General features: G+C 36.5%; 1 protein-coding gene and 1 long non-coding RNA gene across 3 annotated transcripts; one reads left to right on the forward strand and one right to left on the reverse strand.

The window, feature by feature from the left end:
* Positions 1-13,709: 13,709 nt before the first annotated feature.
* LOC113461327 lies at positions 13,710-18,945 on the reverse strand. Its single transcript, XR_005507846.1, has 5 exons — positions 18,531-18,945; positions 15,582-15,701; positions 14,790-15,505; positions 14,244-14,532; positions 13,710-14,131 (listed from the first exon to the last, which is right to left on the reverse strand). It is a non-coding gene; the product is annotated as an uncharacterized LOC113461327 (long non-coding RNA).
* Positions 18,946-30,861: 11,916 nt separating this feature from the next.
* Positions 30,862-52,959, forward strand: LOC103704869 (protein TPX2-like). 2 transcript variants are annotated; one of them, XM_008788344.4, is made up of 16 exons: positions 30,862-31,218; positions 37,337-37,492; positions 40,969-41,119; positions 41,564-41,672; positions 41,848-41,898; positions 42,273-42,382; positions 42,481-42,559; positions 42,653-42,715; positions 42,851-42,913; positions 43,138-43,199; positions 50,718-50,787; positions 51,254-51,316; positions 51,510-51,587; positions 51,675-51,718; positions 51,869-51,974; positions 52,566-52,959. In XM_008788344.4, the coding sequence occupies exons 1-14, from the start codon at positions 31,038-31,040 to the stop codon at positions 51,711-51,713; spliced, it is 1,275 nt and encodes a 424-aa protein (XP_008786566.2). In that variant the 5' UTR covers positions 30,862-31,037; the 3' UTR covers positions 51,714-51,718; positions 51,869-51,974; positions 52,566-52,959. The 2 variants fall into 2 exon arrangements, with proteins under 2 accessions (XP_008786566.2, XP_038973866.1); XM_039117938.1 differs by having other exon boundaries at positions 51,685-51,718.
* The last annotated feature ends 7,989 nt before the right edge of the window (positions 52,960-60,948 follow it).

Consider the following 60,948-nt stretch of genomic DNA (forward strand, 5'->3'; position numbering starts at 1 on the left):
TTATTTGTTCCATCTACAAATTTACACTCGATTAACTGGAGCTTGCAAGTCACCCCACACATTAGATCTCCTCTCACTGGTATACTCCATGCTCTACAAACAACATCCCAAGATTGAGCATAAGACATCCAAAATTTCTCAAAATGAAAAGGGACCTTAAACTCTATATATAAGGTTCATTGTACCAATTAACAAGGGATTAGAAGCAATAATAGGAAGTGACGTACCTGGTATTTCAAAAATTGCTAAATCCACTCTCTAGATGCAAAAGTGTGATCAATCCATTCTCACACCCTAGCATTTCTAGAGCAGTTGTCGCACTAAGTAATATCAATGCCAACGAAGCCCAAATCTTGAAGACTGTTGTTGGAGATAAGTGGTCTAAATTCTCTTGAGATAATAGTCTGAATAGGGTCTACCTTCTCTTTTCTCCACGGGTGCATTTATGTAGTTGAAATCACCAACAACTAAGGTGGGAATGCCCTCCAACAATTGCCATGATCTCCCCCCACAATTGCCTTCTCTATGAGTACTTAGTGTCAACATATACCATTGCAAGAACTCAAGGGGTTTAGTTTTGTTTTGTGATAACTACAATAACCTGTTGTGAACAACTATAAAAGACATCATCTCAAGCTCCATTTGATTTGCCAATAGATATAATCCCACTTGATAACCCTCGAGAATCTATCACATACACATTCCAATGCCTATGCTATAAAGGAGAGTCTCAAATAATAAATAGATATTTGGCTTATGCACATGTATCAAGCATCTATCTATTGGTGGCAAAGAAAACTTTATGGAGCCAACTTCAAGGGGTATGGTGATAAAACTTCATGGAGCCTTTTCTAGTATCAACTTCTTGTAGATACAACATTGATAACACCAGTTTGTAGTCTCACAATTTAATTGTTATGTGATAGACTTTTGAAAGTGATAAGAAGGCCTAAGAAAGGTTGGATAAATTGTTAAATTAATAGTTTAAGTTAGCAGTTAAGAGACCAATAAAAATAACCTAGTTTTAGTAAATTTCATAGTACACCAAGACTTGGGAGAAAGTGAAGACAAAATGTACCATGATTTGGTCAGTTGAACCTAAAAAATTCTCATAAGATTATCCAGAATTTGTATGAAATCATCACAATGGCTTTGGACTTGTTGAAATAAGTAGTTGTTATAGAGGTTTATGCCGAGATAACACAAAGGCTAGAACAAAGTTTACAAACGAAATAATGAACTCTAAACTAAAATGGCATCTCCAAGTTTATTTAAGGTCATTGAAAGTATAAGGAGATATATTTTAGTCAGTTTCATTTGATTTTTGTCGTGTCATTATCTTCAATGTTGTAGTTTTTCTTTTAATTTCATTCATTCGATATCTAGCTATTAGTTTAAAGAATTGTTTGGTGGTACTTTTGTTTATATTTTTGTTTTATCTTTATGGAGTCTTTAATATGGTAGTGGCTTAGCATGACTGTGATAATTCTAGACTCCTAGTTTTATTTTTTATTACCACTAACAGCTAAGGTATTTCTACTCTTAACTAAACAACATTATTCTTGATATCCAAAAAAAATGCTTTGGTAACACATGAGGTGAAAGAGCAAAAGTAGTATTGAAGTATCTCAAGGGATTACAAAGTCAAAAAAAAGCGTTGGATAAAGAAACAGTGGTCTCCATCATCTATTGAGAGGGCAAGTCACGAAGTAGAGTCATGAGGTTGGGGAAAGCCATCATAGAGTATGGGTAGAGGCATGTCTACAAATTTCGCAAGGCATCGAGAAGGAATCTGTAGGGACAAAATATGTAGAGGCACATATATGCTAGGGAAAAGGTATAAATATACTAAGAACATACATAGATGTAAGATTATTAGTGCAATGACGAATCATGTATGATCTGATGGGAAAGAAGGTAATAATTTTCTCAACTCATTCAACTCGAATCTCTTAAATAAAAATAAATAAATTGGTGAAATAAGGTCTAAATCCTCTTTTCTTTCATTAATGAATAACAAACTGAGATATATAGCCTTTATTTATACTAGTGAGGTCTGTCCTTGCACAATCGGATCGAATTCTTCTTATAGTTCAAAAAAAAATACATTTTTTTCTAAAATATACATAACTAGTGGAAATAAACACAAAAAGATTAAATTCTACAGAACATATATTTCAACTTCTACGATGACTTTATTTTCAAATGCTTTGCCTAATTATTCCTAAAATGGGAGATATGGTTCTGTCAAAATTATTCTTGAAAAGAAAAGTTTCGATTTGATCAACCCATTTTGAGATCTGAACAATGAAATTTGGCCCCGATCACTTCGTGCATTATGCTCTTTAGGAGATGGTGCCACATCGTAAAGCTCAAAAAGTTATCTATTTTTTTTTAAAAAAAAGATCATCTCCATTGAGATATGACTAAGTTATAGCCTTCAGAATTTTGGCACTTGATTCGACTTCTCAAGGCGGATCTCACTCCTAGACTTTGTCCAGTTCTTCTCATAGTAGCTAAAGTGGTCTACATCAAGTCTGGTAATCCTTTTATATCAATGTAAGTATAGTTGAAATAATCTACCTTACACCCTTCATTATCACAAGACCTCATATGTCATTTAGATTTCTCTAAGTCCAATTTAGTGATCTTTGAATCATAAGTGTCCAAAGAGCTTAAATTTTGCAACTTAGGTTAATAGTAGATTAAGTTGCAAGGTTAGAAGTAATCTAGTGCACATAAATCTAAAAGATGACTTTACTACATTGCACGCATACAGAATTTGAAGCTTAACCACTTTTATTACTAAAGCTTAAATGAGGAAGTCACGACCTAATTACTAAAGCAATGTCCATGCAATCCGATCTATAATCAATGACTAAAAGTCTACCTTGAGATTAGATCTTGTGGCCAAACCCTACCACTAAGTCATATTTGAATTGCAGAAACCATGCGATCAAATCCAGCTCAAGTCCTATTCAACTATATTAGTTACCTGAAGGTATCTAGGGTATTGTTAGTTTTTTGGGATGGCATAAAAATTGTCATAGATAGCTTTTCATGTCCAAAAGATTTAGACGTCTATCTTTGATGCAATTGAAGTCCTAGGCAAATTATAAGTGCACCCAAATGAGTCCTTAACAATTTAAAGGGCCCTAGAACCTATAGACACCTCTCTATATACTTAGATTCAATTAAGGAAAGTATCTTTTTTTTAACCAATCTTCAACTATTTTGTTTGAGCTCTCCTAACTCGAGACCTTGACTCTTCGGGGCTTGTTGAGCACTTTTAATGCCACCCTCTTGCATGGTGGATTCTGCAACTCTAATGGATTTTGGAGCAAGCCCAAGTAGACTCCAAGGAACATCGACGATGAGTTGGTGAAATCTAGCAAATTACAAACTTGGTCAAAGATTCATAGTAGTCCAAGCATTGAGTTCTAATTAGCCTTTGAGTTCAGCATCATCCAATTTTCCTTTTTTTTAAAAAAAAATTAAGATTTATAGTAAAATTAGATCCTCTTGTTTTCTACTGTTGTCGACTAGTCCTCAAGATCGTGCCGGCAAAGCAAGTTCTTTTCTTTTTAAACTATAATTACTTATGTGATGCTTGCATGATTAGGTAGGATTCCTCGTCCTTACATGCTCTAGATACTAAAACGTTTAGATCTATAATTCATAATTCATGCTTGATCCCTAGTAGAATTCGAATTCCTATTTCTGGTTGATTTCAATAAAAAAACTTAATTTTCTTTGTTGTTTTTGAACTCCAAGTTTCTTAATTAGGAACTATTACTTGCTTTGAATTTCTAGTTAATGTAAAATTATGTTTGCTTGAAGTTAGGCTGATGATGCCACCAATGATAGGGGAGTCATCATTGATAATGTTCTAATAACATAGCTTGTGCCGTTTGTTAAGGAACTAATGGTATGGCATTAGTCATCTAATGGAAATTGTTCTGCTATTAGTAGACCTAAAGTAGCTCTCCATCGTTGAACATTCTTACCTTCTAAGAGGGTCTATTCCCATCCAGATCAATCTACTGGGAGGCCATATTAGCCACTAGACTGATCTCAACCATAGTTCTTTCATGATTTAAAGGGATTTGCTTTATAGTTCCTTCTCTGCCTGTTTACTTTTGTGTTTGACTGAACTATGACTGCATTAGAACCCTTATTGTACTATCTAGGTGATTCAAACAAAGAGACAAGGAAGCAATTCCTTCAATCTGCTTAACTCAACTCCTTTATAAAAAAATAATAATAATAAAATAATAAAAGTGTTAAAGTAGGGATCTGGACATTTTGTTTTCATTAATTGATGAATAATTGTTACACAATGTCTACTTATAAGGTCTACCCTTCAAGAATCTGAGTTGGATTCCTCTTCCAATTAAAAGATATAAAAGTTATCCTAGAATATAAAAAAATTACTTAGGAGTTCGATCCCGATATCTTTGTCATGCATTGCCTAATTCCCTCCGAATTGGAAGACATGTGCAATCAAAGTCTTACTAGAAAAGGAAAATTTTACTCTGGTTAGCAGATTTCAGGCCCAAACATAATTGAATCTCCATGTTAGTGAGGTGCAATGGATCCCATGAGGACCATTACACCTTTATACTGCGCTTCGAATCTTTGCTTTGGTGCCTAGCATGCTAAAACCAGAAATCATATAAGAAAGTTATGGCCTCCGAAGTTACACTTCATGATTGAGTCCCATATGTGATTGGATTTTACTCTGAAACCCCATTTCGACCTACCTAAAGTAGCTAAATTGGTCCACAATGGATCTAATTATCTTGTTGGATCACTAAGGTTCTTAGAGGGCATGTGTATCTTGTAAAGGAGTGGCATGCATCCTAACTTGTATTCTTCTTGTAAGTATCCCATATCCAGCACCTGTGGCCATATCTTAGTGCAACATTTCTTCCGAGGCTAAACCCTAATTGCACAATGGTATGTTTGTTCCAAGACCTTTGGCCCATATCTTGCTACCAATGGTTGTTTATTATATAGCCTCCTATAGAAGCTTTGCACCAAGCCACCCACCATCTTAAGCCATTCAATGTCAAGAAACTCACTGTAAGACCTCTATCAGATGACCAGTAGACTATCATCCACCCTCTATCTAATGCCAAGCAGTCCACCATCAAATCTCTACCTGATGTAGGTAAAGAGTCCAAAGGAACACCTATCTGCACGACATCAAAGTAGCATAGGAAAGCAAAAAAAAAAAAAATCAACTCACTAGGCCTCGGTAGAAGAACCAATCCTCTCACCAATTCTCATGTTGAACCATAGTCTCACATTATGAGATCTTAAGCAACCTCTCACCATGCAATAATTTGATAAGAATGTCGATCTTAATTAAATTCAATGATGAAAAAAGTCAGTATATAAGGGGTATTTATAGGTTCTAGGACTGGTATATTGAATGAAACTTGTGTGGTATCCTAGAACTTAATTAGAAATCCAAGTAAATTAATAAGCAGGGTCGAGTTTTGGTTGTATGGATTCTGCTTGCGCATATGAGCAAATGTCCAGACTGGCTTGTTCCAAGTCCAAGCTGAACTAAGCTATACAAACAAACCCTACTTATGGGCTATGTGCATGAACCAAGTCACAAGCTATCATCCAATGCTCAAATTGAATAGAGCTTGTGCTTGGCTCATATAATCAAAAAATTAGTTCAAACTATTTTGTCATCCTCCTAGGCCAAGCTTTCATGTGCTCTCATCTCTCTCTTTTCCTGTAGCAGCAAAGATTCCAGCTAACCGCTAGAAGTCAGGACATCTAAGAAACAAGAGGACCCTGGACCCCAGCAACAACTCATGCCCAAAAAATGCACAGTTATGTGGTAGATAATGTAGAGTAAGAGAAAAAGAAAAGTGTAGAGAAAGACGAAACACAATCACAGGAGCACACTAAAGATTTACATGGTTCAACCACTACGGAGCTACATCAACGAACATGGAGAGGATCAAAATCCACTATCAATACGAAGGATTGCAATGGATTGGAAGGATTGTTATTCTTACAAGCTTGGATACATCACCACCACACTGGACCCCTCTCTACAAGTTCACCCCCCCAGGCCAACCACCCTAGATGAAAACTCACAGCTAGAATAACTTTGGACATCTCCACAAGAGCCTTGAATCCTTCTCTCTGCATCAACAATTTGACTTCCTTGCCCCCTTCAAAGAGCTCCTTATGCATAACAAGTGGTTGAGCTAGAAAGAATAAGTTCCCAGATTTTCTTCTCTTCCTGTGCAAGAGGGCCCCTTCTTTTAATTTGCTTAGGACATTGGGATGAATTAATGAGTATTTTTCTAAAGCTCTCTCTTTGCAGGAGATTCTACGCTAAAATTGGATTGGATATGGATCAGATACCAATATATCTATATTCATATTGGTTTTACATGGATACGGATACAAATCAGATACTATAAGTATACATATAAATATGGATATAAGTCAGATAATTAAACTTTATGACCACAGTATCAAAAATTTTACTAATTAAGTGGATGGAAAATCAAGTTAGTAGCATGTTGATGTGACTATACATTTTTCTTAAATATTTATGAGTGCTATATAAAATTACATAATATTACGATTAGAATCAGATATTTAGTTGTGGGCCGAGTAGTTGTCTATCCATATCTATATCTATTTTTTTTCGATGGATGTGGATACCAATACGATTGTTAGTCATATGCTCAAATTTTATCTATATTCAAATAGATTTAGATACAAAAATAGTTCGGATATTATCTAATCCACTTTCATCTCCTAGAGATTTCTAATACAACCTCAGTTGGGGCCAAACCACCTAAACCAAGAACGGTTATGGAAATTGGTCGACAGCGATTTTGATATCACCCAACTCAACATCCCCAATCCTCCCTTTCTGAATTACAAATTGAACTCCCAACCAATTACACATAGAGCTTGCTGCAACTAAAACACTGGGCAGGCTGTAAGCATCGCCCGCCTAATTCAAAACCAAAGTCTATGGTGCAAGCAGACCAAACGAGCCTTGTGATAAAGACGTTGAGTGGTCCATTTGTTTTGAAGATCCCAACTAGGAATCTTCTCCACAGCAAGAACATCAAACCTCATCCCCAAGCCCCTGTAATGCTTCCAAACTGCAAGCCAAATAGATTTCTTGTCCTCATGTGGTTCCTTCCACAAACACCTAGTAGCCACTCTTTCCCATGGATCCCTGGGGCCAAGAAAGCTGATTACTTTTTCTTTTTGATTATGGCGTCTTTGTTGTCTGTAATGGAGCTCGGAATTTGGACCTCCAAGTGGCCGGCCTCTAGCTTCTTTTGTCCCCATGGTGGATCCCATGCAATATATTGCAGTCTAAACCTTTTCCTTGTAGTTTAAATAGTCAGCTAATAAGAGTTAGTCAAACAATCTGTCCAGGCTATAGGCTATATATACCATGGTAGCAATTTTCTCCCAAAAAAAAAAGAAGAAGAATTCTTGATAATTTTTATTTTCACAATTTGTGTTTGCAGAATTTTTTTAATTATTGTCAATAAATTATTCGATTGAGAATTGTTATATTATTCACAAACTTGCTTATTTGTGATTTACTCATGAACAATTTACACAGAGTCAAGAAATTATTATGTATTAGAAATAAAGTAACTTGTCTGCAGGTGCTCTCGTTTTCACCATTTCTTGTTGCTCTTATCTTTGCCAACGTATTTTACATGAATAAATATATGAAAATCTTAATAATTACATTCTTCATATTGTTATTTTTCAAAATTTCTTTCAAATATTTAGCTCTTGCTTTCTTTTCTTTCTTTTTTTGAATTTCAAACTTGTGACCATGCTATGTACTGGAGCCACAGAAGATTTCAATAATATGATCATGAAGTAGGAATAGTTTCAGATTTGGGGGTATTATTATTGTTTTTGTATTTTTCACATGTGTGAGCCACACATGTTTGCAACTGCCTTTATCACTCCCCTTTCTCCTACGTCATTCCCCGAGAGTTTTCTCAATGTATTCGTTAAGGAATCTTATGCTAGTGCGAAGCTGGTACTACTCGAGAATGGGATACTTAGGCTTGCAAAATCCTACTACCCAAAATAATTTGAGAAGTTGGATATACGTCTTTCTAAGTACCAACTTTATCTCCTTTACATGGACCCAATCCACCTTAACCTTATGAATTTAGGATAATATAAGAAGCTGGAAACAAACTTTAATGAAGCCTTGATAATGTTGGAATCTGGCATCAATGGTCAACGTTAGAATGGGCAAATTTTCCACCATGGGAATTCTAGAAAATTTGATGATATCGTGGAACTCATTCTCATCCCAGACTGATTCTTTTATGGTGGAAATATCCCAGACTGATTCTTTTATGGTGGAAATATGATTAACCCAGCGGTCTAATGAAGAAATTGGTGGACCAGGGTCGATGTGGTTTAGTACAAACCCGCACCATGGTCTTAAAACTAGACTGCTGGTACAAGAAAATCTCTTGTAGTGAAGAGAAAAGATTGAAAAAAATGAGGGCAGAACATTAGACTCAAAGATGGGCCCTAGAATCATGAAGTTGGAAGGATCAAGGATAAATACCTAAGAGTTGATAGAGGAAAGAATTCCTTATGATTCTAGATTTTTCTTTCGCTCTTCGAATCTTTTAGCTAGGGAAGGGGAAGAAGATGAGCTCGACTTCATAGTTAAGGTGAAGAATGAATATTAAAGAAAGATAGCTTCAACTCAAATATAAAGTTGAAAAGAAGTAATTATATGAGATATTTTATAACAGGGCTAAAAAGAAGGTTGAATATGGAGAGGGTACGAGATCATAGATTACTATCAAAGAAGATATCCAAGAACATTATGGCACATAGTGAAAAATATTGATGACCTTAGTGGGATGATAAAAAAAGAAAACTAATTTAATCAGGATTTAAATGCAAAGAGTACCATTATCATAAGGAGGCAACGCTAATTGGAGTTTGGCCATTTTGAATTTGATTAACAGTTGGTTAACTAATGGCCTAGGTTGCAGAGTCCCAAGGAAAGGATATTATTCAAGTTGCATTGGGAAAGAGATAGGTTGGGATGTAGCGATAAAAGTGAGATTTCAATCTGATCTTGGTAAGAGGTTGGCTTTAATTTGACATCTTGACTAGAGGATACAATTGAAGTAAATGACCTGAATACTATCTTCAAAGCCACATCCAGATCAAGCTGATAAGGCAGAGTTCTTATGTTGCAGTTTGACTTGGATAAAAGTCGATATTAGTTACATCCTATCGTCTTCCTAATCGTTGGATAATAGGATGTGGGGGCATTATTTGCACCATATATTTGCTCGCATATATGGGCCAATGGGGTGACTGGATCAAATTAATCATATAATGAGTGCACCCAACAAATGGATTGGATAGTGTCAAGGTTCAACAACATATTTGGGTGGGAGAGATCCACTTACCGCAAGCTTGAAAATATAATAAGTTAGAGACAGCAAAGTGGATGAGTGAGGAAAAACTAACCACTACTTGTAACTACATGAGAAGATGAGAAAGTATAAAAAAATATAACAAAAGCAAAAGAAACAATTTCCAGATCAATGAAATCTTTTTTCTATTATCTTCTTTACTTTGCTTTAGCTTTCAAAAGTCCTTAAAGGTTCAAAGCAACTTAACGCAATCTTATCTTCTTCAAGTTTTGCCCGTAGACCGGTGGCACGATGCACAAATCTTCTTGCTCTGCCATCTACTTGGTATCCCGATTTTAGCCTGAAACCATGAAAAACAGAGCCTAATTCAATTTAGATTAGTCTAGAATTATTGGATCCCCAAAGGATGATGAATCTTATATAATGGTCTCATGGTGGAATTGTCTTAAGGATCAATCATGATCAGGTGTGCTTGAGGCAAAAAAAGTGTTGCCTAGCTTTGCAACTCAAGAGGGGAGGTGAATTAGATTTTTTCAAAGATTTTACTAAATGCAACAAAATTAAATGCTTGATAGAAGAATATAAACTTTAATAGCAAACTAGTAAACAAATATACTAAAGATAAATGCAAGTAAAGCAATCAACATGAACACAAAAAATTTATAGTGGTTCATTGCTTTCAGGGGTCGACACTTCAACGAACTAGGTTTTACTGCTTTCTATCTTCTTATTGTAGTCGTTCAGGGTCGACTTATTATTTTCTAGGATTGATTCTTGTTTGTCTAGAGTCGACTCGTGATTTTTATGGGTCAACTTGCCAATGCAATGAATCTTTCAGCTCTCTGTCTTTCTCCTGTGGCCATTTAGGGGTCGATTTGCTTTTCTCTATGGTCGACTCTTGCTAGATAGGAGTCAACTTGTGTACTTCGTGGGTCAACTCGTTAATGTGATAAATTTTTTAGCTTTCTATCTATCCTCTAATTCTATTCTAGAGTCAACTCACAATCTGCTGGAGTCGGCTAGTAAAGGCATATCATCAGTCAGTGACAGTGTGCCAAGGTCTTCTCATTGCAAACTTAAGGTCGACTCTTGAGGTACCCCAGGATGAAATATTCTATGCTTGTATGTGAGCTTCTAAGAAATATTTTCATGGCTTTTTTGAAGTTCAGCTTCTTGATGTGGAGCTTTAGATAGATGATCTTCTTTTGAGAGTAGTTGAAGGCTTTTTTCTTTACTTTCTGAAATCAATCAATTAAACTCAAAGTAATAGGTTAGTCTACTTTTTGCTCAACTATATTACGTCATCAAAATTAACCCTTTAGGGTCAACAGAAAGGACAAGGGAAGCAATAAAAATCTACTCTAGTTCTACTTCAAACTTACTGGGTTGAGCTATTTAATGTTGGTTAGAACATTAATTTTGTTGCAAAAGATGTTATAAAGGATGACTCGGTTTGGTTTCCCTAAGAAAAGGTTTTTATTAAAGGAAAGGAGAATGTTGTTGATTCTTAGGCTAATTTCGATGCGGCTATACCATTCTCACTGATGGGTTTTTTTATTGTAGGCAGTGCTAAGGAAAATTTTGGACATCTCAAGTTTAGGGGGTAGAAGATCGTTCGTTCCTTGGTTGACCTTGAATTTGGGGAAGTTTTAGCATGGATATCTTTTCTCTAGCTCTTAAGCTATTACTTCTTTAGCAAATATCATTCCTCCATCTTTTGGAAGAAGTACAAGGTTATCCAATAATAAAGAGTATAATAGTTAAATCATGGGGGAAGCTAAGTAGAAAAAATAATAAAAGAGGTTATAGATCTTGAAGAGCATCCCATGCTCAGGCATTTTTCTACTTCTGCTAAGAGTAGAATGGGATCGATTATGATTTTGTGGTAGGTTGATTAAACAAAAAGTTGTTGGTATATTTGGCAAAGAAATGTGTTGATCTCACTTGAGGCTAGGGTCACTATGTAAAAATTCCTAAAGTAAAATGCTACAAATAGAATTTTAGTTGGATTAGACTGACTCGTTTCCAATGCTTGATCTAAAATATAACTATCCAAGACTAACTAAATTTATTTGAATTGGTCTTTGAAATATATGACCTGATTTAAATATAGATCTCATTAGGATCACTAGGTACATCAAACCAAACTCAAACTGATCCAAAACTAGTACAAAATATTTTTTAGCACTCCTTGAATCTATCGAACTATTTTTTAATAATAAAACTTTAGGTGAATGATCATCAATTTGTGCTGTGAATTACAATTTATACATTGTCATAAATCTAATTTTTTGCAAAATTACTTCTTGATGATGTCAACAAATTGTTTGACTATTGTTTACTTACAAGACAAATTTATAATACAATAAGTAATGTTTGTGTATGCATATTTTTATGTCTTGTGTTTCAATAATTTTTAACACGATTTAATTTGAAAAATTCTATGGTTGATAAAAAACAATTCAAAATCCAATCCCATCCAACTTGTATGGAAATGGATTACACTGCATTAATTTTTTTTCTTTGACATAAATTAGGTAGGGTTTGGACTTGATGTGTCAATCCTATTCGTCCTAACATACTTGCAGCCCTAGCTATAAGGCATTGGAGTGGCTTTGATGTGGTGTTAGGTAAATAACCAAACATCATGTATGACCAATCTCTCATGCATTGTAGATCAATATATATCTTTTTTTTTCTGAAAAAATAGAGCATACTAGGAAGAACACGGTGGCATATGAGGAAGAAACAATTCTTATTTTTTTTGTTCCTTTTCAACATGAGGAGTGCATGGAGAAAAAGAGTTTGGGTTTTGCAATCCAGTCTTGTATGGTTGGGCTACAACATTTTTTATTGTAAATGATATGCCTCGGAATTAGCTATAGTCGATATGGTAGACGGACTAATGGGAGCTTACCACATAGCTGCAGGTTGACTACTCAAAGCTCGCCATGTGGCTTACCCAAAGGCAAGTAGAGAGTCCTTCACATTTCAAACTTTCACCCCCACCAGCTGGCAATAGATTGGCTATGATCGTGAATTGCTTCTAAAGAAGCATGATACATGAGCAATCCATGCGGCTAGGAAGTGTGGGCACAATTCACATGCAAGATACGTAGGCTATTACCATAATGGCCAGTGCACATGCCCAAATCACTCGGCGACAAGCTCTGGCCCTCACCTATATATTACGTTCCAAGGGTCTTCTAGGTAAGTTCTCTTTTGAGTCTCATATATTGCCACTTTGCCGCTTTCAAGCCTGTCTCTATTCCTCAAGACTGACTTTGTCCCCATTTGGCAAAGCTTTTGATGGGCCAGAAAGTACTTTCTGATCCTCCAAAAGTACTTTTTGGATGAAATAGGAGTGTTTGATAAAATAATCTGAAAATTATTTTAGTTTTGCGAGAAAGCTAAAACAACTTCTTGGAAGAAGCTCCAAAATGGAGCTTCTTTAGAAAAGAACTATTAGCATGCATCAAAAAGCTATTTTGATTTATATTTTTTTTGGGAACCAAAATATCCATGATAAAATATTACAATTATAAAAAAATATTTTTTTATATTATAGAAATCTGCAGAAGTCCTAAGAAAAAAAATAAGAAACCCTAATACATTGATATGTTATTGTATTATACTATATATACAATATAATGCCTCCTATTCCTGAGGGGGTGATCGAGGTTAAGCCGCGTGGCGGACTATTCGCTTTTTTTTGGAGGGTATATTACAATATATTATAATACATTGATATGTTATGTTATATCATATCAAATTATGTTATATTATTATGATATATAGGGGTGGCAATCGGGTCGGGTTGGATCATAAACAGGTCGAGTCACATGTAGGTCGAGTCAGAAAATCATAAATCTGAACCCGACCTGTTTATTAAATGGGTTAGAAATTAGAACCTGAACCTGTCCTGTTTAATAAACAGGTAATCCGATCCAACCCGTTTAACCTGTTTAATAAACAGGTAACCTATTTGCCTAACCCAACCCGACCTGTTTAACCTGTTTACCCAATCCGACCCATTTAACTTGTTTAGACCTGTTTAACCTGCCCAACCCAACCCGTTTAACCTGCCCAACCCGACCCGTTTAACCTGTCCAACCCAACCCGTTTAACCTGTTTAATAAATAGATAACCTCTCAGGCTGCTAGCCTTAGGCCTTAACCCAACCCAATCCGATCCAACCTATTTTATACATTAAGCATCATAAGAAAAAAATCAAAAAAAAAGATCCCATTCATTACAAAAATCAAGAAAACATATCCCATTCATTACAGTTTGTGCAAAAAGAGGCCATGTTTTTATGTTCAGCGCACAATGCAAAGCGCTGCTCCCATTCCCTTATTCGAAGAGCTTACAGTGTAAAGATAGCGCAGCAACAAAATACTCACAGAGAAAAGATGAAAATTTTGATGTATTTAATATTACATCATCAGATAATAGAGTAAGAAAGGTTTCATTCTATGTTCTGCATGTATGCATGCAAACATCGAGTCAGAGACAATGGATGCTCATGTCTTCGTCTTATTGTCAACCCTTTCAAGAAGGACGTAAATCTTTCCAACGGGTAAGTTACAGACTTGAAAGCCCTACTACAGTCTGCGGCTCTGCGCTGGCCCATCCAATCCGCTGCTTATCATTGTCATAAACAACTAAGAGGTCGAGCATCGATATATCTGCAATCGTCCAGCAACGGGATGAAGTTAGTAAGTGGTAATCTGAGAATCATCTCCTGCGACACCCCTACTTTTTTTCTTGCCAATGTCAGCAAAATTAGAAGAATCCTACCTCCAATTAAATTTATATTGTTGTGTAGCCCTAAGCATCAGCTCCAATTGCCAATAGAAGAACAACCAGGCCCTGAATACAAATGCATTAGACAAGTTATTTGTTTGATGTTTGCCATTAAAAATCATATTAGGTAAACATAAGATCCACTGAAATGCTTATCTTTTTGGGGGTCATAGTTTTTCAGACCAATTTGTAGCTCAATGGTTTCAGTAAAATTGCGCTTCTTCTCCCGAGAATCATTTGCAATCTGAGAGATTGCTCCCTCAAAACATCACTCTGTAACTTACTGTAGAAGTGGTAAAGAGAACAGATAATCAGTTTTCAATAACAGAAATATAAACACTGATAAAAATGTGGCTGCTAAAACATGATATTTCCATAAGCCAGAAAGCAGCAGCGTATCTTAGGAAAGAGCTTGAATCGCAGAAAAGTTGATTAATACAACTTGATTAATACAAATCAAAGATCCTGTATCGCATAAAAGTTGCTTCAACAGATGGCAAAAAATTAATGAAAAGATAAGGAGAGAAAAGAGTTTGGTACCTCAATATAAGGGGACAAAAGTTATGTGATCGAACAGATCAAGTACCAGTTGCCTGCACCAACTTCAGATCACAATTTAAGTTCATATCGGGCACAAATGAGTCACGCCAACACTAGGGAGAGTTCGCCTGAACGTCTAAATAATCAGATTTCAAGCTAAATAGATAAACCAAACAGGATGAGGAACCAAGTGGAATCTGGTCTCAAGCTAAATGATTAGATCTCCATTCATTTATAGCTACATGAATGGTTACCTTATATACATCCAGACAGGATGAGGAACCAAGTGGGACATAAGAATAGCTACCAAATAGCTATATTGAATAACATAAGAATGAACCTGTCTCATTATAACATAAGAATGAGATAGATGAAAACAACAAGATTCATAGTTTCTATAAAGTAATCATATATTGAATAAGAAACTACCAAATAGCTATAAATATCAACTTAATATTGTATAACCACCATCATAAGGTCCATAACTCCATAAGTCCAATGACACCATCCATAGTCAAAGCAAAACTAAAGAAAGAAAGAAACAATAACAACATCCATATCTAAACCAAAACCAAAAAGGAGTTTCCATGATCATGATTCATCTCACTATGAATTAGATTCAACATTGGCCGAGCATTGAGTTGATTGAGTTTCATTGTAGGAACTTGAGTTTATGACATCTTCTACAGTCTCATCCAACTCGGCCTCCTCAACATCTACATTGAAATATTGCAATAATTAATAATAAATTCATTCAAAAAATAATAGATATATAATTGATAAAACATATACCTTTCTTTTCGAACACCCAATCTCGAGTACAAATTAAGGCCTCGACAATATTCGGTTTAAGAGAACTACGAAACTTATCAAGTACTCGCCCACCAATACTAAAAGCAGATTCAGAGGCGACTGTAGATATTGGAATAGTTAGAATATCATGTGCCATAAGAGAAAGTTGAGGATAATGAGACTGCTTGGTTTTCCAAAAATCAAGAAAATCCAAATTGGACATCCTATCAACTCTAGGCTCATCCAAATATAATTCCAATTGAGACTTCTATGCAGTAGTCACAAATCAAAGCTTTCAAATGTATCAAAATCCTACATTATTGAAAAAATGGAATAAGTTATTTATAAGAAACAATACCATATATAAGCACAATACATTTATTTTAGATAAAAAAAGTTTTATATTACCTTAAAAGCATATGCTTTTCTAAATGCCTCAGAAGTTTTAGAAGAAGTACCGGTCTCCATATCTCCATGAGTTGATGTGATAGCAGTTGGAGTTTTAGAAGAAGCAAGCATATACTGATTAAAGAGAGAGAATATACAATCACGGATGTGCATGCTCTCAGTAGAACCATACCCATTCAACTTCTTATAACAATACTCCACAAACTGAAATTTGTACCGAGGATCCAAAATAACTGCCATGGACAAGATTAAGCTATGATCCGACCAATACTTTTCAAATTTTTGATACATCTGCCGTGTCATTCTTTGTACGAAAGCATATGCACTCTGCATCTCTTGCCTTAAAGTAAGCTCAATCAAGAAAACTTGAGGAAAATATAGGTTTGATGTAGGATATTTAGCTCCAGAGAATACTAAAGTAGCATCATAGAATACACTCAACAACCTGCTAATCTTGTCAACTTTGCCCCACTCCTCTTCAGATGGACAATGCTTGTAATTAGAGTCACTTAATTTCAAATGAAGAAAGGCACGACGGTAAAAGAGAGCACTATCTAGCATCAAAAAAGTTGAATTCCATCTTGTAGGAACATCTTGCCTTAAGCCTTTTTTACTTTCTAAAGAAATTTGTCTAACACATTCCAAAAATTTTTGTTTCCGAACTTGTGAACCTCTCACATATTTAATACTTTCACAAATTTTAGAGATGGGTTCATCTATCTCCTTTAATCCCTCTTGTACAATTAAGTTAAGAATATGAGCACAACATCGGACATGAAAGAACTCACCATCCGAGTAAAGTGCATTGTTCAAATTAAGTTGGATCTTTAGCATGTCAACAAAAACATCATTTACCGATGCATTATCCAAAGTCATGCAATACAATTTCTTTTCAATTCCCCAATCAATCAACAAATTGTAAATTATTTCACATAAAGATATACCATTATGTGGAGGAGGCATGAAGCGAAAGTTAAGAACTTTCTTTTGTAACATCCATTCATTATCAATAAAATGGGCAGTTAAACATAAATACCCATCGGTAGTAATGGAGGTCCACAAATCCGAAGTTAAACTTATCCTAGAAGGAATTGAATGTAGCCACAATACTAATTTTTCCTTCTATTTTTTATATAATTTCAACAAATCAGCCTTTACAGTATTCCTTGATACTAACTTGGCCTCCTCACGAACATAAGCAAATAAAGATCTAATGCCTTCATACTCAACAAATTGAAATGGTAGATCATGCTTAATAATTGCAAGTGTTAGCAATTCACGAAATTTGTTAGGATTAAACTTAGTTGAACACATTGATATGGACCCTTTAGCTTGTGATAAGATCATATGTCCTATGTCACGGTTCTTTCTGCAATTATCTAAATGACGTTTCAGATTTTCGGTCCCAACCTTACCACCAAATGAATATTCTGCACCACACTTTATACACTTACATTTTTCAGTTGCTTCATTTATATGATAATATTGATAGACAGGGGAAGTCAATTTTCTTTTACATTTTTCATGTGTGGAGTTGCATACAACTGCATTAGAACCTAATGATGTCGATTCCTTTGCCCTATCACCATCACTCTCTAAATCTATATTCACGAACTGTTTATCCATCTATATCATATAATTTAAAATTATATCAGAATACCAATTTAGAAAGAAAATAATTTGAAAAGAGAACGGAAACAACTATAAATGCATTTACTTTTGTTGAGTCAGATGTATCAAAATAATCTCGAAAACTTAGATGTTCAACTGCTTCTACTTTCCAACAACTGTAAATGCACTGCAAAAAAACAAAATAATAATATTAAAAACACGAATCTTCGGAAACTCTTATCAAAGTTAAGCAATAACAGTTAGAAAGTCTGTAATCTTCAAATAGACATCATTAGTGATACTTGCTTCTGCAGTTAGATCCTCAAATATGTAAAGCCCACCCTGTGTTGAAGTATACAAAATTACAAATCAACAAAAGGCAAGTTGATGTTATAATATGGTTTTGTCAGATAGCAACAGTCATTACCATACAATAGTCTGAGTAACTTATTATAACCAATGATTTTAAGGCCAAAGAAAGCCCCTCTTACAGTCTTACTAAGAGGATCAAAGCTTTAAGCATAAATCTTACTATTATTTCCCCAAAAAAATGACACTCTCATTCTAAGAAAGCTACAGTATTTTGTATAACATGATGGCATACATCTTGGGGTTTTACCAACATTCAAAAAAATACCACTTAAAAACAATTATTCTTGTGTAGAATCTATGTAGAATCTTTCACAAGAACTACTACTCTACTGACTGTTTATACCAAAAAGCATTCGCAACTCAAATCTGTAAACCAAAAAAAAAAATAAAAAAATAAATGAAGGAAACAGAGCCAAAATTTCAAACCCCACAGAGAATAGAAGAAGCTAGCCTAGGATAAACCCCATAGAGAATAGAAGAAGGGAAGAACATAAAAGAAAGAGAAGAAGAGAGAAAAGATCACCCCAGCCGAAAGAAGAAAAGGTGGATCTTTCTTACCTTGGTAGAGTAGAGGATCCGACCTCTTTATGAGCTCTTCCGTTCAACCTTGGTTCCCAGGACCCATTGAGCCGCCGCAGTTGCCGTCGACGGGGAGGCCAAAGTTGTCAGCACGAGGGAGGAGAGGGCGGAGGCGGAGGTCCGGAGGAGAGGACTCAGGAGGCGAAGAATCCGGAGGAGAGGAGATGAGAGAGACTGAGGGAAGGAATAGAGCTCGGGCGGCGCACAAACCCTAACCCTAAGTCCCTAACTAAGGAGAAGTTGCGGACGGTGGAGTGTGGTCCTCGAGATGCCGCGGTGGCCGTCGACGGGGAGGCCGAACTTGTTCGCATGGAGGAGGAGAGGGTGGAGGTGGAGGTCTGGAGGAGAGGGCTCGAGAGGCAAAGAATCCGGAGGAGAGAAGAGGGGACTAGGGAAGAAACTCGAGGCCGGCCCGGCCCAGGCCCCCCGGGCCCAAATTCTAAGCGGGCCGTGCCTGGCACGGCCCGTGAGGCACGGAAGGCCAGCCCGGCCCGGCCCCCGGCCCCTCTATTGGTGGGCCGGGCCGGGCACGGCACGGCACGGGCCGTGCCAGGCACGGCCCGTAACGGGCGCAAACGGGCCGTGCCAGGCACGGCCCGCAACGTCTCTAAACGGGCCGTGCCTGGCACGGCCCGTAACGGCTCCAGACGGGCCGTGCCTGGCACGGCCCGTCTGGAGAGGGGGAGGGAAAATAGCCGTTTCCAACGGCTATTTTCGGGAAAAAGTCGATTTTACCCCTCCCAACAGTCCAATAACGGCTGAATGGAGGGGTATTTTGGGAAAAAAAATTTTTGGGCTTCTATAAATAGCCCATTCCTCCCTCATTCTCACCACACCAAACCTCTCATTCTCTCCTTCTCTACTGCTATTATTTCTCTCCTCTAAAGTGCTCTTCTAGCAATTTAATTTTTAGTTTGTTCAAGTGCTACACAAGAGGAGGTTCCTGTTGAGAAGAGAAGGTCGCTTCTGTTGAGAGCACAAGAGGAAGCTCGGAATCTCGGCTCTGCCTCTGCCCTCCGACTCTCTACTCAATTCCTCCTTGCGGTTAGTTTTTATTTTTTGAATTAATCATAGATATGTCATCTTTTGAGGAAAGTCAGTTTGGCATTTCTGTTTCTGAGGGAGAAGAAACTAATCCCCAACCCCCTGTTCCTAGTTCCTCTAGAACTGGTGAACCGAGTGAAGGTCAAACCTCTTCTCGTAAGAGGACTAGTACTGTATGGAATGAATTTGATAGAGTTATGGTTGAGGGAGTCTGGAAAGCTAAATGTAAAAAATGTGCCAAACTTTATAGTTGTAGTAGTAGTGGGGGAACAGGGCATTTAAAAAGACATCAAGAGAGTCATAGGATGCATGATTCTCATGCTCAAACTCAAAGTAGCCTTAATATACAAGGGGGATTACTTGTAGGTAATTTTGCATATAATCATGAAAATCAAAGAAAAACACTTGTAAAATGGATAGTTAAGGATGAATTACCTTTTAGTTTATGTGAATCTTTTAATTTTGAAGAATATGTTCAATTAAACCTACAACCTGCTTACAAAAGAACTAGTAGGCGTACATTTAGAAGAGTAGCTATGACCAATTTTTTAGCAATGAAACAAAATTTAATTGAAACACTTTCTACTTTAAATGTAAAAATTTCCTTAACTTCTGATATTTGGTCAGCATCTGTAGGTAGTAATTATTTTATTGCCATTACTGCTCATTATATTGATAATGATTGGCAATTAAATAAACGTATTCTTGCTTTTCGTGCTTTTGATTTTCCACATTCTGGGCAACAAATTTCAAATATAATTTATCAAACTGCATGTTCATATAATATTAATGATAAAATTATGTCTATTACTTTTGATAATGCATCTAATAATAATTCTGCTGTTGTATTATTAAAAGACTCATTGCATCCCATATTAGATGGAAATTTACTGCATATTAGATGTGCATGTCATATCTTAAATCTTTCTGTTCAAGCTGGCATGGGCATGATTCAAGATGTGATTTCAAAAATTAGAAATGCAGTTTCTTTTATTCATGCTTCTAGATCAAGACTTCAAGAATTTAAGAAATTATGCATAAATCATGGTAAACGTTTTAAAAAATTTAAACTTGATGTAATTACTCGTTGGAACTCCACATATAGCATGATACATGATGCATACCCATATAAAAATTTATTAAGTGCATATATTAATGATCGTGGATTAGGATTTACATTGACTGAAACTGATTGGAATAAAGGAAAAATTTTGGAAGATTTTTTGCTTAGTTTTTATAATGCTACCAATGTTCTTTCTGGTATTTATTACCCTACTTCATGTTCATTTTTACAACAAGCATATATAATTAGTCAAAAATTTGCAGAACATAGATATGATGATGTTTTAATGCCTATTATTCACCTAATGGAATCTAAATGGAATGAGTATTGGGACAGGATATGTCCTATGCATAACTTAGCTGCTGTATTTGATCCTAGAGTTAAATTAAATGGCGTGCTAATTTTACTTGATGCATACGCTGAAAATATGAATCAAGATGCTGAATCTGCTAAAGATGAGGTAAGACAACTTCTTTATGATATTTATGCTATATATGATGAAAAAATTCGTGGATCTAGAACACAAATACAAACCTCTATTCCTCCTTCTAGTAGTTCTCGTTCGTCATCTATTTTTTCATTCATTGCACAGAGAAGACACACACATGCTTCAAGTTCCTCTTCATCTTCTTCATCTTTAAGTAGTGAACTAGAATTTTATTTACGAAATGATCTTCAGTCTGCATATGATGAAAATCAAATAGAGAATCTAGATGTATTATCTTGGTGGAAGAGTGTTAGAAATCAATATCCTGTTATGTCTGCAATTGCACGCGATATTTTAGCTGTGCCGATGTCCACGGTAGCATCGGAATCCGCTTTTAGTGCAGGTCGGCGTGTTCTTGACGAAAAGAGAAGTAGGATGACGGGCGAAACAGTGGAGATGCTTCTCTGCTTCAAGGATTGGCTGGATGCTGAGGCAAGACTTCAAGATAAAGGTGGACATAATACAACATCCTCTGATGATGATGATACAAACACTACTGAAGACTGAAGACTGAAGACTGAAGACTGAAGACTGAAGACTGAAGAGTGAAGAGTGAATACTGATTCACTGAATCACTGATGATTAGTAAGATTTTTTAATTTTTTATAATTGTACATTTTTATTGTATTCTGGAGGTCAGACCAAGGTCCAAACCTCGGCCCTTTCTTAGTTTCTTATTGTATTCTAGAATCTAGAGGTCAGACCAAGGTCCAAACCTCCCTTCATGTACCATTTTGATTTAAATTAATAAACTGGTAGGGGTCTATGCCAAACCCCCCACCATTAAGGTGGCTTTATATTCATAAATCAAGATTTCTTAGTGTTCAATATTTATTAATTTATTAAAAAAATTTTATCGGGCCGAGCCGGGCCCAGGCCCGGACCGTGCCAGGCTCGCGTGCCAGCCCGGCCCAGGCCCTTATGGGCCGTGCCATGCTGGCCCGCGGGCCGTGCCATGCTTGGCCCGCGGGCCTAGACCGGGCCGTGCCGGCCCAGGCCCGCTGGCCAGGAACCTCTAGCCTAGCACGGCCCTATCAAAGAGGCCGTGCCAAGCACGGCCCGGCACTGTAGCTGGCGGGCCGTGCCAGGAACGGCCCGCTTCGTGCCGTGCCGTGCCGGGCCGTGGGCGGCCCGGCCCAGTGCCCATCTCTAGTTGCCGTCGACGGGGAGGCCAAAGTTGTCAGCACGAGGGAGGAGAGGGCGGAGGCGGAGAGGCGAAGAATCCGGAGGAGAGGAGATGAGAGAGACTGAGGGAAGGAATAGAGCTCGGGCGGCGCACAAACCCTAACCCTAAGTCCCTAACTAAGGAGAAGTTGCGGACGGTGGAGTGTGGTCCTCGAGATGCCGCGGTGGCCGTCGACGGGGAGGCCGAACTTGTTCGCATGGAGGAGGAGAGGGTGGAGGTGGAGGTCTGGAGGAGAGGGCTCGAGAGGCAAGGAATCCGGAGGAGAGTAGAGGGGACTAGGGAAGAAACTCGAGAGAGACTAAGAAAAGGATGGCAGCACAAACCCTAAGGCCTAAGTCCCTAAAGACGAAGTCGAGAAGTCGTGGGCGGTGGACGAGTTAAACGGGTCGCGCTGAAATTGGGCCGATGCGGGAAGTTGGGCCGATGCAAAAAAAATGGGCTAAGGCGGGTCTATCAGCCCAATAGTTAAAAGGGTTACATGGGTCAGACATCTAAAACATGCATCCGACCCAATTAATAAACAGGTTAAACGGGTCAACCTGTTTACGATCCGAACCCATTTAGGCCAAACCCAAACCTGTTTATGGCGGGTCGAACACAGGTTGGATAGACGGATCGAGTCATATTTTGCCACCCCTAATGATATAGTAAACTATATTATATTACTGTATTATAATAATGTTATATTACATTACAGTAATATTATACTATATCATATTTTATGTATTAATACATAATATATTTTATTATGTTATGTTCTATAATACTATGCAATGTCCTTTATGGTCATTTTGTCATACCAAAAATACTTTATCAGTTTGTTTACCAAACATATATTAGAGTTCTACAGCACTATAAAAATATAGTAACCAAATAACAAATAGCTTTTCATAAAAGCTCCACTTCCGTAAGTTCTACTGTCAACAACTCTACCAAATGGAGCTTTAAACATCGGAGGGTCCCTCGCCAGACACACTTTGGTTAGTGAGCTTCCTTGTCTTTGCTATTTTTGGTCAAATCCAGCATTGGAGCAATGGTCCGAGCAGGGCCTCCGCCATCCATCACCACCTTAGAAATGTACAGCATTGGAGCCATTGCCACCTGAGCGCAACAGCCACCGGACAGGTATTGCAGAGACACATAGCAACCCCTAACCAACTTTTTCGATCTAGACGACAGACGAACCGAACACTCCAGTGACCTAGTCACCTCTACGCATTAGTTAAGTTTGTCCCCAGCGGTAACAACAAATAATAAAGCAATTAAATCATGAACCACAAGACTTCAATATTAGTATTTATCAAGCATAGCATTTAGATGGGATGGCAACAATGGCATGACAAGGAGGATGCTTGTGTCCGCATTAGATGGACGACGACCTATTGGTCAAGTATTTTGTTGCACAAGAGAGGGGCCCAAAAGGCTACAAATTTTGAAACAATTAATTCTGTCAAAATCCTTGAATCATGGGAGCATGATCCAAAATCTAGAATCTAATGTTCCATTTGACATAGCCTACATCCTCCTGCTTAACAAAAAACTGCAATAACTCAAAGCTTTGTGAAGCCAATGATGGACATTTACCCCATGTTCCAAAGTACAAGAGTTGAATCTTTCATGCCAAAGAAGGATTCACATCCTTTGCAAAATCCGTCGTTTCATCGCACAATAGTCATTTCGAGTTCTATGCACGCGGATGAATGAAAGAGCTTGGAGTGTTTTGAGATCATGTGCAAAGGCGGTCCAATGGATGATGTAGTAAAAAGAGATAAACCATTCTTTCATGTGACCGAAAGATTCACCTTCTTTCACACAACTCCACTATTAAATCGTGCAATGACTTCTTTGAGATCTATGCAAGTGGATAGATAGAGATGTTCAGAGTGCTTTGAGATATATTAGAAATACATTTCAGTAGTCGATGTTGTGAAAGAAGATCGATCATTTTTTTTTCTTTATGCTAAATATCCAACCCTAACCCAAACCCTGTTCCAACGTGATTGTTTGGTGCTTGCTTGTTCTCCTACCGACAAAATTACACTTCCACGCGCACCTTAAACAGTCTAGTAAAGCCGAGCCTAGTGGTACCCAGAAACTAGGCCCTATCGATTAGAAATGCTATAATTATAACTTGTCCTGGATCAATGAGGACAGGTGGGGTGTTTTGGCCTGCCTCCTGACGTGCCTGATTTGGGAATGGTGTGAGACGTTTGGGTGGGGCCGAGACTGATGCCTCAATAGGGCTGTTAATCACCTGTAATGCCAGGTTATTGTTCTTCTTTTGTGATGCCCGTAATTGGCAATATGGATTCCGTTGCCCCTGCAATCTACCAAGAATTCGTCCACATGCTTGTAACTATTACAACCATTGTAACAGTCTTGGCGACCCTCCATTATGATATTAAAATAAATAATACAAAAATAATTATTATTTTCTTTATTTTATTTTATAATAGAACATTACATAATAAATACAATTTATTATTTTTTCTTGACTTTTTAATAAAATTTGAATTTTTAATATCAATATTCATTTAAAAAATGATTGTGAGGTCTAAAATATATTATTATTTTATCTAATTAAAGTGGAAAAAGATGATACTATTATTTTTCTACTGTTACTCCTTATTTTTCATTATAATTGCATTATAATAGCTACTTATAATATTTCATGCTAGCATAAATTATTGAGTGCTGTCAAAACGACTAATAAAAATAATTATAATGTTGGAATATACTAATTGAAAGGACAAATTTTTGAATTATTTCAAGCAAATGGTTGTTTATTGTACATTATAATGACCTTGAACATCCTATAAAAGTTTTAAAATTTTTAAGAGAATATCTTTGGCAATATTGCTTCTTTTATTAGTTGAGAAAAGTCAAAAAAAAAAACACATCTAAATGTTCAAGCTAATGTATCAATCAATTAATCCTCTCAAATCGTATAGATATATCAACTAATGTTGGACATCTATTCATACTAGGTGGGGCCACTATTAATCTGTGGAGTCTTTTTAATCCTTTATGATTCCTTTATGATTCATGCACTGACAGTAATCAGGGGTTTGAGATTGGATTGGTGGCTTTGCCTAAAGATTGCATGAGGAGATATACCCCAAAAAATGATTGTATGAGAAGCATAATAAAAGCATGTAGATAAAGTCTGATTAAAATATTTCTTGAATTCTACCAAAAAAATATTGCCTAAATATTTGTAGAAGTAAAAGCAAACATAAGTTTTTTCATAACTAGAGTAGCATACAAGGTCAATAGACTTTTGTAATCAAATCAATTTATTTTGGTTTGGGCCATTATCAAGATCTAGTTGGGTTTGAATGTTAGAATAGTGTATGCCCTAAAAGTCATTTGTTTGTAATTATGACCATTTATGGCAGCCATATACATATATTAGACATAACACCCTAATAGGAAGCATAGTAGTTTACTGGATTTGAATACAAGTGAGGGTCATGCTATTCATCATGAAACCATCATAATTTTATAGTGATAGTAACTTGAAACATTTTTGAAAATAATTGCTTTACAAATTATTATGTATAATACTTAATTATTTTCAAATGAAATGTTTTATGTGAACAATTTTGTAAAAAAACATTTGACATGATCTAGGGTTCTAATAGGCTGTGAAACTATATGATCAAAGGTCTTTCAGTGCTATGCTTGGTGGTCATATATGAACATTAGAATGATAGGAGAATTGAATTGCAAGACAAGGCTCATGCAGGAACAAAAAGAACAACTAGTTTCATCCAGCTCAATGAGAGGTTTAATAAAGTGATATGGATTCCATATCCTTATGCTGGACTATGCAGCTAATGTGTGACTAAGCGATTGAAGGGGCGATTTTTGATTGAGTGGGAATTCGAGTTAACCTATTTCAGTAATGCATCTAGAATATGTCTTCTATCTCTAATGTAATTGGATTAAATTCTAATTGAGGGTTCTCTCTCTAATTGGACCAAGTGAGACACAAATTGCATTGGAGGGAGATTGGGCTAGGAAAGTAGCCTGAGTATATTTGGATTATACTTGGTTAGGTCTAGTAAGACTTGACTAAGGCCAACCAGCCACTTGGATAGGATCCAAGTAGGATTTGGCCTCAAGGCTGACATCCCTACTTAATTCAAGAGGATCACTAGACTTGATGTGAGCCACTTTGGCCACTATGACTAGGGTTGGATAGGATAAGAGCTATCCAATCGAATCAAGTTAGCATAAGAGCTTCAATACTCTACATTTGTGGGGGCTTAGTTTATGGTTCAAACGTGCTAGCAACGCAGGAAAATAAGAGAAGGGCTATTCATACTTCAAGTACATTGAAGGATAAAGACGAGTATTGATACTAGTTCTACCTTGATTATTGATGAGATGAAGGAGCGTCTCACACAGTTAGAGGTAAAGATTGCCCTAATCACCGAGTTCATCTCACGATTGGTGATGGCTTTAGCACAAGCACCAATAATTTCTGTTGCGCAGCTTTTCTTTCATATCTGAAGATGAAGATCCCCCATCTAGTGAGGAGAATGAGTAACCTAGGGGCACTTAAAATTTCTCTTTTTAACCCTTCAAAATCAAAGGTCGAATTGACATCCATGTATATGATAACACTATCAATTTAGAGAAGTTGGATAACTCGATATACAAGTTAGAGACCTATTTCACTATTTATAAAAAAACCAATATCTAGAAGGTAGCTCTCGCCCGCCTCAAGCTTTTCAACCATGCCCTTACTTGGAGGAATTCATACATGAGAAACGACGATGTCTATAATCTAACATGGAGCAAATTCAAGGACCCAATTAAGAAGCAATTCTTGCAATCGGCCACAATAAGGATTGGTAGATGAAGTGATAGTATCTATAGTAGAAGTATGATCAATTTATTTAAGATTATAGCATCAAGCTTCACAAGCAACAGTTATAATGAGGAACTTGCGATGTCCAATCGCCATAGAAAAGGATTTGAGAATATCTATTCCCCATTATGCAAAAGGCCAAGGAGCATTGATCGGTGTTAATTATGCGTCTAGCAGTCATTGAATATTTGTATACCGCTAACACTAGTCATATTTTTTGACGAAATCAACTACATCTTGTTGTAAGGTCGGCCAACAATATTCTTGCCATAATATTTTGTATGCCACTAATCTGCCCTCCAGATGGTTGCCACAAATTCCTTCATGCACTTTCTGAAAAGAATAATCTGCTTCGGTCGAATGAAGACGCTTGAGGAGAGGCAAAGAGAATGACCTTCTGTGTAGATTTCCATCAAGAACATAATGTGAGGCTTGGCACTTCAACCTACATGCCTTAGTTTGGCTTCAACATGTTGCTAGAATTCGAATTGAGATCAGTTACTACGCGAGCTATGCTAAGGTCGGCCGGTACCGAGGTTAACATGGGTTGACCAATATTTGAGGAGTGGCGTTAAGACGCCAATGAATCAACGCCACTACTTTGGAAGGCGAGCAGGACTTGCAAGAAAGTTCGTGTGCCGGAAGGTTTTCTTATAGGGGACCCTCCGATGCTTAAGTCACTAAAAATTTAAAGCAACAATGGAGGGAATAGAGAGAATGAGAGTAAGAGAGTGCTCGAGAGTGCTTACTTGAAGGTCCCCCGGTCACCCCTATATAGGCTGAGGTGAGTATTCGTTACTTTATTTGTTGGGAGGTGCAATAATTGCATAGCGACAACTGGCCTCATTCACTTAATGCATGGTAACAATTCTTTGCAATGTCCACAATGTTAATTGTGCTGATTGTGTATTTATGGTAAGCTGGAGAAACTATTGCCAACACCATAATCGCAACTCCTTCAATGATCTTTGACGTTGCTCCTTGGCTGGACTAACTAGAATAACACATTGGCCAAAACCGAAGTCATTCACGTCAGTCAAGGCTGAGGTTAAAAAGATCGGAATAACTTGAGGTTTGGATGACCAATATTCTCTCCATCATAAATATATAGGTTTTTTTCCATACATACCCTCATAAATATTGGAATTTAGGTGAATACTCTCCCACAATTAATATTTGCATATATATCCTCATAAAATATTTATAATGTATGTATATCCTTCTTTTTTTTAGCTTTTTATATATGTTCCCATACTATCTAATATCGTTGAAAGTTAGCAATTTACAATTAAAATGACAAAAATATTCTTAATGGATAAACATGCAAAAAAAATATTTAGAAGGCTATATATGCAAATAGCAATTTTGGAAAGTATTTATGCGATTTCATATATTAGGAGGGTATACGCGCAAAAAAATTCTTATATTTTTGCATAAATATCCTCTAAATATTGAAATTTGTATAAATATCCTCTAAAATTGATATTTACATGCATGCTCTCACCAAACACTATTTTTGTGTGAATACCTTGGACATAGTGATCAGCAAACGTGATTTGCCAAAATCATATTTATTTAAATTAAAATTTAATTAAAACTATGAAATTATCTTTTTATCCCTGAAACAGGTAACAAATTAATGAATCTCGCTGGAAACTGGTATCTCTACCTCCTTTAAGAAATATTTCAATCTCTCTCGATTTCTCTCTTCCCTTCTCTATCTCGAATCAAAACTATTTTCTCGACTCCCTTTCCACCGTAGGCTATCCTTCTCCCTCTCTTCTGTTTGTCAGAGTTCTCGCCATTAGACTTTGAGTCCCTCTCATTTCCATTGAAGTTCTCCTTTTCTTGTATCATTTTTTATATGAAAATGGTTAGGTCTTGTCTTTAGCTTTATGAATTATTTTTAAAAAAAAATGTTGTGAGAGATTTGTAATATAATGTATAAGATTTGCAATGTTTATTAGGTCTTGCCTTCAGCTTTATGAATTATTTAAAGAAAAATTTTGTGAGAAATTTGTAATATTTATCTTTTAGTGTATGAGATTTGCAATGTTTATGCTTTAGAGCTGAAAAATTTCTTATGTCCAAGCTGCTGGTTGATTTAAAATTGCTAAAAAAAGTGGCTTAAGGTACATGGCGTAAGGGGTGGCCTTCTATCACATAGCTGCAGATGTTGTTAATTAGTTTGAAGGGTTCTAAAGTCCTTCAATAATTTTGCTTGGGGATGATTGATACTGTTCTTCCACCCATGAATATAATAGTAGCAAGAAAGCTTGATCATTACAATCTATTGTGTGCCTTTAAGAGATTCTATTTTTTTTATTTTAATATGTGCCCTCATATATGCATATATAACAATAAATATTACAAGCTATGTTTTAATGAAATAATATATAGTAGTTATTATAAATAAAGAAAAATAAAGTAAAATAATTTTTTGATTAGTGAAAGAATTTCTATAGCTCTTTTTGCTTTCTAATTGTCAAATCAATCTTTTTTTAAGCAATATTTTTATAAAAATATTGAGGAGCAAGCTCTAGACTAAAATCCTAATATTAAAATAAGTTAAAATAGACAAAAATAAAATTAGGATTTTTTGCTTGTAATCCTTTCTCAATATGTGAAATTGCATGAATATGCTCGTAAAGTTGCTATTTACATGTATATTCTTATAAATATTTCTTGTTGTATGTCTATCCATTAAGAGTATTTTAGTCATTTTTAATTTTAAACCACTAATTTTTAATAGCGTTAGAAGGTGTGGGCACAAATACAAGAAAAAAGAAAAGAAAGATATCCACGTAAAACACGTGTTCTATAAGGGTGGACATGCAAATATCAATTTGGATTTTGGAGAGGTATGCATACAAATTTTAATATTTAGGAGGATATGGATACAAAAACCCCAATATATATATATATATATATATGTATATATATATATATATTAGACCGTAGTTTGTAAACTTAAGAATAGTCAATTAATTATATAAAATTAAATTTTTGAATAAAAACTCCAGTTTAAGTTATCTCTTTCTAATCTTCTTTAAATTTTTTTTTATCAATGTTATATTTAATTATTGATTATTTTATTTTATTTTAGTTATTAAAAAAAAAGCTAAATGTTTTAGTGGAACTTCAATCCTGAGATAATCTAATCCCGATTAGAGCTTGACCCTAACCTGAATAACCCGCTGGATATAAGATCCTAGAGCGGGCACAACTTGATCAGCTAATAGTTAGGTTCGATCTAAAATAATGATCTGAATATTGGCGGGCCAAGAGTGGCACTCTTGGCTGCCACTCTTGGCCCGATCTCTTTTTAAGCTTGCAGGCCTATAAGATCTTTCCAAAAAAGAAACGAGCGCGTGAAACGTTAATAGCTTCTGTTTTCAGGCTTGCAGGCCTATAAGATCTTTCCAAAACAGCAACGAGAGCGTGAAACGTTAATAACTTTCCTTAAAAAGGCAGAACACTCTTGCACTCCGGCTCCGTGATTTCAGACGTCGTTCTGAAATAACGCGGGCGCGTTCGACATTCTCGAGGTAAAATGAGGGTAAATTAGTCATTTCGACTTACCCCCTCGGACCCCCCATTCAAATTCCCCCCCCCCCCCGCATCCGCTCCTCCGTCCACCTGCGACTTCGCTAAGTTTTCTGCGACCTCTCCGGCGGCGTCGCCGTTTCCCCTATTCCCCTTCTAGCCTTCGAACCCTCCTCCCCGGCCGTTTCCCTCGCCGCGGTGTCCCGACCTCCGTAGTCCCTTCTCTCTTTCTCTCTCTCTCCACCCCCCTATCCCCTACATCGAGAGGTCTTGAAGGCGCCATGGACGACGACGACGAGATGGAGGAGGCATACGAAGAAGGGGTCTTTCTTGGGTTCGAGATCGATCTCGACTACGAGTTCGACGCTGCGCGGTACTTTGACCTCGGCCGGGCGGAGACCCCGGCGGACTCTCGCGCAGCCGAGCTCTGGTTCGAGACCGCCGGGAGCTACCCTCCCTCCCGTATGTATCAAATCCCGCGCAAAACCTTAATTTTTTTTCTGCTCTATTATATATCTTTTATTGACATTCTATTTTGGTTGCATTCTTGATATGCTCTTGATATAGTTTCTTGCCTTTGTTGTATCGCGATTCGTTTTAGGTTCTGAATTTAGTTAATGGCATTGTTTTGATTGTTCCATGTGATTGCCTTGGATGAATGGGTATCTGGTTTTCTTTGTGGTGTGGAAGCAAATGAAACAATCATAGTTGAAGAGTTTTCCCCACCTTTTTCTCCGGTTAAATTGGGAACTTTGGATTGGAAACTTGGTCAAATTGGGAGTTTGGGTTGGAAGCTTTCTTTTTGATGTAAAGAAGTAGCTTTTTAGAGTTTTATCTTCATCTTAAATTGGTGGAACAAGCTATATAGATACCAATGAGATGGAATAGGGAGGCTTGAGCAATTGTTTTGAGTTGTTTTGTTGCGCGAGAGATTTGAGAATAAAGATGCCTTCTTTCTTCCCCCTCTTGAGAGCGTTTCTGTTCAATTGGCAGTTATATGAACTGGGGTGACCGATTTGACTCTGTACTGGTATTTTGTTTGGATAATCAGTTGATGCTATTCTTTGAGCACATCGCAATGCCTGTTTTTAAAGTGACATGTTGGATTACATTGTTACATCCAGATATTATAACCACAATAGTACAGTAGCTGTATTGGCTTCCCTTATGTGATCTGATGGGGCTAATTAATTGACTGATTGATTATTTTAATGTATCTATAGAGTTAATGGTGGTTTTAGCATTCATTTTACTTGCCAATTTAAACACCAAGGCTTTTATAATCAAAGGAAACAGTTGAGGGTTCCAGAATAACAGGTTCTTAATATTTGGGAATCCTCTGGCAACATTAGGAGCATTGTCGTTCTGGTCCTTTTCCTCTTTGTAATGAGCATTTTGTATTGGTCCAAACTCCTGATAGGAGTTTCCTGTTATGAACTTTTCTTTTCAGACACCCTCATCAATCCATTTGGTCAAATAAGATTTAACAGAAGCCAGGAATCAATTAATTTCTTATTGGCATTAAAGCATTCCCTAAGAATCTAATTAAACTTGATCTCAAGAAATAGTTATGAAAAATTTTAAGGCTCTTATTTGCACAAATAACAGTCTCTTGAACATTGCTCACTTTCATTTCATAAATTACCAACAAGCCAGATAAATACTTAACTTCAAAGAAGCAGGACACATCAATTGGCAATTAAGAAAAGACCGAAGTACCCATCCTTGTAAATAAATCAGTGGGAAGTTTTCTCTGAAAAAAATATATCCAGCATAAGTTTTGCTAAGCTTTAGGTTTTGTCACCCTTAATGAATGGGGTTGAACTTTAATACCACGTAATATGGAAAGCAAGATTACATGGGTTGCGCAAAAGCAATTCTTCCATAATGCCTGTAGCAATCCTACATTTGTGCAATTACATGGGTTGTCACCTCTATTTTGTGGTATGATTATTGTAGGAACATATAAACATGAATATACTAAGGCATTTATCTTTAACAAGAGCGATATGCATCATACTATGAAACATAATATAAGGACAATATATGGATACGAGTTGGTACAAATACAATGATATGTCAAGTCTTGAAAGAGAAAAAAGAGGACATGATATGGCTAAGTATATGGAAGTGAATAAATATATCTTTACATATATATAAAAAAGCATCGATGAAGCATGATGGGTCATCATAAACAACGTAAACCATACTCCAGCATGTAGGCTTCGTCCATACATATAAACCATAATCGTATCCATCGTTAGAAGGTTGGCATTCACTATAGGAAAAAGAAACTATCTCCCTATCCCCAAAAGTATCTTAGAAGTATTATGGATATATCCAAGAAGCATCCAAAGCTCTTTTTTAATTTTAAAAACAGGATACTTTGGTATTCAACATGTATCTAGCCATATTTGATGAAAAATAATATATTGTACATATTAAATATGACAATGACATCCACGATGAAGCATCACTATATTCTTGACATCATGCCATCTCCATCTCCATGTTCATCTATTGTTTTTCTAAAATATAATATGATATCTTTCTGATTGAGACATTTTTTGAAGAATAACTTCTTAACTCATACCAAAGCCTTTTAGTAAGGGTACAAACAATTTATTTCTGATTGAAATAATTAACCTTGTGTCATATGAAATTGGCAAAGTCTTAGTTGCTTGAGCTGGGTATAAGTGCAAGAGTAGATTTGAATGCATATATACTAAGAAACACATCTCTCAAAACTTCATAGGGTTAGAAGCTTCTTAAGCAATAATTTAAATATTTTAATATAACTAAAAATTCTATGGTTGTTGTAAGAAATACACGATACATGGTTATATTTGTGATTAATTTGAAATTCTCTTTTGGTTGTTTAAATCACAATGTTAGATGTTCTAGAAAATGTTTTTACATGAAATTGATATTTAGGAAGTACACTTGGAAAAAGAGCAAGTTTTAAAGTGGTCGTGACACACTATGTGAAAGATTTTGGCTATTATGGATGAAATTACAATGATGGTAATGTGTTTTCAACAAAATTATGTCATACCTGTGTTACTAGTTTTGTATATGAGTTTGGTTTGCCAATAGGCATTTTTAATCATTAGATGTTCTAGAAATTGTTTTTACATGAAATAGGTATTTAGGAAGTACACTTGGAAAAAGAGCAAGATTTAAAGTGGTTGTGACACACTATGTGAAAGATTTTGGCTATTATGGATGAAATTACAATGATGGTAATGTGTTTTCAACAAAATTATGTCATACCTGTGCTACTAGTTTTGTATATGAGAGTTTGGTTTGCCAATAGGTATTTTAAATCATTTTACGATGGACCTCGAAACCTTGGTGTAAATAAAACAAGTACTATTATCCTTTTTAACAGCTTAAAGCAACAACCTTTTCAAAATAGCATGAGTGGTCAAAGTTCCTTTTAAATCCTTTCAATATTGCTGATTTTCAATATATATTATAATATATAAATTAATGTTCTATTTCTTGAAGTTATTTCTGTTTTTGTCAGCTTATTTCATATAGAAGTGTGCCTTTCTTGATAATTTGCTAGGAAATCAAATGTTATGGGTTGCATTGTCAACATTTCATGCTAGCCAAGTGGCTTAAAGACTTGACACAGAAAGATCTAGGCATCGAGCTTCATTTCTAGTCCCTAAAGCATGACTAGCCTAAAAACTTAAGAACTCAAAACATTCTGGACCTCAGCTTGGGCTCAAATGGTTGGTGAAATAATGGGCTTAGTTTTGTTTTGAGCATAACATTGTCCCAAAAGAACTACCCAGATTTAGGGTATGCTTAGACATTGTTCTTATTAACTTGAGTTGGCTTCACAAAATCTATATTTACCAAATTATTCCTACCAAGGACTACCTATGGTGCTATTTTAGGTTTTTCCAAATCCTTTCTCATAACTATGAACCAAGTTAACTTATATCCTCCCTAAGTCTTTCCGAGCCTTACAACACATATCTAAGCAGCTATCCTTATTGGGACATTTTACATCTTTGTTTCACAGGCCCATATAATCTTAGTTTGATATGTAAGGGAGAGAAAAGGATGCGAATATTGGTCAAGTTAAATGCATTAAGAGTGAGAATGAAAGGGTATTGGTGAAAGATGAGGATCTTAAAGAAGGATGGGAATGTTAATAAAAAACTCTTAAGTGAGGATTCTACTAAAAAAATCTTTAACAAAGAATACAATTAGGGTTATGACAAGATTCCGTACATACAATTCATAAATTTAATGAATGGTGGCTATGAAAAGAATGTTGAGTGGTAAGGCATTACAACTAGTCGAAAGGGCCTATTAAGGGTTGAAAACTCATGTGAGACAAAAAGCTAACTTCGCTTGGTAACTTATTTAACGATACCCTAAAATCTAAAAAAATGCCAGATGATTATAGAAGGGTACCTATCCATAAGAATAAAGGTGATATGCACAATTCTTCTAGTTATTAAGGAATTAAGCTTACAAGTCGTTATATGAAGTTATGGAAAAGAGCGATTGATGAATGACTAAGAACAAAATGAAAATTTTAGAGAACCACCTTGGATTTATGCTAGAAAGGTCAACAATGGAGGCCATTTTCTTACATAGACTAATGAAGAGATATAGAGTAAAAAGAAAATTCTACATGTGATATTTATTGACTTGGAGAAATCTTATGATAAGCTAAATGTAATTTAGTAGAGTTTTGCTTTGGTCTACTTTTCTTAAAAAGTAATTATTCTCCACATTAAATTCCAACCCTTTAAATTACAAAGGATATAATATGCATGTGATATATTAATTGGCTCAATTGGTTAATGACTAAAACAATTAGAACTTGATAGTGGGATGTGGGTCTGACTTCGAATTGGATATATGGAGATCTTGTTTACTATCTCTTCCAATTATGAGAGAGAGAGAGAGGCTGAATGATAGATATGTATAGTGAGATAAAGAGAGTAAGATAGAGGGTGCAAGAGAGTGTGAAAGAGGTGTGTAAGAGAGGAATCCATGAGCAAGATAGAGAGAGAGAGAGTAAACAAGAGAGAGGCAAAAAGAGCACTAAGTGAGCTCAAGAGAAAGACAATGAGAGAGAGAGAGAGAGAGGGAGAGTTCAATAATTCTCATAGGTGGGAGGATTTTTCTTGGAGTTTTCTTATTTCATTTGATAGTTCATTAACATGAGCTTTTAATTTATCATGTTAAAGCTTTGAGCTTGAGAAAGTTTAGGAATCCTTTGCCACTTTTAATTGGTTCCTATGAGGTATATTGGGTTGCCGATAGACTAAAGGAAGAGACCTAGGTTGTTTGTTTTGAAAAATGGGAAAATAAATGTACCGAAGCAAAACTCAATTTGGTGAGCTTTAGGAAGGTAGGGTGTACCTAAATGTTATAAAATCACTTAGAATACCTAGTGCTGGAATTTAGTTGACAAGTGCTAGAAGTTATGATACAACATGTATAATCTAGCCAACATAGATTTGCACCACAGATTAGAAGTAAACCATATCTTTTTACACTAGTTATGGATAAACATACCATGATAGATGCTGTGTAGAGATGGATGTTGACTGATGAAGAAATAACTTGATATTAGGTAAATTTCTAGGAGAAATCATTAGAGGATAAGGGCTTGAATATTAATAGAACAATCAAAAATATATAAAATGTAATTTTATTGAAAAATAAAGATGAGATCCCAATTAAAAATTGATGGACAAGGAATACTACAAAGTGATTGGTTTTCTTGTTTAGGATCTATTATACATACATGAGAATATATCTAATAGAACTAGAACTGGTTGGAGGAAGTGAAGGGGTGCCTTTGGAATTCGACACATACCTTGAAGATAATAAGGCTTATAATGTTTTATAATTCCAAATTAAAGGCAATAAAGTGGCTTTTACAAGTCGATCATGGTAGAAATGAGAATTTTAAGTTGGTTTTGTGCTAAAACTAGAAAGGAGAGCTTTAGAAATGAATATATTAGAGGAGCTTTTGGACTTTTAAAAACTAAGAACAAAATAATGGAAGATTAGTGAAATTGAGATGGTATAGACAAACAAAGATCTAAGAGGCCTTCAATAAGGAGAGATACTTTAGTTTGTCATTAATAATGTGGGAAGAGGAGAGGAAGACCTAAGATAGCACGGATATAGGTTGTTAGGAAAGATATGTAAAAACTTGAAATGATATTAGATATGGCCCTAAATAGGAATACATGGCAAATGAGGATCAAGAAGACCCAAATAGTTATTATTTTGAGGTTATGTAAATGTTTTACTTGGTACATCTATATTTCTATGAATAATAAAATATTGTTTCACATAATGATAAATATTGCATGCATTTTATCTACAACATTTGCTTGTTTAATCTTAATTATTACATTTTAAAGCCTTGTGGAACAGTCCAATTTTCCTTATATCTTCATACTCTATTTATTTACTTGGCATACTTTGATTCTGTATTTATAATTCTATAGCCACAATCTCATTCTATTACTATTGTTATAATTTGATATCTAGTTTTATATTTGACTTTTCCTTCTAATTTTTATTTTCTCAGCACTAGTAGTAAAAATGATCTCCAAAAAGTATGTCCCAGTGGAAAATGTAGATACCCATCCAAATCTTAAAGATTCAGAACGTGCTAATCCTATCAATGTTCAATTCGATGATGGAGTTGGCCCTGAGCTCCCAGTACTGTATGAAAATGATAAAGGTACTGATATCCTTGAAGGCTTAGAAATTTTTGCAAGTAGTCACCTTTTCTTTTGTCTAATATGCTCATTGCTGAGCTTTTATTTTTGTTTGATTTCATAATATTTGTCTTTAGGTTGTTAAATAGTATATGGAAAACTTGGAGTAAAAAAGATTATGGATATTAGTCTTACCCAAGGTTCGATTTAATAGTGCATACTATCCTATACTGGGCTTAACCGGTACTTAATTGATACTCGGCATCGGGGACATATCGAGCGTGGGAATACCGACTTGACCACTATCAACATTGTACCAACATGGTACTGGTACGTGTATGGAAACCGGTATTATGAACTTTGGTTTTACCTAACTATGATCAACAGATAGAAAAAAGGAAACTCATTGAAAGCACAATGATATTTTGTTGTAGAGATATTAGAAGATGCCATCTAGAGTTCCTTGGATTTTATTTTCTAGAAACTTAGTAAATGAAGCTTTAAAGAAATTATTTGGATATGGTTGGCTTAGAAATCAACAGTAGCAGCTGAGAAATAGTGATTTGCCATGGAAAATTTTGATCATTTTTGTTTCATGCACTCATTACATCTGAAAGGGAATCTAGTTGTATGTTTAGATTGCAGAGATCTGATAATCTGCAAATTTTGTGAAAGTTGGGCCATTGTCATCAATATGTTATATGTTGATGATACGAAGGGTTATGTTTAAGGGGTAGGATAATTCGTATTTTCATAACTTTCCAATTAGTAATGTTGGTTGTGATAGGAATGAAGATTACCTAATTATTTTATAATTCAATTATGATCTTTTCATAATAAAATATGTAGACGCTTAAGTGCTGTACGACAGGACAAATTATAGATAATGTCAAAAAAGGAAGCTTGTTCAAAGCTCTTGGTCCTTGTCAATGATGGCAATGTACGATGACCCGTTTTACTCTCTGTTTCTGCCTCCCTCTCTCTCGGTCTCCATTATCATATTCGGAGCTCTCGAAGCTCTCAAAGCTCCTCATCGATGGCTTGAAGCTCTCGAAGCTCTCATTTTCCCTCTCTTCCTTTTCTGTCTTCTCCTCTGGTCTTGTTCTCTCATGAAGCCGTCGACAGATGCCTCAGCCTCGTCTCCCTCTCTCTCTCTCTCTCTCTCAGGTGAGTCCAGAGGCCTCGACCTCTTTCTCTCTCCATCTGCCCCCTCTCTCTCCTTCCTCCTCTCCCCCCTCTTCGTCTCCCTCCCTCTCTCTTGTCCTCCCTCTCCTTTTTTCTATCCCTGTTTTGGTATGCTTTGGCATGATGGAAGAATTCGATTCAGATGAAGAGTTCACTACCATTTTTATGGAAAAATTGTGAAGACTTGGAAAGACTTGGAAAGCCTTCTCAGGCCTTTCCACTACTTAAAATGGGAGAGGGAGGGGGGAACCGGTTCGAACTAGTTGGAACTGGTGCAAATTGCCCAGTTCGCACCAGTTCCGCTCCAAATTTGCCCGGTTCGGGGCGAGTTCCAAATTCCACAACCGAACTGACCCGATCCTGCACCGGTTCGTCAGACCCTGATTTTAAGTCACATAATGTCAAAAATATGGGGGTTGAAGACTACCACCACTTACTCAAGCATGGCATGCTTAACTGCAAGGTTCTCGAGGTGCTCCTAGTATATGCTATCTTGGTGTTACCACACGACGCATCAGTTAGCATATTCCTATGGACCTATGTTGTCAAGCTACTGTTGGTTGTTTTGAATCCCTTTTGTCCTAAGGGAAAACAACACTACCATCCACCTGCTCTTCAACTGCTTATGGATTGACCTCTACCTGACCTTGCTAGCCAATATAGCCTTCAAAATCACCCAAAAGAAAACCTTGAAATAAGAAAATCCCATAGAAGTTCTAACATTTGCAATAAAAAAGGCCTGGATTCTGTTTTAGATTTACCTTGTAGACCCCAAGGTCAAGGGCATTCTTGAGGGGGAATTGGAATTGGAGGGGCTATTGAGGGGTTGCGTCATGGAAGGTGGATGAAGATTGATGAGTGGATTGGTCACCATTAGCCTAGATAGCATCAGAGTCAGACTCATTGATGCTGAAGGAATTGAGGAAAAGATGGCAGAGGAGATGAAGAGGCAAGGGAGGAGGGGGGAAAGAGAGGAGACATCTCGAGAGGGAGGCATAGGAGGAAGTGGAAGAGGCTGTGAGAGGAGCTTCTCTCTATTCTTTTTTCTTTTTGGCTTGAACCCTCTTCAGAAACCCTAGTGCTTTGGATCACTTAATTCAGGGAGAGGCTATGATCATTTGGTGCTTGTTTCGATATAACCAAGCATATGGCCATTGGTTTTGCTAAAACAATTGCTTTGTCTATTACCAAGAAAAAATAAAGTTCCGCTAAGAATAATTTAGATTCCCAAATCAACGTTTGGATCTTATACCCTAGTCTTTACATTAGAAAACTAAAATCAGGGAAGTTTCTGAACTAATTTAAAACAAAAAAAAATATGGATCATGAAAGAACATCTATATTAATTTTTTTTTTTACTTTTAGTATGTATATACAAGATGCACACAATATTTATACATTTTATGATAATATCCTTACCAATGTAAAACAAAAATTTTGCTTTGATGAAGCAACATAATTAATTAAAGCTATTTATTTTTTATGATAACTAGGTAAAGATGGAGGAATAATGGTTCGTATGCCACATAATCCTAGGGGGTTTTGCCCTCTCCACCAGCCCTTATAATCTTGAGACAATTCCATCATTTTGCACCACCAATTAACAGCCTCACATACCAAACATATGGAAGGGTTACGTTGACAGCAATCAAAAGTTAAGGTGCTTAATTGAAAGTTGAAACATTTTAAAGTTGAGAGGGTGTATATGCAAAAGGGTCAAAGTTGTGGGGGTGTAAATATAATTTTCCTAAATTTAATGGCATGGAACATCTTAACTAAAATAAAAACAATTTCTCTGCTTCTTTTATTATTTGTAGTATAAAAATTGTTGATTGATTGATTGATTCATTGACTTATGTATTTATCGGTACAATTTCACTTGATTTGTTAAAAGTCACCAGATGTGCTAGTTTTGAGAAAAAGATAAGGGTCATTTGGTCGTAGAATAATGATTAATATGAATTGTGATTGAATTTCCTTCTACCGCAAACATAGTACAACTTTTGAATAATTAATAATCATACATTTTGTTCTCATTGTTTATTTGAAGGCAGTAATTGATACCTGTTTTTCCCTCATCATTTTAGCCCATCATACTGTTTCTTAGGCATGAAGCACTTTTTAAATCATATGATTTTCTTTGAGGAACTTTGCAGACATTGGTAATGCATTTTTTATGTTTATAATTCCAGGTTTGTAATAGTTTATAGTTTCTTTTTTGGAGGAGTGTATTAGAAAATAATTATGGGAAGAAGTGGGTCAAAATATTACTATTATTTTTTCTCCTGATATGTTTTCACCTTTTATCATATAGGATTGGAACATGGCTGTATGCTTGAAAGTGTTTCCAAAGTTAGTAGTAGATCTGTTACCAACGGCCCCTTCTCAAAAGGTTCAACTTTGATGAAGCCTACAGCAAGTCAATTGGCCAAGCAAAACCAACCACGTGTGAACAATGCCCGCCGGTGTGTCCCGTGGTGATATTTATGACTCATATTTATTGTAATTATTCTCTTTACGTAGTAATTGAAAACTTTCTAAGAGTCATTTGGTTGTTCTTTGTGCTACCTTGTAACTGAATTATTTACGGTCACTTTTCTTTGGTTTATTTTGATTTTCAAAAACTGTCTAGAGTCATCTGGTTGTTCTTTATGCTACCTTGTAACTGAAATATTTACGGTCACTTTTCTTTGGCTTATTTTGATTTTCATGATTTCCCTATAGGTTCAATTATCTTCTCCCTTTTCCTCACATTCATTGAATGTTGTATCTGATCAATATTCTCCAGCTATTCTTGTATTGGTTGTTCTTATGTACTGCACATGATCTTCTTTACCTGTATATTTATCGTAGGCATTTAATTATTTGTTGAAAGAAAATTGTTGACTTTCATCCTTTTCTCTTGTCAGGTATCGAAAACCAGCAGCAGTCAAAAGTAACAGAAATTTGGAAGATTCAAGCAGTTATCTGCATCAATCTGCCAAAAGGCAAAGACTAGAGAGAGGTCATCTATGCAAGGTGTTGCATGTATTTTGTTTTCTCATAATGCATATATGCACTTATAGACTTGTTTAAGTCAGAATAAATGTTCATATAGGCGTTATTGAATGTTTCTTGAGATTGTATTGTATATAAAATTAATATGCTAGTCAACACTATGATTATGTTTATTCTTTCATCTTATGCAATGCAGATACATAGTGCAAGGACACAACTTGATTTGGTTCACAAAGTTCCACAAAAGGTAATTCTTGCTGTTTAGAAAGCACAAATCTCTAGTCGTTGGAGTAGAGAATGATCGCCAGCAATTAAAATCTGTAATTTTATCCTAAATTCTTTCTGGAGTTTTATATGAAATAGATAGAATAGTAATGAATAATAAATAACCTTTTAGATCGGAAGTTTTTTCTTCCTGGATTTAGTATTCACTTACTTAAAGGAGGAATAATCCTTTCTTCATCCAAAGGTCCTGGCCTTTCCTAGATTGTACCAACTCATAAATTTTCCTTATTGATGTCTGGACTAAGAATTTTTTCAATATATTTATCTGAAGCTTGATTGCTATTATCCTTTCCTCTTTGCTTTCCAGCTAATAATTGGATTTTGTTGGCAATGCAGAAAATTGGGCCTACTGATTGCAGTACCAGGCTTCCAAGGTTGAAACTCACAATTCCAAAGGAACCTGAGCTGGAAACTGCAAGAAGGGCTCTCAAGTTTAGGGCTCAAAGGTAAACCTGCTTTACTTAAACATGTATCCATACTACTTGACATTTGCATAATTTTTTTTTGAAAACCACAAATTCATCATATTTGATCAAGAGTTCAGGTCCAGCAATGCTAAACATTTACAAGAAGGGATGGTGCCAGCCGCATATACATTCAAAGCACGCCCTTTAAACCGAAAAGTTGGTATCCATAAATGTTTAAGCAGTTTGACAAGAATTTCCATTTAGATTCTCTGAACAGGTAGGTTATGGTTATTCATGTTGTCTATGCAGATTCTTGAGGCTCCTTCACTGCTCCTCACTCAGAAGAGCACTCCACGGATACCCAGTTTTAAAGTAGGTTCATAAACTCTCATTCTCTCTAATGGATATAACTCTACCATATGCCTTAGAACTCCTTAAGGAATGAGGAAAAATGCAAATTTCGAACAGCTGACTTTACCTTCCTTTCTTTGTCCATTTGCCTTTTAGGAGTTCAACTTAAGAACCCGTGACAGAGCTATTCAACATTGCTCGGCTACGACATCATCACTGGTACAATGCAACAACACCGATCATGTATCTCTGATGTATTATTATACCCTTATAAATTGCACAGATTTAGCAATCATTATTTTTTAATTTTAGGATTGAAGCTGTGATTTAATTATTAGATTTGTTTATAAAATTATATAGCTTGCAAAATCTATTCTTCATCATAATCTGATGCTTAATATAGAATACAGACTGCAGACAGTCATATTCCTTCTACTGTACAGGGTGATGTGACAGAATCCAAAAGGTCAGAGCATCAGAATTCTTGTCCTTCAAAGCTACTAAAGTAAGTCAAAAGTGGGGTAGGGCCAATGTGTTTGTGGCTTCCTGTGATTTTCATTTGTTTTTTTTTTGTGTTGTTTAAAATCACTAAAGTGACTTCCCTGCTTTTGATCAGGGAACCATTGCCTCTCTTCCTATTGGTTCTGCTTGTTGTATTCTAAGGCAGATTTATACCCAACACCATAAAATTGGTTGTTATTCCATTTATTCGTTGTTGGTTGCCAAATTCTCTTTGTTTTACTTTATCTTTCATGCTGAAGTTACATGCTCACAACCCAGCAAGACAACTGATTTTTGTTTAACTGGTCATGGACAAAGTTGCAACCTATTGTATTAGACGTGCTTGAAGAGTTTTTATTTTATAAATAATTATAGTTAGCATACTTGTAATTCTTTCACCTAAATTGCTTGTTTTTTTTCATGTTTGCTAGCAATATTGCATGAATGCATGTTCCAAGCTTGCAGTTCCTTCATGTCAAGGATAGTTTTTTTTTTGAAACGGTGCCACGTCAAATCAAAAATAAATGTCCGATAGCAAGTTGATCGGTCAATTCAATGAGGAAAAAATGGGAGTTGTACTCTATTTAGTTGGTACCACCCAACCGAATCTGATTCAACCATTTACTTATTCAACGAGTCAATTTTCTAGTTCAGCCAATTCTTTTTTCAAAATGTCAAGTAGATGAAATCATAAGTGTGTTTTATTTCTCTATCATTATAGAAAATACCATCTATATTAGGTTCTTGTGGTGTATTGTTATGGCAATGCAATGAGAGCAGAGCAACCAAAGTTTAAAAGACCTGCACTTGAAGTTCAAAGAGATCTTTTTATACTTATGAAATAAAGTCCTTGTTCATTTTCTTGGTCTTCTAAAATCAGGCACTCAAAAATCTCTCCTTAGTCAATTCTGAAATAGATTTTATGGTTTAAAAGTCGTCTTTGAAAGATGAAAAGAAAAAAAAAATCAAGAAATTTGTTGTTCTTATCTTTACTATATGAAAAAGAGCAAATTTTGATCTTTGGGTTTGTCATGTTTAGGAGGAAACCTACTTTGTTAATTTTGAAAACTTTAAAACATGATGATTAAAGGAATGAATAGTTTTGGAAGACCAATTCATCCTTTTCTTCCTTACCCTCTTTCTTGATCTATAAGAAAGAGAGACCTTGATGTTAAGGTCTTTATCTGCGTATTCCTAGATCTTATCTCCTTCCAAAATTTGGCCTTCTGCATCAATTCAACCCGTTGATAGAACATGATAGTTCTTTTAAATGTGCATCTGCATGTGCACAAATTGTAAGGCAATATCCCAAAAGAAATTGTAGGGTTCTAAAGTGAACTGTACAAATAGGGTAGTAGAGTTGAGAGTAAGGACAACTATATTGATAATATATGTAACATTTTATTGCAATCCCAGTTTTAGAAATTTTTAGATCCATTATTCAAGTGTGTTGCAGTAAAAATTACCTACAAATAAGAGGTCTTGATACTGGTCCATCCTGGCACAACCGGATCAAATTGGTAAGATCCCTGGTCTTGGGGCAGGTTTGGGACTCGATATTTGAACAATTAGGTTGTCTTAGTTGGTAAGGGTTGGTAGTGTAGCTAGGACAAGGATGATAATCGAGACAGCCTGATACCAACCAGTACCAATTAGTACATGTCAAAAGAGATGCCTGAGCCTCTTGTTTTCACTGTTTGCTTTGCATGTGAGAGGAGGAAAAAGACACTGGAGAGAGAGGAAGAAGGGGATAGAGCTCAGATTTGGCTTCTGTTGCTCAAATTGGTGTAGGTACTGGTACCAACACCATAGATCCAATCATAAGCTCAAAAAATCTGTGTCTGTCCTAAATCAATGACCTAAACAAATCCTGAAAGCCTAAATAACCGTTCAAAAGAACAAATGAGACGAAAAAATATGGTGTCACATTGAATTACCAGGATTGCAGGCATTCTAAGTATTCTTATGATGTTGTCCCAATATTGTACCAAATCGGTCCCCAATCAATACCATGTTCCAGACTGAAATTTGAAATTTACTCTTACATATGATCTTATAATGTGACATCTTTGTGATCCTTTGGAAATATTGGAACTAGGTTATTGGTATTGAAGTTGCCAATCGCAAATATGAAAACCAACATGTTCCATCCCCTCTTCTGTTCAGCTAGAATCTTTGCACATAGATCAGGAGTACAAAAAGTGAGCATTGACTCTGGCAACTTGAGGCCTATGAGAGAGACAAATTACAAAAAAATTCTTGTCTGCATGTTTCTCTCAACACCAGAGTCAATCACTACTTTTCTTTGAGGATAGTATTGTAGTGGAGGCTGACACTATTGGATGTTATAGCTTTAGTGTATTAATTATAGGGCATGAAAGTAATATGTTGGTGTAGAGAACAACTAGTTTGATCGGATATACAATATTATAGGATCTTAAATCTGTTTCAGATATGAAACTATATTTAAATGTCAAATGAATTGATATTGTCACCAAAAAGTCTACAACGAGAACCAATAATGTTTCCAGACTAATTGCATCTACATTTGAGCGAATCCACTAAGACACAAAAAAAAAGATGTGAAGAAGAGAGGAAAAGATAAAGGAATTATAATTTAGTTTCTTTCATCCATCATCACCATCTCCTCTCTATTTATAGCTAAAAGTATAAAATGTCTTGCTAGATTTGAATCCTTAGTTAAATAGGATGCCTCTAGACCTTTTCCCTAGGAAAGTAGAATTGAAAGAAACAAACTACTTCTAGAATTTCTAAAAATAATAAAATGTGGACCTGTAACCTAATATGGAAAGCCATGAGAATAAATTTACAATACCACCTTAATGACGTAAAACCTTTGCTGAGACATTCTAGACCTACAGTAGGACCTGTAGGCACTAGCTCTACTCAAATATAACTCAAGAACCTATTAAGCAAGTAACCCCAACACTAAGTACAGAAATTACAAGGAAATAGAAAAATGCCTAACCTTCTCTAGAGATTACATGTGCAGATTCTTATGCTATAGTCGGACAGCAAATTAACTAAAAATAAAACCCAAAAAGAAACACAAATGTTATGCTACTTTAGACCATAACCGATAATATCCCAAGTAAATTTCAGAACAAAATAACAACCAACTCTAACCTGTTTGGTCATTTTATGTTGGTTGGATCAGAAGCAATGTGGCTTCTACTTGAGTTATCACATTAAAGAGGTATTGAAGAAGTCAACTATACCCCTTAGGCATACTAGAAATTGTGAAGATAAAACTTCAGTTAATAATGCAAGATGTTGCAAGATATCTTGCTTCAGTACTTTGAGGCATGGACTATCGTACCACATCGAACCGCCTGTATGGGGCATACCATATTGTACTGGATCGGAACTAGTATGATACTCATATTCAAGGCATAGGCCTTGTATCGCCCGCTACTGAGGAGTATTGCCCCCTATCGAGGGGTATCATCCCTTATCAAGGTGTGCCGAGGTGCATACAGACCCATACCGAGGCGAACCGATATAAAAAGTGAAAAAAATTGTTCCATGGTTGTTTCAGTAGGGTTTACATATTGTACCATATTGAAGAAGTAACATACAAATATGGTACCTTTTATCGAGATTGTAGATCTTGCTTTGAGGCCTTATCGCAGTTCTTGGTCTTCTAGGACGTGAGAAATATAAGGAAGAGGATAACGTAATTGCACATTATACATGAAGTGGAGTCAAAACAGCTAGGTAGGTTTGATGATTATAGATAGTTTGTTTGAGTGATAGCCATTCAAGGAACTGGTGAGTTAGCATAGGCAAAACTTGGATTGATAGCTGCAACCTGCAAGGTTATAAGGCTATGGACTGATTTGTCAAATTGTGTTCTGAACCATATCGACGTACCGTTGGGCATGGTACCGGTACGGTACCGACCATACCGACGTACCATTGGGCATGGTATCGGTACGGTACCGGTACCATATCGAACCGAATCGGTACGGTACTGGTTCGGCTGGTTCGGGCCAAAAGCCAAAAAAAATTTGAGGTTGGTACGGGCCGGTACCGGCCGATACCAACCAGTACGGATTGCAAATAGTCGGAACCGAAAAATATAGCTGTACCATACCGGCCGCGTTCGGTACCGGTACATACCGGCCCGTACCGATCGGTACGGCAGACCATGACTCTTACCGTTACTCTACTATTTGACATTCAACTGAAGGGGATACCTTTAGTGTTGTTATCTATTGCAATGCTTAACAGCCTCTTTGATGACCAAGTGAATATAATATCTCCAAAACAGCTTGGATTATCCCACCTTTCCAAGTGAAATTTGAAGATGCTACCATATCCCGCCCCCTACTCCAAAAAAAAAAGAAGAAAAAGAAGACATGACAGGATATCATTTATTGTGATGATAATATTGAAGTAAAGTGGCTAGCTTGAGCAAGGAAGGATAATACAAATAAAAAAGGTTCTCATCACCTAGTTGCAAAGGTGAGCTTTGCAAAACTAGTTCCTCAAAACCATGAAAATGTAGGTGCAAAGGATTACATCAAACCTTTCTAAGGTTAGATAGAAATTTGTTTGATAACCAGATAATGAGAAATTTCTTATGAAGAAACCTATTAAAAATAAAGCATTGTTAAAGTTCCTTTATGATAGTTTCTTACTGGTTGCTAAATGAAAAGGTTTCTTCAACCATGGACTCAATGCTATCAACTAGATTCCATTCCACCATTTGATATTCATAAATAGCCTTATCTCCTTTGGTAATAAAAATTGAAGTTGTAAAGGGTGAAAGAGTTGGTTGACAATGAATGGCTTCAACGGAAACTACAAGAGATAATGAGTTCTCTTTGAGGTAAGCTGGAGCCTTGCCTGTATACTCTATGGGTGCAAATACATGTTAAGGCTTGCCATTGACTTTATGGTGACGATAATGTTAGGCTGAGGAGTCATGCAATGTTGGCTGGCTTTGGAGCTCTTGAAGCATGTTTAATTATATCTGAGTTCCATGGAATTTGAGCTTCAGAAAGTTGCAATGATCCTGTTTGTTTTTTGATCCCAAGGGGCCATAACCTGAGATATTAGTCTATGAAGGGTTAGTCACCATATACAAGATAGTGAATAGTGTGTTCTAACTGATAAAACCATGCTGTGTTAGTTTGACAGTAGAAGTTCTAGAACTAATTGCAGATTTGTCTGGTTTTGAAGTAGGAATATAAGGATTAATGGGTAATCGTCTATCCTCCATAACAGAATGTAAGCATAAAGTAGTTTAAGCATTCTAATGTTCTACTTATTATATTGTTTTTTTCCCCCATTTCTTTCTTTGTCAGATATGCACTTTTGGCTAATATTGCTATCACAGTCTTTGTCAACTGAAAAGATTCAATTGCCAGATGTCTCAGTGATATATTGTACTAATGAGGCAATGGCTGAAAGAAGGAAATGTTCTTATATGGTTGGATCACATTTGTAAGGTTTTAGTTTTAAGGCCGATATGAAGATAAGAAGTCCTCTCATTCCCTTCCCTGAGAAGAGCCCATAGGAACTAGAGTTGAACTTCACGCGAGTTGTTGGACCTGGATTGGCGGGCACACTTGAAAAGGAAAAGACAGCCACTTGTAAGCCTTGTAAAGAGACATGAAGCAAGGTTGTCTAGTATGAAGTATGAGTAAAGAGTAAGGAGGCTGTTGCAAGTGTGAGAGAAGTTCGGTTATAATGGGGTGCATGATGAACAAGGTTATGGTCATTAAATAAAATTTTATGTGATACCTGACTTTGCTATAACATATGATGTAACAGCAGGGAGAGAAGTGAACTTAGGTTTTTTCAATAGAGAAAGGTGAAAAATCAGATTGAAAGAAAAGAAACTTGAGGGATTTAGTTTATATAGAAGGTTTTTCATGAGTATTTAACAACGAACTTGGCCTTCAACATATATGAACATAGAAAAGAAATTTGATGCCTAGTCTCACTCTGCTGGAGTGCTGGGGGCACAGAGCCATAGTACTGTACCTTTTGTGAATTTAATAGAACTAGTTGCAAAACATATGTATGACTGGAGTTAGAGTAGGCACTATAGACATTTTCTACTAGCTCACTTTTCTCTTTGAAGAAAAAAAAAATGCATTCTTCTCCACCCTCTTCTCCACCTTGGAGTAATTCCTCATGCTACTAGCTTAAGGATCGATATTTCAGAAGATAACTATTAAGGTGCTGTCTAATTGACTCTAAATTGTAAAAGTCTGCTTTATCTTTTTATAGAGCTTCAGAGTCATGTCCCATCTTGATGTGAGAAGGCTTGGTTGTTGCTTTTGTTTGTTTAGCTTCAGTCATAAATGTTTAGGTTTGTTTGGGACCAGAGCCACGTGATTTGACCAACATTTCCTGCAGAAGGTAGGTTCATGGCATGTGTATTTTGAAGCAAGTCCTAACCTCAAACATTGGGTTAAAGATGAAGATGTTGGATTCTATAAGATCTTGATTGAGCAGATTAGCTAATTTTTTTAGTTCTCCCCGAGAGGGCCAAATTGAGGCAAGAATCTACATAGATCTACAAGTTTGCCAGATCTCTTATATGGGTGGATTTTCTGACGTTGATCTGCACAAATATGTAAGCAAGAATCTATGTAGATCTGCTGGCTTAAAACCTAATAGATGTGAGTTTGGCCAGTTAGTGGAGGGTTCAATAATTGACAGAGGTGCAATCCAAAAGAGGACCGAAGCCTGATTCATTGGAGATAGATCGACTGATGAAGGTAGGATGGGGATTCAAATTGGTATTGCTGTCAAAATCTTACGATTGGTGACCTGAATCTTACAATCAAATTGGTAGCTTTTATGATTAATAAGCCATATTGTACTCTGTTTCACTATCATCAGAATCTAAGTGAACATGACTAGGATGATTGAAGAATAACAGAGTAGTAGTCCTTAATGCACCTGTAGCGATCTAATGCAAGTATTTTTCATTCTTATATTGACAAATTTGTTTATTGATACAGGGTTGGTGTCCTATCATCCACCAGTGAATGAACCTCAAATCATTTGTTGTGCATGCAGGGAGTTGCCCATAAACTATAAGATGATGTTAGTTGATATCATATTATATGGGTGTCCGCATATTAACTAACATGATGTCGGTTTCCTTTAACCAGATTTAAGGGTCCAGTACAAAACCAAATAGGAAATATCAAAAATAAACCCTTCAATAAATCATTTAGAGAGTCTGGATAAAACATAAAAATTCAGATAGGTTCTTCAAATCACAACACTTTGCCCCTAAGGTGATTGTTTTTGTTTGCCTCTTATGATGTTACAAGAGCAGATGTGTGGTCATTCAAGCGAGTGTATCTGATATGTTTGCTTGTTGAAAAGGAACCTGAACAAGCTTTCTCCTGATTTGCGAAATTGTTGATTGATCAAAGATTTGTTTTAATGAATTACTATTTTTTTATTTTTTTTCTTCATACTTCTTAAGTTTATTGATTTTTTTTTTTTGTTTCATTTTGTTACATACTAGTGATGATAAGAATGCGGAGGACAGCAGAAACATGCATTCCATGGTCAATGCTCGACCCTTGAATAACAAGGTAGCTTTAGTAATTCCATTTAAACTCATTCTTATTGTCTATTTCATGTTCATTTGGAAATTTAAGCCATGCCGAGTGTTTCTAGTGGCGTGACTTCATAGAATCCATCCATTAAAATTTTAATTGTCTTTGAGTTAACTTTGAAAGCTTCTAGTCTTCTTCTGCTATATCTGTGCCTTTAGGCCTACATAGATAAGAAAAAGTTATTGGAACACACACCTTTCTTGTCATGGGGATGCTCTTATGTAATGTCTTCCTAGTGCATCTAAACCACATCGTTAACTGGTTGAATTGATTGGAAGCAGATTTTTTCAAGCAAAGGAGATTTTGGCATCTTCCGGAGTACCAAGCAGGAAATAACAGTACCTAGGGTTTTATACATTTTGGCATTAAATGTTCCAAGGAACAACTGTAACCTCTGTTATGAAATTTGAACATATATTTATCCTTTCTTACTTGTTTGTAGGAATTCAACTTCTCAACTACCAAAAGATGTCAGCAGCCTCCATTGACAGAACTTTTCAACAAGGTAGGTTCAAACACCATAATTTTAATTTTGCTATAAAAAATTCGGGTCATATTGGAAGTATCATTTGCCATCCTCGAGCATAATTATGTATGATCCAGATCATTTTTCCGTTTCTTGTTATATTATATTTAGATCTTGTGGTAGACCTATTATTGGATTGTGTATCATTTTGATTATTTTGTTCCAATGCTAGCTCTCTTTAGCCTCGGATGGACAGCAGTCTACTGCTTCCCAGACAAGGCTTCCACTGCCCACTCATTTGGCTGCCAAGGTTTGCTTTCCTTTTCTTCAACTCTTTCAATTAATATTATTTCTATTCAATTCTTTCAAATATACTCACTAACTTTTACATCGCAAGGAATCGAAAGAGAATTTGATAACTCCCGTACAAGAGTGAAAACGGTAAGCCCAATTTTTGTTCATTAGAGGAAACCAGTGCAGTTTCACTTATGATTGCCTTTTAGTTTCTTTTTGAAAGGGGGTGCATTTTCTTGACATTTATGCTTTGTTTGGAACTTAAAAGACCATAAATATTTTAACTCTCATTTGTAGAGGATTCATGCAGACAAGTGAAAATTGCAAAAACTTGGACAATGCAGATTACATTTGAATATGACAATTTGAGTTGGGACTTCAAATCATAGTCATATGTGTTCAGGTGAATATCTATCTAATGTGACTTTTAGCTCCGTGCTCATATGCCTTTCCTTGCAGCTCCAACCTTTTTCATTTTCCACCAGTCCCTTTTAATTTTATTTTTATGTTATGCTCATGAGTGTGAGCATTTATTGGAGAATCATAGACTGTCGAGTGTTTATACTTTGCTTGTTTCCCCATTCTCATAGGAGTCGGGTTTCAGGTTTTAAGTAAAACCCTTGCTCCTCATGTTTCATTGTGCCATATAGGCGGTAGTTTTGCAAGGGTTTTACTTAAAACATCTATCGTTTCCTTCTGTTCTTTGTTGCAGTACATTGTTCGGCCATGCCAGATTTCCCTGATTATTTTCTGATCTTTAGTGTTCCAGCTTTGTAATCTTGAATGTTATGCCTCATCTTTATGGGGATGCATGCATGCAAGAAAATGTGCTTCCCTTGTTACCTTATTATCTTTAGACTTCTATAAGCTACTGCAAGCTTGTTACGTTCACAAAATCTTAGTATTTATTTTATTCCTTTTCATTGGCAGCTATGAACTACCGCTATAGTAGATACAGAGCCAAATATTAACCTCTGGTTGTAAATTGCTGCAGGGTCATATTTTTGTGTTGATTGGACAGAAGTTTATTTCTGAATGGTACAGTATTTTTTTTTTTTTTTTTTTTGTTTTGCCATCTTACATGATGATGGAGTGGCAATAGTTGATATGGAGGCGGCCATTGAATAGATCTTAGGCCATTTCTGACAGTTCTTTATATAAATAGAGGGATGGCTGCGTGGAAGTGAAAATTACAGTTCTTCCAGCAATCATAGGTGCTGGAAATTCTGAGAGGCACTTGTTACTCTGAAGCTGAGCTGTGAGCAATTAATGGCTCAATAAAAATGACAATCAGAATTGTACAGTCTTACATCTTTAAGCATAAGATATTGTTTTGTTAAATAAAAATAACTGTGCATAGATCATACAACAAAGCATTTCTTGTTACAGTTCTACACTATGGGAATTGTAATGTATATTGTCTGTTAAAGTTGATGAGTTTGATGTATTTTCATATTTGCTATACAATTTCATTTATGATTTCTTCACTGCTGTTGAAATTTCTTCAAGGACCAATGGTGAATTGCAAACTGTTCTGGTGGTCGGGGAATTTTGTAGTTAGTATATGGTTGAGGTCCTCCCTCCCCTCCACAACCCCCCATTGACGAGCTCCTCACTCTTTCTCCCTCTTTCTCGTCGTTCCCTAGCTTTATGGCACCCAAAAATCCGAGCCATGGTGCTCGGCAGACTGTCGATAGATAAATTGGCCAAAAATCAACTAAGAAATCTTTTGTTTGTGTCCCCTATTTTCATTATTTTTCTCTCTTTTTTTGGCCGCCTCCACCGTCCGTGTTCATCACCGAGGCCTTCGCCCCATCTCTATGTTGGCCCCTAGCAGATCTCGAAGCTCCAGAGGCCGGCAACCCAGCTGGAGACTAGATTTGATTGGATGAAACAACCCCTGTTTGGCCCTTTTTCCTCTTTTGCATCGGTCGTCGCCATTGATAACTCACTACTGCCCACCTTTGCTGCATGCTGCCACCCCGACGGACCTTTGGCTGCGCCTTATCGGACCACACCACTCCCTTCCTTTCTTCTTTTCCTCTTCTTCTTCTCCTGCTTGTCCAAAATTAAAAAGTAGAAAAAGAAAAAAAAAAAAAGGAGAAGAAAGAGAAGATCCTTTCTTTCTCTTTCTTCTTCTTCTCTCTCTTTCTTGATCGAATCACTTAAATCTGACCCACTTGGAGCCACCACACACCCGACCACTGCACCCCCGACCACCGCACCCTTTTCTTGTTATTTTAATACTATTAAAGTTATCAAATATAAATTAGTTTTGCTTCTAACGTTATTAAATAGGTTTAGCATAATCATATAGTTAATTTTGAGGGTTCAACACAAAAGAGGTAAGTGGACGTTATATTTCTTACTAGTTTTCAAACTTGTAAGTAACTCTGACACTCCTTATTGATTTTTAAATTTCTACATAATTTTCATACTTATGATTTATACAAAAATATGAAATAATATTAAATATTGATGATATCATTTTTTTTCTTAAAATTAAGGATCAAGTTTATGACATAAAATTCATAATTTGATATGAAAGTTTGGTTCTACAAATGTTCTAATACTAATGACTTCTCTATGAGTTATGGACTTTAAATTATGAATTTGTATTTTTGTTATAAGAAAATAATTTTATAATTGTTCTACTGTTAAATATTATATTATGGACTACGAATACACTTTATAACCTTTTAGCAATTTGTCTATATATGATCTAAGATAATATGATTTAAGAAAATATGATTGAGAAAATTTATTTTAAGAAAATATTACAATGAACTCTCAGATAGCTATGTGCAGCCTTTGCCAGCAGATTATAATAGTTAGTATACGGCTCTTGCCAGTGGATTACAATAACTTGGCATATGATCATCGGTAGCAGATTACAATAGCTTGGCGTACAATTCTCGCTAGCAGATTATAGTAGCTTGGCATATGGCCCTAGCCAGCAGGTTTCAGTAGTTGACATAATATTGATTATGACTCTGTTATGGATATAAGGTGACCTTAGTATTTAATCTGAGAGAATTATTATAAATTATGCTATGGCAAAATGATGAATGATTTATGATTTTAGCATGAATTATAATTTTGTTGATGAACTGGGAATCATATTTATATAATTTACATAATTATGCATATGCAAGAGCACGATTGATATATGATTATTCTATTATTATAAAATATTTTATTTTTTAATGGTATTTTTTCTCTAAATGATTTATTGATGCATGTAAAAATTGGTGCTTAATCCGATAAAGTAGCACAAGATTTACTTACTGAGTTGTGTAGCTCTTATCTCTTTTTATTTTTTTTCCAAATAAATAGAATCACTAGATATGAAGAATGATCCATGCTGGGAGTTCGTGCTAGCAAGTTTGGCAATCTTGTAGAAGAATTTTAGTATTTTAATTGATTATAAATTTATAGTTATTGACTTTTTGACTTTTGAGGTTATGGGTTTTTGAATTTAAATTTGGATTTATTCATTTTGAACATGCACTTATTTATTGATTTAATGGATGATGGATGTGGATCATTTTATTAATGTTGTGGTTCAAATCTGGCCCGAGGGTGACCACGCCGGTGGAGCCGCCGGTGGTGAAAAGGGGAAGACGAGAGCCACCTCCAGCGCGACGGCTGCGGACCTGCACAAAGCCTCACCGGTTTTTCCGATGAGGGCCCTCCGACGATCAAGTTAGAGTGGGTAAATTTGGTCCAGCCGAAAAGTTCCTTAGAAATTACCTGATCGAGCTATTTATAGCCTCGGTGGAGTGGGCCAGATGATGGAGGTACTGTCAGTCCTCATCATGAGGAGGGATGGCTCTGAGCTGGATGGCGTGCAGCTCAGGTAGGCCGGTGACGTGCAGTACAACCCATTCTTAAGAACGGTAGGGCGTTGACAATCACAACAGGGTATGGCCGGAGTAGTCAAGGTGCCGTCTGACTGCTGTTGGCCGGTTATGGAGACATGACACGGCGGTGTGGTGGAGTACGGCCATGTAGGCGGGTGTAGGCCCGCACGTGGATGTGGTTGTTGGCGAGGCTGAGCCCGTTAAGTAGTCGCATCATGCGTTTGGTGAGGTTGGCTCGGTGGAGATTAGGAGTGACTCAGTTTTTCGAGTTCCGAGGTGTACTTGAGGGAGCGCTCCGAGCTCAAGGGTCGGAGCGTATGCTGTGTATCGCTGGGGTTGACGTCTCGAACTTGGTCGGGTCGGATCGGTGTTTGTCTGGAGGTACCCCAAACTTGGTCGGGGGAGTTGGCGAATGTCCAGAGTTGGTGGAGCTTTAGACGGAGTTCCGAGAATGAGCTGGCCCCGGGCCGAAGTGAAGATCCAGTCATTCATCGTTGGTGTTTACTGGGCCGAAATTGGGCGGCTTTTTAGTTGTGGGCTGGACAATCCATTTTTTCCTCATTTGCCCCCTACTTCCGAGGTCGAGCTGCCTTGCTGCTCAGACGATAGAAGTAGTCAGATTTCTGATCGTCCAGTACTTTAGTTTCATAAACAAAAGAGGTGTGCACTGGACTTGGTATGCTTCGGTGCACTTCTTGGCCGAGAGCTCGGCACTAGATTCGGGACGTTCGAGCTGCTAGGTTTTTCAGGAATAGAATTCACTGCGGAAGTTTTCCGGGGTTCCATGTGGGTCTCTTTCTGGAAGGTGGTTGAATTGGGATGAGGAGGGTTTGGACCATTAAGTCTCCATCCCCCGAAGCATTCCATTTGGCGGAGCATGAAGAGTCGGCCATTAATGCTTCGTTCCAATGCGTCTCATCTGGCGAAAGATGGGAGGCTAATCATCAATATTTCGAGCTCCAAGCGTCCTTCATAATGATTTGCATTTAGCAAGGCGATTCAGAGAGATTTGTTGAGGCCGTCTTAGGGCTCGCCATATGGTGAATTTCGGGACGTATGATTATTTAAGTCGCCTGATCGAAGCCACTACGGTGGCCTATATAAGGCCTGAAGAAGGGGTCGTAGGGTCGTTATTGGACCCTCCCCTTGCTCCTGATCTAGCTGCCGTCGTCGGAGTGTTGGGATTTTCTTTTGGGATCTCTCAGCTAGCCTTTGCGCCACCCATTGTCTTTCTCTTTCGGGGGTCATTCTCCTTCACTCATCCATCTTTTTCCTACGCGCTTTTGGGTAGGCATTTTATCCTTTCTTTCGATCGCTCGAAGAGTTTTTCGACTTCCTCCTCCTTTTTAGTTTCAAAACTTGGGCAATGGACTCACCGACGAGGGCATCGATGTTCGATGCAGGTCCATCGCGAGTTCCGGCTTCTTCTGAGGTGGAAGAGGTGGAGTTGAGGTGGGCCTGAACCCATATGGAATCGGCTCGCTCATGACCGATGAGGATCTGGGCTCGGTTCGAGCCCGATTTTTCATCCTTCCGGAGTTCGTCCTTGAACTCCCGAACCTCGGGGGCCGAGTTACCAATCCCCCAAACGGTTGGGTCGGAGTGTACATAGATACACTCCAAGCAGGACTGAGGTTTCCTCTTCATAGGTTCGTAGGCGAGCTTCTGATGGCATATGGCCTGGTGCCTGCGTAGCTTGCCCCGAATTCATGAGGGTTAATCATCGGCTTCCTCGCCGTCTGCCTGGCGCACGGCTTCCTCCCCCTTAGTGAATGTCTTCAGGAGTTGCTTTATATTAAAAGGCAACCCTGTAGATAAAGGATGGTGGTACTTCTTCCCTCGAGGAGGCCGCAAGCTATTTGGGGGCCTGCCCACTTCCATCCATGGATGAAAGGATAACTTTTTCTACATCTCCTCTGAGCGGTCGTGGGAATTTAATCCGACCTGGAGCTTTCTATTGGCCTCGGTGAATAATAGGCTCCTGCAGTTATCGCAGTCCGAGCAGAAAACCTTAGATGGTTTTCTCGGACTGAAAGAGACTCCTTGGCTTACTGACCTGCTCAGCGAGGAGGCCTTGGTGAATCTTGGCTTGAGTTCGGCCCATCCCGAGGGTAAGAGCAATTTGACTTTTCCTTCTTTCCTTTTTACACTGAAGATGCTGACAAAACTTTTTGTCTTTAGATATCGCAGGGATGATTTTCGACACCAAGATGCTGGTGGCCATATATTTTAGATTTTATATTGCATTTTTGTCACTTGTATTATTTTAATATTTTTGAAATCATTGATTGATTTTCCAGTTTCAGCATTTTTTGAATTTAATTTTTTTACATCAATCGTTGGTTGGTTAACTAAAGTATGTCAAATCATTGAGGAAGTGATCAAAATTTCTTGTTATATTATGATTATCTTCTACTAGAATAAGAAATAAAGAGGCTATTTTTATTTGTAAACTTTACTAAGTTCAAGAATATATATTTCATCATCAACTATCTTTTCTATAACAAAACAATGTAGAGAAAATAATAGAAAATTTAGGTCCATTGCATTGTTAGAGACAAATATATGTACAAGATTAAACTTCCTCATGATATGTTATATTTATTTTTTTCAAATATTAGCATTTTTTATGCCTTCAAACCATTTCAAAAATAATTATTTTATCTAAAATGTCTACATGAGAATGCAAATAGCTTTTTCTCATGAGAATATGGTCGATCCTCCAATCTCCACATGTTTTCTATCCATTTGAGAGAATTTTTAGATTTTATAAATGTTACTTCTTAGGCTTGACATTCTGTATAAGAGGATGATGCATGATTTTGGATAATATAAAGTGTACATTTTGATTGCACGTATAATTTATCAATATATAAGATAAGAAAATATTTCTATACATACATTTATGAATGTCTTAGCAGTCTAAGTTTCAAGAGACTTTTAGTATAGTTCATGTAACCAGCATAGTAATATAGGTTTGACATTCTTATGTCCCCTACATTTATCAATCTTTTGGTATGCACTATCTTGTGCTGGAGTCCAATATCAAACGTTATGGTTGTTTTATAAATATCATTATAAAATTGGTAGATTGTGCAAATCTAATATGTATATGTATTTTCTTACCTTATAAACGAAAGCATGATAGCTTTTTCAAACTAGTTACTCTCATTTATTTGCCCAAAATTATGCTTGTCCTAAAACTAACATATACTTTCTCCTTTCATCTTTCTATGCAGCAAAAACCAGATTCTCTATCTTAAGAAAAGGAATCGATCAAAGCCCACACGCACTTCCTTTTGATTTAGCAATATACCCATACAATCACACTGAATGAGGTAAAGGCATCATCCTAGCATAAAAGGACTAAGCCCTAGCAAGATTGAAAGAGCAAAGAGTGAGAAACTAAAGATAGGACTAGGTGCATAAACAAGTGTTGACTCCAAAGATATAATCCTTCACCTTCTCCCATACATTTGATGTGATTTAGAGATTACCATACTCACACTTGGCAAGATCTTCAGTTCAATGAACATGGACAATTTCCCCACCAACCTTTGGTCAAATAAAGAAGCTTCTGCTATTATGACCATTAGCAACCTTATTCCATCACCACTCCAACACCATGGCTCACTCACCCTTCCAACTCAATAATCTATGAATGAAGTATTGGAGGAAAATTGGAGTAATCAGCAACCTTTGTGGTAGCAACACCATGAGAATGCTCAAAATAGCTCCAATCAATCCTCCCATGATGAGATCACCTTAGAGGATCTCCTTGTCAGTTGGGGAGTAGTTAAGAAAGGGCATAACTCTTGCTCAATCTCTTTCCAGCCATCACCACCAAATATGTATAATACATCTAGCTTTCCAACTCATCAAATGGGTGAACTATTAGAAAAAAATCAGGGTGATCAACAATCTTTATCGAAACAACACCGAGAGAATGCTCATAATAGCTTCTGTCAATCCTTTATTGGAGAGATAACATTTGAGGATTTTCTTATAAAATCTGGAATAATTCTAGAAGGGCAAAGCTTCTATAAAACCTCTTTCCACCCATCACCACCAACTATATATGATACATCTAGCCTCCAAATGGGTCTAGAAGGGACAAGTTTTGGCCAAGTGGAGTGGTAGCATATGGAGACCATTGGGGCCCTGAAAGTGTTACAAGTGGTGTGGGCCCAGGAGGGATATTTTATGAGAAAGGGTGGATGGACATGACGAAGATTAAGGGCAATGAGCAAATGGTGGAAGATGTGGACCATCAAAATCTTGAAAACATCATGAGTAAGGCATGCCAAACAAAAATGTGCTATAATACAGAAGGAAGGATGGGGATCACAGAGATTGGAGCACAACAAAATAAGGTGGATAATAAAGGCCATATTGGAAGTGCCATGAGAGGGGTATCCCTAGAAGAGATGTGCTTCAGTGGGGTAGGGAGCATAGGGACCAAAAGAATCGAGAAATAACAATTAGGTATGGGATCATCAGTGACCCCGATATCAATAGATAGTCTAATTATCGAGCCTAAAACATATAATGATAAGGAAATTGTACGGGATAGGAGTGGCAAGCGAAAGCGCAAGATGTACAAACAAAAGAGAAGGAGATGGAGAAAAAGATGAAAGACAAAATCAAGAATTGGAAGTCTGCTTCCTGCTCTCGCGCTAGAAAAGAGGTACAAGCTTATTCTTAATTAAATAAAAAATAATATATTTATTTTCTTGACGCACTTTAATGTCACATGATGTTGTTGCATAATCATACTTTCAACATAATTTCTCAAAGCCTATGGTTATTTCTGACAATTTTTGGTCGGCATACATACTTGTTCAATTAAATGAAAGTTATGGTTGATTTTGCCGACAAATAATATCAGTAAGTTCTTGCTACAAATAATTGCTACCTACCTCATTTTGAGATGTAGTTACATACTAGGTATCTTAAGATGCATGTTTGTTACGTTAGGAGACTAGAATGCATCATATGCCTCCTAGCATGCATCTCAAGGTGGGTTCGATGTCATCATACTAGTGAAAATTATTATTCTCTCAAGTAGTGAAGAAAATTCAATTTCGGAAGGAACTGTATTTGGGTTCCTTATAATATATAAGATATGGATTCCTCTACTCTTAGAATATAATATGCCCCTACTTGTCAAACATGAGACCTAGGATATATTGACCAAATCTAACATTTCTAGGGAGAATTTTTAAATACCTACCAAACCCCAGCTTTTGAAGTGGGCTTGTGCTTTCTTACTGCTATTTTAGGGCATGAATAAAGAATTAACTTATGGGATGCTTAAATTAAAAGCATATATATATTTCTTATCTTTCTATCCAGAAAAAAAGCGAGGGGCTTGACCAGAAGCCAGTCTGCCCTATTTGCATTAAGAATGTATGTGGAAACCAAACCAAGGGGTTTGAATCAATTTTTCCTCCTACATCTATGATATTTGAAAGCATTTAAAGGCTATAACCTAAAGAATTCTAAAAAATTTGA

The sequence above is a fragment of the Phoenix dactylifera genome, unplaced genomic scaffold (genome assembly GCF_009389715.1).
Source record: "Phoenix dactylifera cultivar Barhee BC4 unplaced genomic scaffold, palm_55x_up_171113_PBpolish2nd_filt_p 000288F, whole genome shotgun sequence".
Taxonomy (NCBI): domain Eukaryota; kingdom Viridiplantae; phylum Streptophyta; class Magnoliopsida; order Arecales; family Arecaceae; genus Phoenix; species Phoenix dactylifera.

Bases quoted from the DNA above. Each gene is read 5' to 3' on its own strand.
- LOC103704869 (XM_008788344.4), top strand. From the start codon at position 31,038: ATGGACGACGACGACGAGATGGAGGAGGCATACGAAGAAGGGGTCTTT. The intron at 41,120-41,563 runs GTGTGTCCCGTG...TTCTCTTGTCAG, and splicing joins CGTGTGAACAATGCCCGCCG to GTATCGAAAACCAGCAGCAG. The intron at 42,560-42,652 runs GTTGGTATCCAT...TTGTCTATGCAG, and splicing joins CACGCCCTTTAAACCGAAAA to ATTCTTGAGGCTCCTTCACT.